The sequence below is a fragment of the Typha angustifolia genome, chromosome 1 (assembly GCF_048772165.1).
Source record: "Typha angustifolia cultivar Huaian chromosome 1, ASM4877216v1, whole genome shotgun sequence".
Classification (NCBI taxonomy): domain Eukaryota; kingdom Viridiplantae; phylum Streptophyta; class Magnoliopsida; order Poales; family Typhaceae; genus Typha; species Typha angustifolia.
The window spans coordinates 8155244-8227332 of record NC_133239.1 but is presented as its reverse complement, the minus strand read 5'-3'; the positions used below and the strand labels follow the sequence as shown (position 1 = coordinate 8227332).

The 72089-nt window shown below is 36.8% G+C and overlaps 2 protein-coding genes across 8 annotated transcripts in view; both read right to left on the bottom strand.

Annotated features, from left to right (window-relative positions):
* Positions 1-27274: 27274 nt before the first annotated feature.
* Positions 27275-40213, bottom strand: LOC140763473 (serine carboxypeptidase 1-like). Of its 4 annotated transcripts, none has more exons than XM_073101680.1 (14): positions 39988-40213; positions 37896-38044; positions 37031-37110; positions 36361-36483; positions 36177-36279; positions 36055-36092; positions 35653-35754; positions 35432-35512; positions 35228-35353; positions 34974-35042; positions 30003-30124; positions 28984-29097; positions 28814-28859; positions 27275-27478 (listed from the first exon to the last, which is right to left on the bottom strand). In XM_073101680.1, exons 1-14 carry the CDS (start codon positions 40134-40136, stop codon positions 27392-27394), a joined length of 1389 nt encoding a protein of 462 aa, XP_072957781.1. In that variant the 5' UTR covers positions 40137-40213; the 3' UTR covers positions 27275-27391. The 4 variants fall into 4 exon arrangements, with proteins under 4 accessions (XP_072957781.1, XP_072957790.1, XP_072957795.1 ...); XM_073101689.1 differs by having other exon boundaries at positions 35432-35485; XM_073101694.1 differs by having other exon boundaries at positions 37896-38014.
* Positions 40214-55858: 15645 nt separating this feature from the next.
* Positions 55859-72089, bottom strand: part of LOC140765288 (uncharacterized) — a 17323-nt gene continuing 1092 nt past the window's right edge. For 2 of the 4 annotated variants that reach the window (XM_073104291.1, XM_073104307.1), the window contains exons 2-5: positions 63841-63914; positions 63647-63750; positions 63422-63490; positions 55859-56517 (exon numbers count right to left, since the gene is read on the bottom strand). In XM_073104291.1, coding sequence (XP_072960392.1) covers positions 56239-56517; positions 63422-63490; positions 63647-63750; positions 63841-63914 — 526 coding nt within the window. In that variant the 3' untranslated portion in view covers positions 55859-56238. Of the gene's footprint in view, positions 56526-63421; positions 63491-63646; positions 63751-63840; positions 63915-68229; positions 68252-72089 lie in introns of those variants that run through there. The other 2 variants (XM_073104316.1, XM_073104300.1) reach the window with 2 other exon arrangements.

Genomic DNA, 72089 nt, shown 5'->3' with positions numbered 1-72089 from the left:
TAGCATGTGAGTTTTAACTCATGGAAGGCTAATTGATGGGTTAAATTATAGTATTCAAAAGTTTAGGAGGTTTTTTTTTACTCTTTTATAGTACAAAGGGGCAAAGTAATATATGATCAAAGTACAAAGGGGCAAAATATAATTAAGCCAAAAATAAATGCACATATTTTAAATAGCACACATATTCAATAAGTGATACATCTTAGAAATATAATTTTAATAGAGACTAGTCTTTTACAAGACAATTCGATGCACATTTATTCAAAATCAATAAACATGTTTTGAAAAAAAATGCACATAAATTGACTAATCTATACACATTAGAAACGGATGCCAACCTTCTACCAAAACTCATGTCTAATATAAAATAAACTCAATGCACATAGTCTGGCAGTCAACTACTTTTATTTTAATTTTATGAAAAATTAATACACATATTCAATAAGTAATGCACATTAGAAATTAAATTTTAATAGAGACTAGTTTTCTAATAAGTCAACGCACACTAATGAAATATTAATGGATATATTTTAGAGGGAAAATTACACTTTATCCCTGGCCTAATTGCACAAAATTCTCATGTACTTTTACTAGTTATGAAACATTATAATTAATATTATACTTTTACTAGTTATGTTGCCAATGACTTATAGTTAATATTCTGCTAAATATTCTGATGATTTGTAGATATATTCTTCTTATTTGATGAAACAATTAGAAGCAGAACAGAAAATAAAATATTAAAATGTTTTTACTATTTGGTGATGCATTTTGAAGCATAATTTAGTTTAGATGTTTTCACAATTTAGATGTTGTTACAAAGTAATTATTTTGTTCAAAGTATGAAACATTATAATCAATCTCATACTTTTACTAGTTATGTTGCCTATGACTTACGGTTATATTCTACTCAGTGTTCAGATGACTTGTAGATATTCTTCTTATTTGGTGCTACAATTAGAAGTAATACAAAATATGAAGCATTTAGATATTTTCATTATTTAGTGATGCATTTTGAAGCATTATTCAGTTAGATGTTGTCACGATTTATGCTTCAGTTTAGATGCTCAATGTCTGGGTTAACCACCTTGGTCTGGCCATCTGTTTGAGGCTAGTAAGCCGAACTAAGGTTTAATCGGGTCTCTTGAAGTGTGAAGTATTCTGTCCAGAAGGTGCTGATGAAGAATCTATCATGGTCGGACACGATTGAGCACGGCATGCCATGAAGCTTGGCCACATCGTGCACAAACACCTTTGCAACTGCCTTCGCTGAATATGGGTGCGCTAAGGCTGAGAAGTGAGCATACTTGCTCAGTCTGTCTACCACGATGAAGATGACAAAATATCCTCTCACTGGAGGTTACCCTTCAATGAAGTCCATCGAGATATTCTCCCAAATACGCTCTAGAATGGGCAAAGGCTGTAGTAGTCCAACCGGCCTCAAGGAATTGGTCTTTGCTCGCTAACAAATATCACAATCCCGCATGAAAGCCTCTTGTAGATCCTTCATTCTAGCCCATGTATAGCTCTTGGAGAGCCTCTTGTAGGTCCTCAAAAGGCCCTTGTGTCCCGCCTTGGGTGTGGAATAGAAGAAATCCATGAGTCACCTCCGCAAAGGCATCATCATCGGGTACTCGGATGCACCCATGATCCAACAACAATCCTCCTCTACTCTCGAGCTCAAGGTGACTCATGGGGTCACTCTCCAGTTCGTGTTTCAACCTGAACACCTTAGGATCTGTGGCGCCTACAGTCCTCAAATCAGTAAGAAAGGGAAATATGGGTGTTGAATAGGTTGCAAGCTCGGTGAGCACAGGTTACCGTGAGAGTGTATCCGCCACCCTATTTTTCTTCCCCTTCTTGTACTGCAACTCGTAATCGTATCCTAGCAGTTTGGTGACCCTTTTCTGTTGCACCGGAGTGTGAACCCACTGCCCCATGAAGAATGGCAAACTCTACTAATCCGTTCGACTCACAAACCATTGTCCAATCAAGTATGGTTTCCATTTGGTCATTGCGTGCAGGATAATGAGCCTCTCACTCATATGTAGAAAGCTGCTGCGACCTCCCTGATAAAGCCTTACTGATAAGCAATAGGTCTCCCAAATAGTATAAGAACAACCCCAATACCTGACCCAAATACATCACATTCAATCACAAATGGCTTTGTGAAAATGGGTAGCGCCAACACCAGTACGGTTGACATGGCGGTCTTCAGCTCCTCAAATGCTTTCGTCGCTGCCTCGATCCACTAGACATCCTTCTTTAGCAATGAAGTGAAAGCTGTTACAATCTTCCTATAGCTTACCACAAATCTACAATAATACCATGTCAGGCCTAGGAACCCCCGCAGCTCACGAACCATTGCCGGTTGCGGCCACCCAAGCATACACAACACTTTGCCTAGGTCGGCTGACACTTTGCTTAGAGTGATGACAATGACAAGTGGGCAAATTATGAAGAACCAGCGACCCCATGACACCATCCTAGAGATGCTGAATTCAATCCAAGAGAAAAGAGGCCCAACCGATATGAAGAAGAAGAACAAGGCGTCCATGCAGGGACTGTTCGCCTCAACTTCCCACCCTTTAATGAAGGAGACCCACTTGATTGGGTTTACCGAGCAGAGCAGTTCTTCGAATACCAAAAAACACCTAATGCCCAAAAGGTGTTGTTGGCATCCTTCCAACTCGAAGACACCGCCATTCGATGGTACTAGGCCACAAATTGACCCTATTGATCGTGGGAGGAGTTTGCTGATGCAATTTGCATCTAATTTGGACCCTCCAGCTATGAGGATTTCTAGGCCGCTCTTACCAAGCTAACTTAAAGGACTATACTGAAAGCATATCAAGATGAGTTTGAGCGAGTTAGCAATCAAGTGCGGGGCTAGTCGGATTCTCAACTCAAGAGCACCTTCATTAGTGGTCTTCGACGGGACATTCAAGCCGAAGTGAAGGTCCCCCGACCAACCACGTTATTGGAGGCTTTTGCAACAGCTCAATTGATAGAAGAGAAGCTTCGAGAGCTACGGATAGCAGCAAAAGAGAGCTGGAGCACCACGGAGCCTAGAGGAGTGCCTCGACAAGTAGCAGCAGTGACACATCTTGCGTCGACGCCTCCACTGAGAGCAACGGGTGCATGAATACCTCCACAGCCACAACTAGAAGTGAGAAGACCTTCCCGAACTACCATGAGGAGAATTACTCTAGCCCAAGTTGAAGAGAGAAGAGAAAAATATCTTTGTTTTTATTATGATGAGCGATTCACCCCTGGGCACAAATGTGTCCAACCAGTGGCCATGGTGATCGTGTTGGATGAAGTGAAGGATGTCAAGGAAGAGGAGATAATGAAAGCTAAACTAGAGGATGTGATGGAAGACCAAGAAGCAATAGAGGGCAGCGAGGAGATCCACGCTGAGATATCCATGCATGCCTACACTGGCACCAATGCACCTCAAATGTTGTGGGTCGATGGCACGATGAAGAATCAAACTGTGAGGATCTTCATCGACACTGGGAGCATCCACAACTTCATGGACGAGCGTGTGGTCAAGAAGATAGGGATGGCTATAGATGCTACTTCGAGATTTGATATAGCATTGGGAGATGGCACGACGCTCCGGGTAAATGGAATATGCCAAGGGTTTTTTTTAAAGATTCAGGGCAATTCCTTCACCTTGGATCTTCACCCATCGGCCTTACAAGGGGTTAAGATTGTATTGGGGACGCAATGGATGCAAAGTTTGGACTCGATGATCTTTGACTTCTCGGAGATGTGGATGGACTTCAAATGAAGTGGCAAGCGAGTGCGGTTAGACGGAATTTGATTGTGGCTCGAAGCACAACTTCAACTGATGGTGGGGCTGCCAAAGGTTAGATGCCATGGACTTTTAATGCAACTAATTTAGAGTCAAGTAGGCCATGCAAAGAAAGAAGTATCCACTGATTTGTTCGCTTTACTGAAAGAATTTAGCAAGGTGTTTGAGAAGCCACGCGGCATGCCACTGGCTCGACCCCAAGACCATCGCCATTGAGATTACTCTCGGAGTAGAACTAGCTAATTTGTGGCCCTATCGGTACTCATTTGTGCAAAAGGAGGAGATCACAAGACTTGTCAAGGAGGTGCTGGACAACATAATCATCCAACCGAGCCGAAGCTCTTACTCCTCACCAGTGCTCCTAGTGTGAAAGAAGGACGAGACTTTGGCATTTCTACGTGGACTACCGTGCACTCAATGCCATCACAGTGAAGGATAGGTATCCCATACTAGTTATCGATGAACTCTTGGATGAGCTCTCAGGGGGCCTCTTACTTCAGCAAGCTAGACTTGCTAGGCAACTACCACTAAATTCACGTGAAGCCTAAGGATGTATAGAAGACCGCATTTCGCACCCATGATGCGCATTATGAGTTCAAAGTCATGCCTTTTGGAATTACTAATGCCCTCTCCACCTTCCAAGGTTTGATGAATGACGTCTTTAGGGCATTATTGAGCCGCTCATGGAAGGAGAATCTTATTAACCTTCGCGAAGTATTGCAGATTTTAAAGGACAATGAGTTGAAGGTGAAGGAGTCAAAATATTTATAGGACCAGCCGAGAGTGGAGTATCTCAGCTACATTATTTCAGCGGCGGGAGTGGAAGCCGATCCTGCCAAGGTGCAAAACATGGTGCAGTGGCAAATTTCAAAGACAACGAAAGAATTGTGGGGCTGCCTTGGATTGATGGGCTACTAATATCAATTCGTTGCCAACTACGACAAGATCGCTGCTCCATTGACATCACTACTGAAGAAGGGAGAGTTTTGTTGGACTGAGGTGGCAATGAAAGCCTTTGAAGCGTTGAAAGGCAATGACCACTGCTCTAGTTTTGGTATTACCTGATTTTACCAAACCCTTTGTGGTAGAATGCGATACACTAGGAACTGGAATTGAAGCTGTTCTCATGCAAGAAGGAAGGCTGGTGGCGTACATGTGTAAGGCATTGTCAATAAAGAACCAGATGATATCTACCTATGAGTGAGAGATGCAATCCATTATCCATGCTATCACCAAATGGAGACCATACCTCACCGGTCGGCGATTCTTGGACAACGGATCCACACTCTAGCACAACAGCGGTGGGTGACAAATTTGTTGGGGTATGACTACGAATTGGTGTATAAGAAGGGAACTGAAAATCGGGTCACCGATGCACTATCGCGGCAACCCAAATTGATCAACTTAGCTATGATTTCTATTCTGGTATTTCCCTTCCTTTCGGAGATTAGAGTTGCATGTGTGGAAGATCCAGAGATGAGGGAGCTCATGAAGAAGGTCGAGGAAGAACCATCTAGCTATCCCAGGTTAGAAGTGAAGAACGGTCTACTACTAGACTAATGGTGAGTACAAGTACCGGCCAAACCCAAACCATGGATGACTTTGATTCGCTACTTCCACAATACTCCTATAGCAGGGCATAAGGGAGCCTTTAGAACCTACAACATGTTGACACAAAATTGTGTATGGGCAGGGGTGAAAAAGGAGGTGCTGTCCTATGTTCGAACATGTGAAGTTTGTCAACGCGCCAAGACAGACTCAACCAAACCAATTGGACTACTGCAACCCCTACCCATTCCGGAGCAAATTTGGGAAGATGTGATGATGGAATTCATTGAAGGATTGCCCTAGGTCAGAGGACATACGGTGGTAATGGTGGTGGTCAACTGATTGATGAAGAGTGTGCACTTTTTAGCTCTAGAGCACCCGTACACTGTGAGGAAGGTAGTAGAAATTTTTGTGTAGGAAGTAACCTGATTGCATGGAATGTCAAGGTCAATAGTTTCAAACCGTGACCCGATCTTCATGAGTCACTTTTGGCAAGAGTACTTCGAACAATAAGGTACTGAACTAAAAATGAGCTCGGCATATCATTTGCAAACCAACGAGCAATCCAAAGTCATTAATCGCTACCTCGAGCAATATTTGTGATGCTTCACCGAGGAGCAACTGAAGAGATGGCTAGCTTACCTACCTTGGGCGGAGTACTCATACAACATGACTCATCACACCGCTATTGGGATGACCCCTTTTGAGACTGTCTATGGGCACGTGCCCCCAACATTGAGATCTTATGACCAGCTAAGTGCACTTGACCGTACCGACATAGATGAGGTACTAGTGGAATGGGATGAGGTACTCAAGCGGCTCAAACTTCATCTAGCAACGGTACAAAACTGAATAAAGCAAGTGTATGACCGCAATCACTGGGAAAGAAGCTATAAAGTTGGCAATTTAGTCTATGTTCGACTCCAACCGTATCGACAAATCTCGGTAGAAACTATTCAGAACCAAAAATTGGCACATCGCTTCTTTGGTCCATTTCAAATCCTGGAGAAGATGGGAGCAGTTGGATATAAGCTGGACCTACCCGAGTCATCCCGAGTTCACCCGGATTTTCATGTATCCAACTTGAGAGCCTGAGTTGGTCTAGTTGAGCAAGTTACAGCACAACTACACGAGCCCAAATTAGAGGCAGTTGAGCCCGCTCTAGAGAAGGTCCTAGCACGAAGGAGGGTCAGACATGAAGGATGAATGGTCATAGAGGTGCTGGTAAGTTGGATGGGACAGACATAGGATTAGGCCACTTGGGAACTCAAGACAACCTTGATGGAGCGATACCCTGAATTCGTACTTTGAGGACAAAGTAAATGAAAACATGGTGGAATGATGTGATTCGGACCACACCGAGTCATCTTAAGCATGGATACATCCTATGAGAGTCTTTTCTTATTGTGTTTAGTTGTTTAATTTTAGAAAAATAAGGATTATGTATGTTGCGTTTGAATACAGAAGAGAATGTGTTCGAACACCCCTTGCAAATGCATATAGGCATTCATAGTGACAGAGAATGCAATTTATGCGTTTGAACGAGTAGACCCTATTCTAACGCTCACGTGTGAACGCCTACATACGTTTGCATCGACAGATAACATGAAATGCGCGTTCAAACATGCTCGACCCCGTTCCAACACGATCGATGAGAATTCACCATTTCTAGGGTTATTATTTGTTATTTTTGTCTTGTTTGGTTAGCCTCTTAAGGTGTGGATGGCAACCAAAAATATTATGATGAATGAATATTGAGTTCTATCCCCTTTCCTTCCTCTCTATCCCAATCTCCCTTCTCCTTCATTCAAGCCCTCGCCGTGCACCATATCGACGTCAATGACCCTCTAACCTCCCTCGTCTATCAAGTCCTTCCTCCTCCTTGGGATCTTGACCCCTTCTCCCCACTCATCTTTATCCCCTAAACACCACAAATCATCCACCCCCATTACCATTATCATCCCTAACCTTATCATCACCACCACCCGTCATTTCCACCATCACCCCCACTTTTACGTATTTTCATCCCAATTGTGGTCAGAATCTGTGAGGGGCATAAATAAACGTAGATCAGAAAATTAAAAATCGACCACCCCTAATTTCATAATATTGCAACTATGGTAGGATATCTGATGAATATTTTTCCTCGACTATGTGGGCTGCTTTCCTGCAATTGATCCAGATCGGAAAGCGGACGTTCGGACCATAACAAGCATCGAAGGAACAAGGCAAAGCTAGCTCATTGTTAGTGTCTATGAAAATCTGGTTAAAAAGACTATGTTGATCCGCCTAGCTAGAATGTTAGAAATGTTATTATGGAATACAGACAGTTTAACAATGTCAAGGCTCACAACTTGGCCAAGCAGGCGCTCCATTCTCATGCCTCCGCTAGTTAGTTGTGTGAGGTAGATACCATATAACAGGATTGTTGACTAATCAAATTAGTCTATGAACTCCTTTATCAAACAAGCAAAAAGAAGTGCTTGCGCAGGACAAATTTATTTGTTAATTAATGGATTAAAGTGTATTTTATTTTCCTCAAGGTTTTCCTGAATTAGAAATACCAATCGGCAAATATATTTATACTCATTGTACAGCCAATCAAGGGATATGGATGATGCTTTATTACACCTCAAAGGGTAGGAATAATAATTCTCATTAAACCTCAAATTTCCGATTAATCAATTGGGAGAATGATTTGTGTAATCTGGGCATATTATATAATGATGCTAGAAACGTCAAGAAATGATAAATAAACTTGATTCACAAACTAAATATAAGAAAGTAAAATAAACTTCATCAACAAATATCGAAAGTAAGCTCTTTCTTAAATTGTTGATTCTTACCAATAATACATAAAATGCATCAAATTTAGAAAATCTCCAATTTTAATAGGGATAATTACATCAACTTCAATCCATTTATTTTATTTTAATAATTGACCTCCTTAACTATAAAAAATATCTGAAATGCTCCATCCGCTGGTTATTCATTAGATTTTCATGTTAAAAGATAACATGTTTAAGGCCAGAGAAATCTTCTAGCCCCGTTTGTTTTGGGTTTGGTAAACAAACACTAAAATAACTTTATTTTCTTTAATCAAGTTACATATATCAGTATTATAATATCTCGTCAATCTTATCTCTTTTCGCTTTTCTCCTCTCTTTCTTCTCTCTTTCAAAATACTCAAGTATTTATATTATAAATATTATGTCCTCGTGTAATGAGAACCCTAAAAATAAAATAAAAATTACAAAAAATAGTGTAAATAATTTGAGTAGATAAAATATAATTATTTTTAAAATATTTTTACTGATAATATCATTTAATATAGATTTAATAAAATATAATATAAAATAAAAGTAACTCGTCTATTATTAAAAAGGGTGTAAAATGTTATTTTGAGAGCTTAAAAATAAATTTACAGGGTTAAAGTTAACTAAATTAGCTGATTTGTAGGCTTAGAAGGCAGCAAAGTCTAGTTTGCTAGCTTACAAAACAAGCTAGTAAACGTTGTTTTGTGGGCTTAAAAATAAATTTGTGGGGTTAAGTTTAATTAAATTGGTTTATTTGCAGGCTTAGAAGGCAGCAAATGTTAGTTAGCTGGCTTACAAAAAAAGCTAGCAAATGTTGTTTTGTAGGCTAAAAAATATAATTGCAAATGTACGGAAGAAAATTGCTATTATAAATTAACTGTACACATCCAATGGTTGTGTAATAAATATCACGTGAGGTTTATTTAAAAAAAATTAAAAAATTGTGATGAGTCACTGCTCTAGCATTTGCAGGCTTATATGTTATATATTTGCGGGCTTAGTCGAATTATTTGCTGGCTTAGAATATGAAGTCTACAAATAAGAAGAATAAGTCCATATACTGAGACTTATCAAATCATATCTAATCTCATCATCACTGTCCCCTCTCCTCTCTCAACAATAAAATGGAGAGAAAACAATTCTCCTCTTCTTTCTCCTCTACTCACTCTTAGCCGCACGCCACCTTCGAAGAATTTGCTCGACTGACGCACGCCATCTCTAACAAAGAAACCTCCTAGTAGTTGCACGCCGACGTCGACGAAGCAACGATATCCCAAAATTTGTCACGTCCAACAAGTAGCATCTTCTCGGTCAACGGTATCCTATTGGAGAGCTCGGATGATCCCTAGTAAGTATTACAATCAATCTACTATCTCACATAGTTATAGATCTAATAAGTCAAAGCCCATTTATGGTATGTGTTGTTTCAATAGTAACAGCAAGATGATTTTCTCATAATTTTGATAACTATACGTAGATTAGGCTACGGGTCATGCACATTGCATTGTTATTATAGGCTATGGGTCCTAGAAAATTTGATCCCTGTAACACATCAAAATGTACTATTATTTTCTTAGATAGATGTTTTTCTTCATATTTCGTTATTAGGGAGAAGATGCCAAGAAATAGAGATGATGGACAATAATCTAGTAAGAGGATTGAAAATTGGACTGATGAGAAAGATGCAATTTTATTAGAGCACCTTCATCGCCAATATGATGCAGGGAGAAAGAGTGGTAAGAATTTTACCAAAGATGGTTAGAATGAAGTTGTGAAGGGTTGGAAACTTAGTACCCGGAGTGACATCCACAAGGATTAGTTAAAAAGTAGATGGAAAAGGCTTTGTGAGGAGCCTAAAAGATAAAAGTGGTTAGGATTGCCCCTCCACAAACCGATGGGAATTTTTTATAAAGATATATTGATATACTTAGTTAGGATCTTTTCTAATTACATTAGTTTTTTATTTTCATTAAAATAAAAATTTTGTAGGTGGCGTTCGAACGCAGAATGGCAAGGTTTCTCCTATTTTCTAATGTCCCTCGACTGTCGACCCACCCCTCTTCTTTAGAATCTTGACCACTTCGTTCCCTTCGTTTATATCCCTTAATCACAACCACCATCCACCATCCACCTTCATCTTCATACCCATCCATATCCCTAACTTCCACTCTACCCGTCACCCCACCATCACCCACGTTCTTTCATGTTTTTTTCCAATTGCAGTTCGAATCTGTAGAGGGCGTAAATACAAAAGTTGTAGATCAGGAAGTTACAAATATAATCCACTTAGTTTCATAAATTTTCTAACTATAGAAGAATATCTGACGAATATTTTACCACAATTACGCGGACTGATTCCTGCAATAAATTTAGATCTTAAGGAATTGTTCCATAGCCAATCTTTTGGTACAAGAACACATCAATTGGTATGAGACCCCATCAATCTGGTATCAAATTAGATGAACCTCGAACCTCCATTAATGCTTAAAACAAAGAAGATGACATCAACAAGGAGACCTATGGAGAGCACACTGATAAGGAAAGACTCAATCCACGATGACCCTAACCATGAGGCCGATTCCTTTGGAGCGACTATGGTAGGACCAAGTCAACCAACGTCCATGCGTGTGAATATGGGCTTAGCGGATGAACTTAGGGGCATCTTCCAAATATTATTGCATAGAGTTGACAACATGCAAAATGATCACAATGAATTCAAGGAATATGTCGTGAATCGATTGGGTTCGTCATCTCCTCGACGAAGAACAGAATTTCAAGAAGGACCAGCGGTGGAACCTCATCAAACCGATACACCACAGGTCTAGGTGCGTCATATGAGTGTCAAGACTAGCGGTGGTGGTGGAACTTGAGAGGTGTGTGACACCGGTGCGTTTTGTCGATGAGGAGGATTGGCACTATGAGGATGAGATTGATCCCTCTGGAGATGGTGATGGACGTGCTCGAGGATTTAGAGAAGGTGATCAACATGCACAAAGGTTTAGACCTAAACCTAGGATCTTTCGTGAACCCGAGAAGGCTATTTAGGGAGAACTGCACGTTTGGACTTTTCAAAATTTCAAGGCGGTGATCAAACGGATTGGGTCTTTTAAGTTGAATAATATTTTGATTGTCAAGGTACAACAGAAGATGCAAAAGTCCAAATGGCAAGCTTTCACCTCCAAGGAACGGCACTGCATTGGAATAGATCAGTTATTCGTGGTGGTGGATTTACCGAATTGGCTGATTTTTGTAGGAGGATTACACGCAGATTTGGAACAGCGGCATATAAAGATTTTGCTGCCATATTAACTAAGATGATTCAGAGGACTACCGTATTGGAGTACCAAGCTGAGTTTAAAAGAGTTTGTAGTTGTTGTGAGCCACTGTGGCCCAAAAAGACATTGATGAGCACATTTACTTCGGGGCTGCGAGAGGAGATACAAGCAGATGTTCATGCTTTATGTCCTACTACTCTTGAGGAGGCCTTTGAGAAGGCCGTAAGGATGGAACAAAAACATAGGGCTCAAAAGATGGCAATGAATACCAATTGGGGCAACCGAGATGAGCGGTTCGCACCTAGAACACCGACTAGAAATTCTATAGTTTTAAAAATAGTGACTGCGAGCACTAGACCACGACCACTTTTGAGACCTTCTTTCGATGTTAGAGGAGGCACTAAATGGGCAGTTTTGCTGCCATATTAAGCAAGGTGGTTCAGAGGACTACCATATTAGAGTACTAAGCTAAGTTTAAAAGAGTTAGTAGTCGTTGTAAGCCACCGTGGCCCAAAAGGACATTGATGAGCACATTTATTTCGAGGCTACGAGAGAAAATACAAGCGGATGTTCGTGCTCTATGTCCTACTACTCTTGAGGAGGCCTTTGAGAAGGCCATAAGGATAGAACAAAAACATAGGGCTCAAAAGATGACAGTGAATACCAATTGGGGCAACCGAGATGGGCAGTTCGTACCTAGAAGGACGACTAGAAATTCTGCGGTTTCAAAAACAGCGACTGCGAGCACTAGACCACGATCACCTTTGAGACCTTTCGATGTTAGGGCGTTGAGGAAGATATCCAAACTGAAATATCGATGCATGCATATTCGGGTACTTTTGCGCTGAGGACGTTACGGGTAGACGGACTCGTTAGAAAGCATTGTGTGCACATCCTCATCGATTCGGGGAGTACACAACTTTCTAGATGAGAGGTTAGTGAGGAGATTGGGTTTGGATGCCGAACCGACCATGGGATTTGATGTTGCTATTGGAGACGACACGAAGCTTAGGGCGGAGAGCTTGTGTTGCCAGGTCGGTATACGGGTGTAAGGAGACGACATCGTTATGAACTTATATCCATTGGCACTACAAGAAGCGAACATTATCCTTAGTACTCAGTGGCTATAGAGTTTGGGATCCGTCACATTGAACTTTCGCAGCATGTGAATAAAATTTAAGCAAGGAAACAAAGATATGTGGCTTGATGGTGTTCGGTCTTCGCCGATTCTTGCGATGCAGCCTATGGTGGGGCTGCCTTGTGCATATGATTTGGCCTATCTTCTTCAGTTAGGACCAGTAGGAGATGATTCTCAAACGAGTTCAGGTATTACTATTGAATTGTCTAATTTATTAGATAACTTTTCTATACTATTTGAGGAGCCACAGGAGTTGCCACCGAGGAGAGCGGCAGACCATCGCATAGAGATTGTACCCAGGGCTACACCGACGAACATGACGCCATATCCGGTATCCACAAGTGCAAAAAAAAGTTATCTCAAAGATGGTAGCCAAGATGTTAGAGCAAGGCCTCATACAACCAAGTCATAGCTCATATTCATCCCTCGTCCTTTTGGTGCGAAAAAAGGATGAAACATGACGTTTTTGTGTTGACTATTGAGCATTAAATGCTATTACCGTCAAGGACCGGAGTTATCAAAGAGTTGCTGGACGAGCTTATAGGGGCGACTATATTTAGTAAACTTGACTTGAGGGCTGGGTATCATCAAATTAGAGTTCACCCGGCAGATGTGCATAAAATTGTATGTTAGACTCCGATCATGCATTAGAGTTTCGGGTAATGCCTTTTGGTCTCACCAATGCTCTAACTACCTTGCAAGGCCTCATGAATGATATATTTCGGCTTCTATTGCGAAGGTATGTCTTGGTATTTTTTTACGATATTTTGGTGTATAATAGGGCTGAATTGGAGCATTGGCGGTATTTGGAGGACGTGCTAAATTTGTTTAACTCAAAACCAATTAAAGATCAATAAGTCCAAGTGCCTATTGGGAGTACCAAAAGTGGAGTATTTAGGCCACATCATTTCAGCGGATGGGGTAGCGGCGGATCCTCAAAATGTTGCATCATGACCGCTTGACCTATTCATACAACTACCACCAAATTGAGAGGATTTTTGGGGCTGACCGGATATTATCGCCGATTCATCGCTGGATATGGCAATATCACTGCTCCTCTAACTTTTTTGTTGAAGGACTCTTTTAGATGGACGGATGAAGCCACAACAGCCTTTGAAAAACTAAAAACAATAATGATGATGGCACCCGTTTTAGTGCTACCGGACTTCACCAAAGAGTTCATTGTGGAATGTGATGCATCGGGTGTTGGCATAGGAGCTGTACTAATGCAAGGAGGACGTCTCATTGCCTATCTTAGCAAGGTTTTATCATAAAAATCTCACCAATTATTGACTTACGAGAAAGAGATGTTGGCAATTCTGCGTGCGGTGACAAAGTGGATGCCTTATTTGATCGGTAGGCGATTTATTATCTGAACGATCAAACGAGAATTCCATACTTTATGGGACAACGTATACGCACTTCGACATAGCAAAGATGGGTCACAAAATTGTTGGGGTATGATTATGAAATCTAATACAAGAAGGGAACAGAAAATAGAGTGGCGGATACACTATCGCACCAACCTAATACCGCCGAGCTTCCTTGACGAGCTGACATATACATGTCTATCTGACCCAGATATTTTGAGATTATTGCAGGAGGTGATGGATGATTTGGAGCATCATCTAGTGTAACGCCCCCGCCCGGGACGGCACGTGCACGCCCACGCGCCCACACAGCACGTGCGGCGCATGCGACAGGTCGGGCGGGGCCCGTCACGCACAGATACTCTCCTGTGCACATATAATCATAACATCATCAAATAAAACCTGTTAACCTATCCATGATCACATAATCCATCACCAAATACACCATACTATCAACCAAATAAACTTGTTAACATAGAAATATCCAAGTCCATAATAATATACACTAGACCACTACATAATCTGGCAAGGCCCACACAGACCACAACAAACTATCAAGATACAACTAAACAACTGATACACGAGTGCTCTATAATCTGACATGTACTATACAAATCATCATTTGATACAATAAGGAACAAATATAACAAACAACGATACAACTCAAAGTCTAGTTAAATTATCTTCAATACCGTTTCACGTCTATAGCTCACCTCATCCTTGCTTTAAAATATCTCATCATGATATCTCAAGTCGCTATCATGTATCATAATATCTGGGGGGTTAGAAAAGAAATAAAGAGAGTCACGAGCAAAAGGCTCAGTGAATAGACCTTACCCCGAATCAGTGAAGCCAAACAGAAAGTAAATCATGTACTAGATAATATGAATCAGAAAGCAGTATGATGCCATGTATGAACATATATATATGTATCCTCAATGACATATATATGAATGAAATCAATTCTCATGAATGAACATATTATATCCTCAACCGAAAATATATAACACATGATGAAATTATCATATAACATCACCGAATATAACACCATATCATGTATAACATTTATGATCCAATGATACTAGTCACATCAATGATGATGCATGATGCATGCCAACCACTAAATAATCGTATATGTCAGAGCTAGATATAATCCACATATCTCTCACTATCACAATCATCCGTCTCAACTCTAAATATCATCCACCATGCTGGACTACGGTACCCAACCCTAAACTCGATACACATCATGTCACAAGCTCAGAGCATACCCTGTCATACGCTAAGAGTATCTCTGTAGTTAAATCATACCCTGCCATACGCTAAGGGTATCTCTATAGATAAATCATACCCTGCCATACGCTAAGGGTATCTTAGAAGAAAGTAATCATACCCTGTCATACGCTAAGGGTATATCAATGATAGTTGTACCCTGTCATACGCTAAGAATACAACCATCAGCCATCACCATACTTTGCCATACGCTAAGAGTATGTCCAGTACCAGTCCGGACCAGATACCGTTCCAACCATCACATCATATCACATCACATACACAACTATTGTCATGATTTTCTATACATGATAGATCATATGCAAATATCCAGAACTGTAACAGATCATGCAACTTAGGAATTTAGGTGGTGAAGAAGCCAAGAGAGAAATGATGCAATGTCGACTCCAACCATGTATCTAACACATGCATACTCCTACTAGTCTAACATATGCATACTCATGATAGAAATCATCCCGACATAAAACCATAACAGTATAATCATCTCCAATCATCTCTATATATCACCAATGTACTCATATCCCAGATCAGCCTAATCAAATGCATGATAAAATATGCTTGACTGAAATCATCTCTATATAAAGTCAAATAGTCATACTGGAGGCCAAAACATACATGTACATAATATATAATATAACCTAATTTGAGAAAGGGATCTAGGGGATAAGACTACTCACCGTCTGATCAGAAGACACAAACCACGTATCTCTCATGCCCGTCAGTTAACCGAGTGACACTCATCGCTAGCAAAGTCCACGGGGTCTCAAATAAGGGGTTCGGGATCTGAAAATATTTAAGTAACATAAAGTTAGTTATTTATCCCAATATAATCCGTTCGAGTGAAATATGATGATTTATTAGATTTTAGAATTTCTACTTATTTTTATAATTGGCTAGATTTTTAATTATAAATAAAATATAAATATAGATAAAAACCTAATTATAATTAAATTATATCCTGATTAATTAGGGACTATGTAGTCATTATCTTATTTGTTACAAAATAATAATATATAATAAATTATTAGAATTATTTAAAATGTATCTCATAAAAATATTAGTATATAAATTTGATAATTATAATTTACAAATCTATATATTAATCTAATAGAGATATAAATAAATAAATATGAGTATTACTTATATTTATACCTAATTAATCATTGATTAGACAAATTACAATTATTACTAATCATATTGAAGAATATATTATTATTAAAATAATTAATGTCTAAATAATCTATTTGCATTAATTAAGAAGGAAAGACCTAAATAAATAACATCAAATAAGTAAATAAATAAATAATTAAAACATTGCTATAGTGCTGGGCTCGGCCCAGCACTGCCTGCTACAGTGCTGGGCCGAGCCCAGCACTGTGCAGAAAAAGAAGAAGTGGAAGCCGAGGAGGGAAGAGAAAAAGAAAGAAAGAAAGAAAGAAAGAAAGAAAGAAAGAAGAAGAAGAAGAAGAAGAAGAAGAAGAAGAAGAAGAAGAAGAAGAAGAAGAAGAAGAAGGGGGGAGGGCACCGGCAGCTGGTGGCCAGCCAGCTGCCGGCCTCTCGCCGGCGGCTCGGCTCCGACGAGCCCGAGCCCAAAGAAGGAAAAAGAGAGAGAGAGAGAGAGAGATAGTGATAGAGAGAGAGGAGGAGGAGGAGGAAGAAGGAGGAGGCTCACTTGTGGCAGCACGACGATAGCGGCGGCGGTTCGGTAGTGGGGGAGAGAGAGAGAGAGTCCGAGGGAAGAAGAAAAGAGAGAGAGACCGGGCGAGAGAGAGAGAGAGAGAGAGAGAGAGAGAGAGCTTTAAAGAGAGAGAGCGGCCACGTCGTGCCCATGTAAATATTTTTTTTTTTTTTTGGGATTGGATTGTTACATCTAGAGTTGGAAAATCAAGATGGTTTGCTGCTGGACCGCAAGTGATGGATTGCGACAGAAATTGTTGGAGCACTTCTAACAAACCCCAGAGGCTGGTCATGAGGGTGTCTTGAGGACTTATAAGAAGATATCTCAGAGTTGCACGTAGCCAGGATTGAGGCGGGATGTGAGGAGTTTTGTCCGTGCTTGCGAAGTCTATCAAAAAGCTAAAGCAACCACTTTGAAACCACCCGGATTACTATAGCCTTTACCTATATCGGATCGTGTTTGGGAGGACATTTCTATGTATTTCATAAAGGGTCTTCCGATGGTACGTGGTTGATAGATTGAGTAAGTATGCACATTTTTTGGCATTGTCACATCCGTTTTCAGCCAAGTCGATGGCTAAAATTTTGTTAGAGATGTTGCTCGGTTATATGGCATGCCATGCACGATTGTCTCGGATCGTAATCGTGTATTTATGAGCTACTCTTGGACATAATTTTTCAGGTTGTAGTGGACTCGATTGAATTTCAATTCGGCTTACCATCCACAGACGGACGACCAAACCGAAGTGGTTAATCGAGACGTTGAGCAGTATTTGAGGTGCTTTGTTGGAGAGATGCCGAGACAATGGTTGGAGTTTTTACTGTGGGCGGAGTGGTCTTACAACACCGCCTATCATAGCAGCATTGGCATGACTCCTTTTGAGGTGGTGTATGGATGCACGGCTCCGACGTTACACGCTTATGATCCCGTGGCATTTGCAAACCAGACGAAGGTGGACTTAGCGTTGATGGATAAAGACACTACATTGAGGAGGTTGTGTGCTCATCTTAAACTTACTCAAAATCATATGAAGCAAATTTATGATCGTAGCCATAGGGAGCAGAAGTTCGACATCGGTAGTTGGGTGTTTGTGAGGATGCAACCGTATCGATAGGTGACCTTACGTCCGATGCGTAACCAAAAGTTAGCACATCGCTACTTTGGTCTGTTTCGAGTGTTGGAGTGTATTGGCCTGGTTGCATATCGTTTGGAGCTGCCAGAGGGATTGAGAGTGCATCCTGTCTTTCATGTTTCATTGCTGAGGGAGCACATTAGAGATCATGAAGCCATTAGAGGAGATAGAGATTGTAGAGCCAGTTCGTGTACTTTCTAGATGCTAATGACGACATGGTACCAGATTAGAGATGGAGATTTTAGTTGAGTGTCTTGGCAAGCCATCCAATGAGGCGACATGGAAGTTGGAGACTAACATTTTAAAGCATATTCCTGACTTTTCACCTTGAGGGCAAGGTGGGAGAAGCGTAGTGGGCAGATACACTTAGTTAGGATCTTTTCTTATTGCATTAGTTGTTTATTTTTATTAAAATAAAATTCATGTAGGTCGCGTTCGAATGCAAGAGGGGTCGCATTCGAACGCCCTTGCGAACGCCTGCATTAGGTTCGCAAATACAGAGAACACATATTGTGCGGTCGAACGCGGTCGGGCGAGTTCAAACGCCCACGTTCGAACGCCTATATCGCGTTCGCACATACAAAGAATGTCTTTTGGTGCGTTTGAACGCAATCGGGCGTGTTCGAACGTGATCGGCGAAAATCCTCTAAAATTAGGGTTACATATTATTTTAGGACTTGTTGGCTAGCCTCTATAAATATGTGGATGGCAGCCAACTACATAATGCTATTGGATTAATAAATTCTTGCCTCCTATCTTCTCTTTAGACTTTTTCTTTCTCCTCCTTTTTCACCATCATTTCACCTCTATCGTTGGTAAGGTTTCTCCTAACTTCTAATCTCCCTCAACTGTCGAGCCACCCTTCTTTTTGGGATCTCGACCACTTCGTTCCCTTCGTCTATATCTCTTAATCACATCCACCATCGACCTTCATCTCCATACCCATCCATAAGCCTAACTTCCACTCCACCCGTCACCACCACCATCACCCACGTTCTAGGTTACATGACAAGAGTACAATCCATTAGCTGGGTTACATGACAAGAGTACAATCCATTAACTAGGTTTAACCTAGTAGGATTTTATACTGGGTTATATAACCCATTAGTTGGGTTATATACCCGTTTGCGGGGTTATAACCCCCTTAGCTGGGTTATATAACCGTTTGCAAGGTTATAACCCCCTTAGCTGGGTTATGTAACCCATTAGCTGGGTTGTATACCAATTTGCTGGGTTATATACCCATTTGCTAGGTTATATAATCGTTTGCAGGGTTATAACCCCCTTAGCTGGGTTATGTTTGTTGGGTTATATAACCCATTAGCTATGTTATATAAACCCATTAGCCAAGTTATAACCCCGCAAACAACACATATAGAAAAATGCATTACCCATTATTACAACTCAAACACATTAACAGTAACCCATTAGTTCGTTAGCTAGGTTACAACAACCCATTAGCTAGGTTAGAACCGAAAAAAAAACCCCACGATCTCCTTATCATCGGCTTCCTATCTTCAAGCTCTTCCCAAATATGTCTTCCCCCAAATCTGTTAATATAACCCATCAGTTATTCCCATCTTCAAGCTCTTTCCATCATCAAGTTTTGTTTTCTCAAGTCTGAAACTGCAAGGAGTAAGAAGCTCTCTCTTCCCATCATCAAGCTCTTGGATTTTTGACAAATGCAAGATAGTGTCAGAAATTGGGAGGAAGGAAGAAGGTACCAAGAAAGGAGCACTATACCAAGGTAAGTTTCGTTGTTCGCAAGCTCTCTCTGAAATTGAGAATTTTATTAGTTTTTATTTTCTAAAATTTTGAAATCTTGTGATTTTATAAAGAGGTATTTTCTAAAAATTGAGTTTATTGACCTTTTTTAATTTGACTATTTGTTAACTTGATACCAATACTTGAGAATTATTTTCACAATTGATAGATTTTCTAGATAGACTAAATGTTGTAAAGAATGATTTATTGCATAGTAGATAAAAATGAGGGTAGATTTTGTATTTAATACATTTTTTTGCAGAGCAGATTGAAAATTTCAGGATTTATTGACCTTTTTAATCTAACTATTTGTTAAGTTGATATTAATACTTGAAAATTATTTTCAGGGTTTATGGTTTATTGCATAAATAGATAAAAATGGGGTAGATTTTGCATTTAATTAAATTTTTTGCAGAGCAGATTGAAAATTAGGGTTTATTGACCTTCTTTATCTAACTATTTGTTAAAACTTGATATCAATACTTGAGAATTATTTTCAAAGTTTATGGTTTATTACATAATAGATGAAAATGTGGTAGATTTTGCATTTAATTAATTTTTTTGCTATAGTCAAGGATGTCCGCAAGCTCTTTGTAATTTCTATGTAAATACTACAGTTTGTTTACTATTATACACAATTAATCTCTATGTACTAATATTCTTCTTTTTTATTTATGTTTGCAGTTCGAACAAAAGTTGGGGCTATAAGGGAATTTTCGGATGAGTACATGGTTAGAATATATAATAGATGTTATGGTAAAATAGTCAAGGAGAATGCAGCACTGATTAGGCCTTGTCATTGGAAATTATTCAAGAACACGCCTTTTCATTATTTGATTCAATTTCTATACATTGATGGCAACACATCGTTGCTAAAACAACTGGCGTATCTTTCGTCAAATGAAGATAAGACATTTTAGTTGGGTGAACGAGCAGCAAACTTGAATGCCTCTGATGTAGCTATGATTTTAGGACTACCATTAGTTGGTAAAGAAATCAAATTGGATGGACCAATTGAGAGCTTCATGAGTTAGGCCTCATGTGCCAAATGGCAAGAGGCTAGACCAGCCCACTATCATTAGTTGTCTAGTGAAGTTAGCCCAAGTGATGAAAAGAAAGACATAGAGAATTTTGTTAGATTTTTCCTTCTCCTTTTATTTAGCACCGTGCTATTTCAGTGCAACAACTATTATTGCCCACATTATCTAACAAATTACATAGCTGTGATGAGGAGATTGGGACATATTCATGGGCAAAGGCAATCCATCAATACCTAATAAATTTCATAATTGAAGCTACAACCCGTATAGAAAAAATGAACAGAAGAAAAGAAAGTCGAGTTTTGCTATATTAGTGGGGCAACTATTGTTTTATCAATATGATTTTATGAGTTGACTTCCGCCTTGGATAGCGATGCACTGCCGGTGACATTTCCTAGACTTTTTAAATGGACATCAATAATTATCCAATGAAGTAGCATATATAAGAAGACCATACCAAAATTGAGTACTGATATGATAATTTTTTCTTTATCTATTTGGTTTCTTTAACACTAAATTTTATTTTGATATGATAAATCTCCTTACATTACATTTTTTCAAATAGGTGTTGTCCTCTATTCCACTTTATGCACTTGACAGCTTACTATTAGGTGATGTATCTTCGACAGACCAAGACTATATCCAAGATAATATTGTTGATTCTCAACCATTCCAGCCTGGCAAAATGAATAAGGTATGTCTTTAATCAAATTACTATAAATTTCATTTTTATTACTCTTCTAAAGTTTTTGGTATTATAATTCTAACTAGTGGGTAAATCCTTTTCATGGACAAAATGAATAAGATGGAAAAAAAACAACTAAATATGGAAAGAGTCTTGAAAGATGTCCAGAGTAATGTCCATAGCCTAGTTCAAGGTGGCAGACTAAAGTCCGTGGTTAGTAGAGACATGATACATAGTAGAGAAAGTGTTGCTATTAGTACTCTTTTTCATATTTTTCATTGCTTTCTCATATGTTGCTGAAATTAACTAACTAGTACTTTTTATTTGAATTATTACAGCGATTATGTTATTTGTAGGTCCTAAATAAAAGAGATATTGTTGAATTAATTAACAGCGAGATGGTTTCAGATAATGTTATTAATGTCCACAAAAAAATGTACTCTCTTTGACAAGTGGGATATAAAGATGAATATGTTCCATGCTTATTCATGAGCACAAAATTTGATGTATATTTTAATTAATTATTATTTTTTAATATTTGATATTATTATATTTTTTTAGTAATGATGTAACAATTTCTATCTTTTGTATTGATATACAGAGCCTACAGGGCAAAATGTGAATATATGAACATATTTCTTAGGCCAGCATTAGAAGAGAAAAGATTAAAAAATTGTGAGAAATAGATTATACCACTTTGGACATCTCATCATTGGCATCTACTAGTGGTTGATCTTAAGAAAGGAGTATAGGAACATTACTCTTAGAGTGGCACCCTATTATACTATGGAGGCAAATGAAATAGTATATGCATTAGAAATTTTAAAATATATTTTCTATTTAAAGAAATTCATTACTTATGAATCTTTTTATTTTTTAAAATAAGGATCTCATATCATCAATATATTAAAAGTATGGTATAATGAAATCTGAAAAACCCCTAGACACACGTATGTATCTAACCTCTAGGCAATGATACTTCTCGTTCACTTAAGTAAAAGTCGGAAGAAATATTAAAAACGAAAGTAGAGATGAACGCCAAGATTTTAACGTGGAAAACCCAAACGGAAAAAAACCACGGATCCAAACTCGGATCAAAACCAATCACTATGATAGTAGCAGTTACAAGACTGACTCACAAAACAACCCGTCGATCCAAACGACTTTATTCCTCTCAGTCTTGATCGCTAGAACCCACGATTCACTGCTTCTTGTGATTGAAGTCCAATCTCAGTAACCCTCGAGATTGATCTTTCGTCTAGATAGCCCTTAAGACGAAAGATTAAGATTTGTAGATGCGAAGGGCCTTGTTTGTTGAAGAACCGATGTAGCCTCCAAAAAGTCTCCTTGAATAATCTACTTCAACCACCCTAGGTTAGGGCAACACTATCCTTATATATGATCTCCAAGATAGAGCCAAATCCAATTCATATTCGTACTCACGAAAATCCAATAAATTGCAAACTTCATATATGCGTTCGAACGCGGCCCGAGTGCGTTCGAACGGCCTAACTTAATCTCAGGTGCGTTCGAACGGGCCCAAGTGCGTTCGAACGCGACAGCTTGAATTCTTTAGGTTGCGTTCGAACGCGTTTGTGAATGCTGCTCTCGGTCTGTGTGAACGCAGTACCCGCGTTCGAACGCGTTTGTGAATGCGGCTCTCTGTCTGTGTGAACGCAGTGCGCGCGTTCGAACGCGCTTGTGAACGTGGCTCTCTGTCTGTGTGAACGCAGTGCCCGCGTTCGAACGCGCTTGTGAACGCGGCTCTCTGTCTGTGTGAACGCAGTGCCCGCGTTCGAACGCGCTTGTGAACGCGGCTCTCTGTCTGTGTGAACGCGGTGAGAACGCGAGGCTTTTCTCCAATGATCTTGCAATTCTTCACACCAGTGATATTCTAGACTTGTGTAAAGCTCAAATACATGAAAGCATACACTTAGAATATTTTGTACAAAATTACCAATAAATAAAAAACCTAACAAAATCGAAAACAAGTAAGCATGGAAAGTGGAATCAACAAAGTACGTACCAAAATAAGAAGCAAGTTTAGATTGTGCCATTTTTCTACTAGAATATGAAGATCATATTCAACATGGAAAAAACATGGCTAGATTTGCACAAAAGGATATGAAACGGCTACCATTAAAATATGCGTTAGATATAATGAGAGATGTGAATTGAAAGATAAATGAGATAAATATTATTTTGAATTTATGCATTTCTATTTGTTAAGTAAATTACATATATATTGTTTGAATTTATGCATTCCTCTCTTTTAAGTAAATTTGAAGGTATGATAATCCAACTGATACATATTTGATTCATAAAGAGAAGTGTAAATGAAGACTGAAAATAATTTTTTGTTATTCTCTTCTCAATTTATTTTACATTAGACTGAAAATAATTTTGGTTTTTTTACTCCACAAATTGGTTTCTTTGATTGGAGCTGGGCTTATATGCAAGTTGAAAAGGATGAGGAGTCATTTTTTGGATTTATTTTTCAAGGCTGTTTGAAGGAAACAATTTGAGATGTTTGTATTGAATTCTATTTAATGCAATTGTCAATTTTTTTGAATTAGTAATAATGTATATTAAAATACAACATTGTTGTAATATAATGCATAGTATCATCAACTCATTGGTTGATTGTTTTCCAATTTCAGTAAGCAAATATTGGAATGACACATTGATAGGTTCTACACTACCAAAAGATAGGCTCTGATACCAAATGATAGAGTACGGAATGATTCCTTTAAGATCTGAATTTATTGTAGGAAGCAATCCGTACAATCGAGGAAAAATATTCACCAAATATTCTCTTATAGTCAGAAAATTACGAAACGAAGTGAAATCGATCCATAACTTCCTGATCTACGTTGTTATTATTTACGTCCTTTACAGATTTGAACTACAACAAGGATGAAATTACAATTTAGTGTGGATGATGGTGGCGGTGACGGGTGGGATAGATGTTAGGGTTATGGATGATAATGGAGATGAGGGTGGAAGGTGGATGTTGTTAAGGGATAAAGACAAAGGGGAAGAAGTGGTCGAGATCCCAAAAAAGAGGGAGGACTCGATAGACGAGGAAGATTAGAATATAAGAGAGACCTTACCAGCAGTAGAGGTGGTAGGTCGGTAAAGAGGGAGGAGGAAGATTAGGGTAGAGAGAATAGAGAGAAGATAGGAGATAAGAAATTAATAATCTAATAGCATAATAATTTTGGCTGTCATCCACACCTTTATAAAGGCTAGCCAATAAACCAAAATATAATTATTAACCCTAATTTTAGAAGATTCCCGCCGATCGCGTTAAAACACGCCCGACGCACAAAATGCGTTATTTGTCAATGCGAACGTGATGCAAGTGTTCAAATGCCGCGTTCGAATGCGCCCGACCACGTTCGAACGCGCATTTCACGTTCTCTATATTTGCCAACCTAATGCAAACGTTCACAAATGTGTTCGAACGTGCCTCCAACCACGTTCAAACGCAACCTACAGAAAATTTATTTGAATAAAAATAAATAACTAATACAATAAGAAAAGACACTTACTAAATGCATCACACATCCAAACAAAAATGTAGTTGGTTAGTATATTGTAAAGAAATTAGTTGCTTTCCAAAGTTTTCCTATCAAAAAGACATAATTTAGCATCGATAACATGTTCAGTTTTAGTAATTTTGGTGGTTTGCAAGCTTAATCGTGTTGTGTTCCATTTGTGGGCTTAATAGTCAAGCAATGTGTTCTGTTTGCGGGCTTAATCATTTTGTTATGTTTGCGGGCTTAATAGTCAAGCAATGTGTTCCGTTTGCAGGCTTAATTATTTTGTTCTTTTCCATTTGTGGGCTTAATAATCAAGCAATGTGTTCCGTTTGCAGGCTTAATCGCAAGATATGTTCAGTTTGCGGATTTGATTTGGGGGCTTAATAGTCAAGCATTGATCCTTTGCGGGCTTAATCGTAAGCATTGTGTTCCTTTAGCGGGTTTAATAATCAAGCAATGTGTTCCATTTGTAACATTAATCGCAAGACATGTTCAGTTTACAAACTAGAGTTGCAGACTTAATCGCTCTTAGTGTGTTCAGTTTGCAGACTTGATTTGCCGGCTTATCTAAAAGATGCAAGGCAGCAAATATATCTTCCATATTCATTTAAGCTAGCAAATTGCTATTATAGACATCATATAAGCCTGCAAATAATTTAAAAATTACACTTAAGCCTGCAAATGATTATTATATACACCACATATTCATTTTAAGCCTGCAAATATATCTCCCATGTTCATTTAAATCTGCAAATATATCTCTCATAGTCATTTAAGCTTGCAAATTACACTTAAGCCCGCAAAATAATTTGAAAATTACACTTAAGCCCAAAAATGACTATTATAGACACCACATATTATTCATATATTATAATAAGGGATTTTTATAAATCACACCCTATATTTTGCCTATTTTGTGATTCGCACCCCGTCTTTGGGGATTTTATAACGCGACCCTTCCTTTTTATAGTAATGTTCATTTAACACCCTGAGTTAACTTAACCTAACTATAATCAAACAGAATGATACCAGAAAGATAATATTTTGTTATAATCTATTATATAATTTATAATATTCCTAAATTACCCTTGTACTCATCTCTAATTTTATTCATAACTTAAATCTCTATAATTTATTATCTCATAGCTCTCTAAACTATGAAGAACATCCCTAAATGCAAAGCTGACCTCAAAACTTCCAAACCCCAAGCAGTAACTCCCCAAACACCAAGCCATTGGAGTTGAAGGAGCTTGTAGTCGGAAGGTTGCAGCTTGGAATTAGAGCTTCCCAAAGGCTACATCACCAAAACATCAAGCAGTCGAAGGTTGAAGGAGGGTTGCCTTCCGAAGTTGCCCAAATGACAAGAGCTTCTCCAAGCTTACATCACTCCTCCTAAGTTGGGATTTTGGGGTTAGTTTCTGTAATCATTTTTGGTTGAATGCCATTTTGGGGTTTTAGGGACAACTCAACCCCATTTTGGGATTTTAGGGTTTAAAGATGATTCCTTAAGGGTATTTTAGTAATTTTTGAACTAGAGTCACATAAACCATATAACATGGTTAATGTCAGTTAGCTAAAGTAACGTTAGGGTGTTAAATAAATATTATAGGAAAAATGAGGGGTCACGTTATAAAATCCCCAAAGACGAGGTGCGAATCATAAAATAGGTAAAATGTAGAGTGTGATTTGTAAAAATCCCTTATAATAATCATTACATGAGAAGAGTAATTTTGTCTATTAAATGTACATCTCATCCATTTTCTTCCAAATCAATATTTTTTTACTTTTTCACATCACATCACAAATAATAAATACACTCTTAAACTAGTTTAGAACCAAACACCAAATTACCTTAAACTAGTTTAAAGTACCTAAATTAAGACTAAGAAATGAGGCTAACTAATTGATTGAGGCTTAGTCTCAAACTATAGTCAAGCTGGTCAATTTGTACCCAAAGAAAAAAAAGATAAGACTTGCATCTGAAAATGAAATAGTTTAGGAAGTTTCAGTACAGTTATAAATTTTAAATAAGAATAAACTACTACTTTGTCTACTGGCATTCTATCGGGCATGTAGAAATAAGAAGACTCAAAACCCTAATCCTACAAAAAGAAGTGATAAATAGAAAGTTTCTACTTGGACAAATAAACACCTAACTTAATTTCGAATTATGCCTATTTCTTATTCAAAGTGAAATTTTGATATGAATCTGATTACAAACTTTAAGCATCAACAAATGTGTACAAATTTAAGCACAGCATGCAGAGAGTTAAACACAAAAGTTTTATTAAAGCGATTCATCACCATCAATCCATCTCCGGTAGGCAGCCAGAGCTTCACGAGGCATGTACTCAGTTGCTGCATGCCCAGCTCCCTGCAGGAAAACAGCATGCATAGATTTACATTAAGGATTAAATAAGTTTCATCTTTAGAGCTTCTACAGCCAAGCTCCAAATCTCCAAATTTGAAGCCCGATTTAATCCAATGGCTCTATGTTGAGTTTCAGTTTGGAGCTTGTTAAAATGCAGCACCAAATTTGGAGCCCATACAAATTTTTAATGTCCAACTCTAAAATACTATTCTTTCCCCCTTTTTTTTTCAAATTACCCTATAAAGATTCTTTTAAATTTTGTTTCTATCTATTTTTTATACACTAATTATTTAAACTTCTATTATAATTAGTTCTATTAATTAATTTTTAATAAAGATACTAATGTTAGAAAAGTCTCGTTAAGTCCTTCAAAATGAGTTTAATATTAAATTATTTTAAAATTATACTTGTTTAAATTAAATAGTAAATTAAAAATATTTTATTATTGGGTTTTTTTAACCAAATAGTCATTTGATTTTGTTTTGATAGTCATTTTCTGTTTCCATTGCAGATAAAACTTTTTTTCCTTTTTTCTTTCAAGTTTGCTCAACTGCTATTTGGTGCTCAGTAAATACTGACGAGATAATATAAGAGAGAAATCAAAAACTTGGAAACAATAAAGGGCAAACTAGGAAGAAACAAAGGAGAAGAGCCTCGTCCCGAATGAAAACCGAAATCAATCTTAACTCACCAAAACGAAAACAAAGTAGCTTTTTGGTGCAAAAAAACCCTTTCTTATTTAAATTTTGCAAGTGTCCTAAAATAGTATATAAATATTAATTTTGATATAGTATATAATTAATTAATTATAATTTAATTTAATATTATATGATTCAATGAATAAAATCAAAATAAAGCCCAAATATGTTGGAGTGCATAGTTCTGAAAAGAAGTATGCTCCATATTTAAAGTCTTTGGGCTCCAAACTTAGAGCTCTCCATTTGCGATGCTCTAATATAATTGTCATTGAAATATTTTTCAAGTATTATAATTGTCAATGCTTTCTTCAAAATATCACAATTGCTATCAAAATAATTAAGCTCTTTTAGAAATATTAATATTACCCCATATAACATAGCACAAGACAAAAAATATTTTTTAGGCAAGAAAGAAGGATATTTAGTCATTTTCATATATTTGTCGATTTTAATATATCCACATGTTAAAAATATTCCTTCAAAAACTAACCAATATAGCAATTATCAAAAAGTCAAAAGATTTCAATGGCAATTATAATCTTATATCACAGTGGTTGTAAAACAAAAATTTTTTTAAATTTTATTTTTGAACATATCATGCGTCGAAGACCTCCGGTTTGGTAAATTAATAGCTTCTCACCTTCAATGTAGCAAACAGTAGATTGTTCTCATATCGAACTGCATACCTGTTAGAAATATATTTGTCATTTTCATAGTATAGAAATTTGCTTGAGATGATTGTGATTTATGGTTAAGTGTTTCTTGAGATGTTCATGCATGCATGACATGTAAAAGAATTAACAAGCTTACCCTGCTATCTGATCATTTACAAACCATGGATGCCATTTCTCAATTTCAGCATAATTCAGTGTGCTGAGCCATTCAAGGGTTGCAGTGTAGGGAAGAATCATATCATGATCACCACTAGATAACATCGTAGATTCATATTACTACTCAATTTAGAAAGAAACCATATATTACAGTAAATAATTCACTTCAAACAGATAAAATTTCATCTAAGCTTGAGCACTTTTCAAACTATTTGATAAACTTAGCTGATGTGCAGAAAATTTGTGTCAAATTAGAATTGCTTAAGATAGAATACTTCTCGAAGAGGCTATACGAATACTGAACTCTTGAAAAAATTCTTTTATTCAAACATATACACCTTGCATTTACTATATCACAAAGGACTAATTAACTCAAGACAACAATATAACCTAACTTGATGTCCAAATGGAATGTTCCAATAGAAGGCATATAAATTCCACTGCATGAGACCCTCATTATAATATTCAAGGCCATGGGAATCCTAGATGTCCAAATCTCTTTTCCCTAAAGGAAACTCCATGTAAGATGTTCATTGAAGTAAAATAATCTTCTCAGATAATAGGAGTGGAGGATTTCTAAGTTAAAACATCTAATGACATCTCCAGTAACAATTCCTACTATGCGATAAGAATGATAGTGTGATCATACTACATGAAGTTTTGATTTTGATGAGTTGTTTAGAATATTTCAAATTGCTTCTAGAAATTAAAGCTATTAAACTCATGATATTCAATCTAGAACTAGAGAAGTGATTTTGAGTCGAAGTCCTAATTGCTTTTCTTAATCAGTATCTTTTCAATTACTGAGGCCATCTCTGAGCAAAATGATTACATCTAACTGTTTATGCTAGGATTTCCAAGAATATTGTAATATCTGAGAGATTAGTTTTGGCTTCAGTATAGGAGTCCTGAACTAAGAAACTCTTTCGTAATTCACAAGAAACTTATATCAATTACTTTCTTATAAAAGAAACACTTCTTAGTTCAATTTGTTCTTACCTATACATAAAGGCCCGATAACCTTGTGATGTGAGATTCAGATGGTACGGCGTCAAACTCAAGATATTCCTCGTATACCGGAGACGCGATGTGCATCTTATCCATGTTCCAGATACTTCAACCTAAAAATTAAATGCAACTGTCAAGAAATGGCAACCGGAAAGATGAGATATAAGAAGATGATAATTAATACTTTCAAAATGTTTTATTAAATTTCTAGTGTTTAATCAAATAGTGATTACTCAATTATACCATTTCCTTGTCATTATATTTCATGCAATCATGCAGCTATTGTAATAGTTAATGATAAAATCTCAACATGATCTACAACCCATGGTTGTCTAATGTATTCACTATTATTGTGAAGAATCATAATAAAAACACCTTGAAATATGATGAAGCTCCGCCAGATAATATTAAAACATGTTCGATCTAAGAGAACTTCTACCGACATTATTATCGATTTAAAACGATGCCAAAGTAAATGTATAAACTATTTCTTGTGTTAATTTGAAACCTTAACTAATTCTTCTTTCCTTATGTAACTTCATACAAGTTGGCATATAATTCAACCTCTATGTAGCAAAATATAAAGCATAAATGTTATGATCCATATCTGGACTGATCTGGATATAGAAAAAAAAAATTAGACGGTACTAGCCTCATGAGTTATAGTTCTAATAGCTCTAGTTTCACCTAAATCAGAGGTTAAAATAAAAAGATATAAATAAAATAATAGAGCAAATTCAGAACAGTAAATATCTAAAGTTGTGGTGGTAGTCAGAAAGTGACGGACGACCAAGAGTGGTGTTAGACGACCGTAAGGTAGGGTGGTTAGATTGATGCGAACCAAGTTAGATCGAATTGCATCATAAGGACATTGGATTTGATGGATCGAGTCTAGTTATATTATTTATTCTCTTTATGTAGTTTAGTTAGAATCTAAGTAGGTTAGAATTTATTTATAGCTAAATTCATTAACTTCTGTGCAGTTTTAGGAAAATATTCTGTAGATATTTATCAGTTGACCGAATATTATGAGACCATTTGGAGAAAATTGAAGATATCTTAATCTACAACTTTTGTATTTAAGGTTTGTCCAGATTATGATTCTATCCGTAGCATAATGAAGAAACATTCTAAGAAAGATAAGGAAGGCTAATTTAGCTAAGTCATGTTTATCTCTAGGTCATGTTTATCTTTAATGTAAACCTTTAAGGCAAGCATAATTAAGTTATGTATGTCACTAAGGCAAGTTCAATTAAGTCATGTAAGCCTTTAAGGCAAGTTCTAGTTCGAGTCGTATAAGTCTTTAGGGTTAAGTTTGAGTAGAACTCATTGTACTCGATTTTTATATATAGAGAGATCAGACTTTGTTCATCCAAGCATCCAACCATTAAGAATTAATTAAATTTAGTTTTTTTTTATTCTCGTATTTACCATTGTTATCATAGCCGTTAGATCGTTTTCATTTTCCTAAGAGTAGATATAAGTTAGAAACCTAAATTTTACCTCCAGCCCATAGCCACCATCACCTCCAACAGTCACCCTACTATACAATCGTCCACCATCGTCCTTGGCCGTCAGCTATAACGTCGAATATTTATCATTTTGCCTCATTCTAATATTTCTCTACTATTTTAATTATATCTTTTCATCCAAACATCCGATTGACGTGAAACTAGAGCCATTAGAACTCTATCTTATGAGGTTACTAAACTTAAATTTTTATAATTTTCTTATGTCTGGATCAGTCTAGATCTGGTCCGTAATATGGAGGAAGGTGATATCTAGGGTTTGAAAGCTTTGAAGGTTCTATGGCTATGATCTACTCCTAGAAATATAAAAACGATCTAACGACTATGATAAAATAGTAAATGCGATAATAAGAAAATAACTAAACTTAATTAATTCTCAATACTTAGATGTTTGGATGATTAAATTAATAAACAAAAAAGCCTAGCCCCTTTCTATATAGAGACTGGGTACAATGAATCCTATTCGGATTTAACTCTAAAGGTTTATACGACTCAAACCGTGACTTGCTTAAAGGCTTATATGACTTAATTGAACTTATCTTATTAGCTTATAAAACTTAATTAAACTTACCTTAGTGGCTTACATGACTTTACTAGACTTACCTTAAGGGCTTACATGACATAACTAGACTTTCTTTAAGAGCTTACATACGATATAATTATGAATCAATTAAAAAATAAATAGACTCGACTTAACCGACTCGACTAACTTAACCCACGTGGTTGGATTGTAACAATAAATATGTTATGATCTGACCATGTAGGTTAAGTCGAGTCGAGTCAAGTCTATTTATTTTTTAATTATTTTATGATGTAAGCTTTTTAGGCAAATCTAATTTAGTCATGTGAGCTATTAAAACAAGTCGAAATATGTCATGACAGCCCTTGAGGCAAGTCTAGTTAAGGCAAGTCCAAATAAGTTACAAAAGCTATTAAGTCAAGTAAGCTTTTAAAGCAAATCCTAATTCAAATCGTGTTAGCCTTTAGGGCTAAATCTGAGTATGACTCATTGTACCCCATCTCTATATATAGAGGGGCAGGGCTTCTTTGTTATTCATCTAAGAATGCAAGAATCCAAGTAAATCCAAGCATTGAGAATTAATTGAGTTTAGTTATTTTTTTATTCTCGCATTTATCATTTTTATCATAGTTGTTAGATCGTCTTTATTTTTATAGAAGTAGATCATAGCCGTCGAGCCTCCAAAGCTTATAAACCCTAGCCACCACCTTTCTTTAGTAGCCACCCTACCCTACGGTCGTCAACCACCACCCTTGACCGTCTGCCACCCTCTGACTACCGCTGCAACGTCAGATATTTACTATTCTGTCCTATCTGACCTATCTCCACTATTTTATTTTTAACTTTTCATCTCGACCTCCAATTTAGGTAAAACTAAATCCATTAGAACCCTAACTCATGAGGCTACCACCACCTAAATTTTCATAACTTTCTTACTTCCGGATCAGTCTAGATCTGGTTCGTAATAATTGGTATCAAAGTCGACGTTCCTCGAACAATGGTGAACGCGTGATCCAAAGCTAACCTAGGGGAGATCATGGCCATGGAGGACCAAAAAATCATTTCCATCCCCGATGATGAGCCACTAGCATGGGCGAAGGCGTTATTCAATGAACTTTTGGCCGAATTGAAAGAGAAATCAAAGGAGATCCAAACTGCCCTCAAGGACTCATTTCAAGCCTTGAGAGAGGTTCTACTAGTCGCCCTTCACCTCCTCGCACCACCTATGCCGCCAACTACCATGGAGCAGCCACCACCTCCACCTTCAAGTATTAATAATGGTGAAACCTTGAAGACCATCCAAACTGTGGCAACCATCCATTCTCCGGTTGTGGTGGAGCACCCTCTATCCTTGCAGATCGAGCCCTCCATCATAGCAACACCAAAGTAGCCCCTAGCAACGGTCGTGCTGCCATCTTCCCCACTCGCAGTGGAAGCTAGGGCCAAAAACTCTTGCTTACCACCGAAGGCAATCCTAGTGCTCTCGATCCAAGCCATCACATCCACTCCCTTTCTCAGACCATCCGCACCCAAGTTATGACCTAAACTGTATGCACTAAGACCTAAGCTCAAATCACCCATGATTAGAATTTGGTCTGAGCCAACCACGATTAAGATAGACTATGGCTCAAAGTGGTGGGCTATAGAGCAAAACCCACCATGGGCCTCTCTCTGTGTCGCCGACGAGATTCATACAAAGATCAAGGACATAAAATTCGAGAGCGAACGAAGGTTTGAAACCATCATGGACACCTTTAAGACAAGGTGGTCGGAAGCGTGGTAGAATCGAGTCAAGTCGAGTCGAGTCGAGTCGAATCTATTTATTTTTTAATTATTTTATGATGTAAGCCTTTTAGGCAAGTCTAATTTAGTCATATGAGCTATTAAAGCAAGTCGAAATAAGTCATGACAGCCCTTAAGGCAAGTCCAAATAAGTCACAACAGCTATTAAGACAAGTCTAATTAAGTCAAGTAAGCCTTTAAGGTAAGTTCAATTAAATCATGTAAGCCTTTAAGACAAGTCCTAATTCAAATCGTATTAGCCTTTAGGGCTAAGTCTGAGTATGACTCATTGTACCCCACCTTTATATAGAGAGGGATAGAGCTTCTTTGTTATTCATCTAAGAATGCAAGAATCTAAGTAAATCCAAGCATTGAAAATTAATTGAGTCTAATTATTTTTTATTCTCACATTTACCGTTTGTATCATTGTCATTAGATCATATATATATTTTTAGGAGGAGATCATAGCCGTAAAGCCTCCAAATCTTTCAGACCCTAGCCACCACCTTTCTTTAGTAGCCACCCTACTCTAAGGCTATCCACCATCACCCTTAGCCGTTTGCCACCCTCCGACAACTGTCACAATATCGGATATTTACCATGCTGCCCTATTCTGACCTATCTCCACTATTTTATTTTTAATTTTTCATTCCAACCTTCGATTTAGGTGAAACTATAGCCATTAGAACCCTAACTCATGATGCTACCACTACCTAAATTTTTATAATTTTCTTACTTCCAGATCAATCCAAATCTAGTTCGTAACAAGATATTGAAATCTTTAATATTTTGAAGTTCCGATTGGTTTGGTTTGGCACCCAAGATTGAATGTAAAATTTGGGCCCAAATTGATTAAGCCAATACTGTTATAGAAAAGGCCAAAAACAATAATCTTGCTTATTAATTTAAGTGTATATTAATTAAAATAATAATATAACATAAGGCCAAAGAAGATGTATAATAAGTGGATAAATTTGAGCACATAAAGAAGATTAGGCACCTAAAATTCTAGTATTAAAATAAAAAGAATGTTCAGTTGAAAACAAATATCTAATAGGACATGTGGAAACTAAATTGGAACTTCAATATGATGCAATTAGTTTATCTTGTAAGTTAAGAATCAATTTGTACCGGCATTGCATGCAAATCTTGCCTTGCGGTTCTTGAATCAAAGAGCCTCTGAGGAGCTGATTCATAGTCCTGTCAATAATAAAAAAACTTTTAGCAAGAATGAACTTATTTCTTCTGCTCTGCAAACTTATTACCAATAATTCAATTATAATAACTAGTATTGTATTGAATTGGTGGTTTCCCAAATGGCAAAAGTTTAAAAAGCTGGTAGAACTTAGTTCAGAATAACATATAACAGGAGAGATGTTACTAACATGACAATATATGCCATATTTTGATTCTTCATGGACAGAGTTATATTCATTGTCTTCGATGTTTGTTTCCACTTGATGATGACATGGTAGGTAAAGAATATGCTGTATGTTAATACCTTTGATTTGCTGCAGTAAAAAAGTAAATGTGTCAATATTCAAAAGAATCAAAACAGACTGGATGGGGAATAAATTATTTGGTCTTACCATATGAAAGTTTTTCAAGTTCCTCAAGCAATCTGGGTGGCTGTTATTCCAGTACTTCCCATTGCAAGAAGTAGCCAAATCCTATTAGTACTTGAAAGTCATAAATATATCGATGGCGAGAAAAGTCTAAATGCATACAGGAAAACACAAATATGACAACGGAATGTATGAGTATTAAGCTGAATAAAATAGAAGAGAAGGTTTGATTGAACACAAGAGACCTTGTATAGTTCATCTGAGATGAGTCCTATTCGATATGCGAAAGGAACCATGGCATTATTCTCGATATTTAGATCAATAGCAGCATTACCTAATGAGTATCCCTGAGAAGATACAAAATAAATGATTTAGATTTTAGAAGTTGTAGGGAAAGAAATTATAGAAATTTTACTTGTGTAGTCTTCTCTGTTTTGTTAAAATTTGAGAACCAAAAATGCTATAAAAGATGGCTACCATTACTAACATTTTCTTCATAAAAGACTAACGGTCGCATGTCATATTTAAAAGTGTAGCATAGTTGTAAGGCAGCAAGACATAAATTTAGTATTACAAATTGAATGCATGCATGTATCAGTCATATACTGGAAATCTTATTATCATAATTGTTCTTCATAATACTCAACCTTGAGATTTAAGTTTACTCCATTATCTCCTCCATTTCCTGAAAATTTTAACACGTTAGAAAACAAAGAAGGTCCATGACCATAAATGTGAAGATATGTGGATAAATACGGTTTTTACATACTGTTTACTATCTCTTGCGCGAGAACTGGTACAATTACACCACTGTAAGAGCACCCAGCTAAATATAAAGGATTTGAAAGGAACTCAGGATAATCAGAGAACCACTGAAAACATACTCATTATTAGTTATTAATATTGTGAAACTATCAAACCTATATGGAATTGGAACAATTGGTTCTTCTGACCTTTATTATAAAATCATACAAATCTTGCACTGTTTTAGTATCATCTGTAATGTAATCCTCATCTTTATCAGCATAAGAATAGCCTGTACCCGCTGGAGAATCCACAAAAATGAGACTGGACACCTGGAAAATGACAAGAAGATGATAAATCTTACAGGGTAAAATTAGTGAATTTTGTCCTAATTGTGTAATGCAGTAAACAAGCCATCACACATTTAATGTGGACTTAAGATCAAGTGAGAGAAACATATGTTATGATACTACTCTTATAAATAATACATCAATCAAATTAATCATTTCATAACTCAAATTTAGTGTTTAATTAGGGTCTTGTTTAATAAATGAGATGAACACAGAGATGTATTTCAACCATTAATCAAACAGGCTGGAAAAAATTATCATATACGCCATTAAATTTAAAACCGCATTATATTAATATGAAAAAGTAGAAACTAGACTTATCACTTGATGTTTGATTACTTGAAGTGAAAGGAATTTAAGTGTCTGATCATTGACTTACATTTCCCAATATTTTTACTAAAATAAACTCTCCAAACAATGTTTTATAGAAGGCATATGTACCCTCCCAAAGAATATTACTCCATCTATCAGAATTCCAAACTGCATTACAGTAGTAGTTGTTGTCAAAAATATAATTAAAAATGTGTACCTTGGTCCATGAGAAAGGATTTAGCTTAATCTTTGTCTGGTCTTTGAGATGAATCAAATCACTCCGAATCTTGAAAGGCCCTGAATCAAATTTAAGTGTTATTACTTCAGTAGCCAAGTCTATTATAGAAGCAGTATGTCAAATTACTACCTCTACCTAGGTTGTCACTTCCATATCTAATTACATATGGTTTTGGGAACTATTATAGCACGTCGGTGGAGTGTATCGTCTATATTTTGAGTGTCATTGAAATTTGTCCTTCCATGCAGCAAGTTTCTACAGAATCTTGTTTTAGATTCTCTGCAAATTAATTAATCATTAGGTATAATGATAATTTTATTTCAGTCTCTTTTGTTGAAGAACAAGTTATTGTCTTATATCTATGCCTTTTTATGTAATTAAACTGATATTGTCAAAGAAAAAAAGAAAAAAAAAGAGCACTATCAAGTACTTTACAAGTATGTTGGTTGCCTTATAATCTTATTATCTCAAAAGAAGATATAATATGTAATTAATGACTTGGAAATCTGAGCTTTGTTTCTTAGATGGTTATTTCATCAGAAATATTATCTATATTTTCAGTAAAAACTGCATAACAAGAGGCAACCACTTTTATTTGGTATTGGAGTATTTTGTATATATATATATATATATATAAAATAAAGTAATTCTTCCTTTAATTAGAGTGTATAAAAGAAAGTTATATATCTCTCATTATTTCACATGCTTTACTGTATCTTAATACCATTGTAATATTACCTTTATTTGCAGAAGTTCAAGTCAGTAGAAATCTAATACAATTTTTGGTATATTGAAGAAAAGAAAAAAAAAAGAATTATAGTAATGATGTATCAAGAGCACTCACCAATCAAATGCACAAGTGCACTAAGTGTTGCACATCCAGGACCTCCATTTATCCACAGTGTGATGGGATCTTCCAAAGGGTTTCTTTCAGAAGTAGCAAAATAGTAATAGAGATGTCTCCTGTGAGATTCACTTCCTACTGTTATGTATCTGTAAGCAAAAGTTAATGAATTTTCAGATAGACATGAATTATATGTACTTATTAGTCAATGAGATATTTAGAATTTTACAACTCACAACTTATCTTTCTCTATATTATGATTAACATCCCATTTTTGAGGATTTTGTAATTGAATTTTTTTTTTATTTTATTAGTGTGGGTTAGATCAAAAGTTTTTTGAAGTATTTTAGTAATTTGATAAGTATAATTACATAAATTATATAACAGAATTAATGTTATTTAATCAAAATAATATTAAGGTGTTATATAAAAATTATGGAAAAAAAATATCGACTTACAAAATTCTAAAAGACATAATTTGTATGTTGGAACGTATGATTTGTATGTGATACCATAATTATGGTATTTTTTGTTTAGAAGTGATAAATTTTGAACTTCTAGTCTCAAGGCATAATTACCCAGGATAACTTATCTATTTACAAACAAGCTGCTAAAGGAATGAATCTCTTTAGCTTAAAATTAAGGGACTTTTATAAATCACAAAATATTTTACCTATTTTATGATTCGCACCCCGTCCTTAGGAATTTTATTACACAACTTTTTCTTTTCTCTACAATGTTCATTTAACATCCTGATTTAACTTAACATAACCATAACCAAACTGAATGATACTAGAAAGAGAATATTCTTTTATAATCCACTATATAATTTATAACATTCCTAATACCTTTGTACTTATCTCTAATTTTATTCATAATATGAACATCCATACTTGTTATTTTTTCTCAAACCACGAAGAACATTACCTAAATGCCAAGCCAATTTTAGAACTTTCAAACTCCAAGCCATAGAGATTTTAGAGCTCCCCAAACGCCAAGCCAATTTTGTTGCTTGCAACTTCAAAGATGGGGAGGGAGATGAAGAAAATCTAGGAAAAGATAGAGAAAAAATGGTTTGAGCTAGAGAGATGAAGAAAAATAGATAAAGTTAGGGGAAGCTTATAAGACTTATACGTGGTAGGGATTTTGGGGGGTTCTTGTGGGTCGTGGGTTTTGATATCATAATTTTGTAAGGTAGGATTTAATTATAGATAAGAAGATTTAGATTTTGTGGGGTTAGAGTTTAGTTTGGGGAAGAATGATTTTGTGGAGATTTAGATTAGGTCAGAACTTTTTAAGGGTATTTTAGTAATCTTTAAACTAGAGTTACATAAACTATATAACATGGTTAATGTCAGTTAGCTAAACTAACGTTAGGATATTAAATAAATATTATAGAAAAAATAAGGGGTCATATTATAAAATTTTTAAAAGTAGGGTGCGAATCACAAATAGGTAAAATATAGGGTGTGATTTATAAAAACCTCTAAAATTAATATCCAAGTAATTGTACTTTGTCCTAAATAAGGAACATGTTTAATCTTTGTAATTATATCTACATAATTCTTTTATTTTACGGGAGATTCCATAGGAAACCCCTAAATACAAAGAAATACAAGAGAAAAAATGAGCTCTTACCTACCAGAAAATAGAAAAAAAAAGGAAAAAAGAATTAGGGGAAGAAGAAAAGAAAACCAGATATCGTTGAGCGCAAGTCCTTATTTAAATTGAACAGAAAAGTGAGAAATAGTTCTTAAAATACCAAATATGGATATTCTTTACATTATCTTTATTATTTTATAATTTATATATGGTTCATTTTTTTTTATATTAATGTTCATATAGGCATGATTTATTTGAACTATTATAATTTCCATCTTCTAAAATATTAAAATAAAAGAAAATCTACAATAAAAATATAAATTAGTCATAAGATGATTCTGTTTTACCAATTAAATGAAGAACTCAGCAAAACTAAGATCTAACATTGCCTAATATGACCGACTTTGATTTTTAATTTTGAAAAATGAAATTATTCACTATGAAAAGAAAAAAGAAATTTGTCCAATATCGTTGTTGTTGTTGTTGTTACCCAGCATAGTGTTTGGAAGGCAGCTCGCCGTCGAATCCCGGAAACTTGTTGATTTGTGCATCGATCGGAAAACCTTTGGCAAGGAGAAATAATGGTAATATCATCCATGAGAGATTGAGCAATGCAGAGATGAGCGAGCTTAGTGACATGTTGTCTATCTCATCTGAAATGGTGCTATGAGGATTGAGTTGAGAAGAAAGAGCGAAAGAGTAAGCAAGAAGAGGAAAGGGTGGGCTTTGGCTTTCTATATGTGGGACAAAATTTAACTTGCGTAACGAAATTTAACTTGCGTAACGTACGGTGTGATGAGATGGCTTCACCTGCATGTATGTCTGGCTTTAACGCATAGAAGTTGTCTCCATTGTAACCGAATTCTTTGTTGGAAAGCATTTAATGAGAAAACAGTACATGGATCTGATATCTGGTTGCTGAAAAAATGAGAAAAGAAATAAGTTATTTTTATAAACTTCTCTATTTTAGCTCCACTTATTCTCTAGCTACCAAATATGCTCTTTAATGGAAGAACATTTATTAATAGTGATTTTTACTTTTATTCTTTTTATTCTTATTTCTCTTTTGCTTTAACGTGAATAGCGAGTCTTTTACTATATTAATACAAATCTACGAGTTTGAGGGATAATCTGTACACAGAAAATTTACATGGTTTGACAAAGGTACGAAATATAATAAAATAAATATGTGAGTGAACCCACTCACCTGAATCTAGGCAAGACAACCGAAATCTCAATCTCTAGCTTACGTACTAAAAATCACCACCTTAAATAATAAATAATATTTAAATTTTTAATTTGAATAATATCAATATTTCTAAAATTTAAAAAAACTAAAAGAAAAAACTAAAATGGGTTTAACCCACCCATTGGATTGAGCTGGGCTACTGCTGGCCCGGCCCAATCCAAAAAGAAATCAATTAAATCGGGTTGGGCCGAGGCCCAGGCAAGATTAATTGGATTGGGCTCGGGCTAACCTGCAGCCCACCTAAATAAATGGTTCGGGTCGGGTCTTTGGATCCGAAATCCAACCTGAACCCAAACCCAAACTTTAAAAGAAAAGGGTTAGCTCGGGTTAAACCCGAGCCCCACCCAAACCCCTTCTCTTCTTACGACCAACGTTAGGAAGAGAAGGGTTGAGGGAGGGAGTGACCGCCGGCGAATCGTCGCCGGCAAGCCGGCCCTACCGACGGCGGTTCACAACCACCCTCAACCTCTTGGCTCTCTCTCTCTCTCTCTCTCTCCTCATCGTCCTCACGAGGTGGAGGAAAACTCACCACCGACGGCCGACGCCGAGGCCGGCGTCGATTCGAGCCATGAGGGCTCTTCCAGAAGGTATTCATGGCGCAAGGCTAACGACTCGGAGCTCTCGAGCACGAGCAGCAGCAGCCCGTAGCCGCCGGCCAGCAAGAGTTGCCGGCGAAGCCGAAATCCCCAATTTAGGTATTCTCGATTTACCTTTTTAAATTTAAATTAAACTAGAGGGATGAGAGAGGGCTCATTGGGGAGGAGTGTGGTAGTCCCAAATTCCTCCGGCGATCCGATTCCACAGCGACGACTCCGACGGTGAGAAAAGAAAGAAAACGAAGGAGGAGAAGAAGGCTGGGGGAGGGGGTTGAGGAGAGAGAGAGGATTAGGGTTTAATTTATAGATTAGAAGAGGATCAAATCTAATCTGATTCGGATTAGATGAAATCCCCCCTTATCTGCTTCTCGTTGCGTGCCGGAGAGGGAGAGGGGAGGGGCTGCACGTGCACCCTCCTCTCTCAACCCCCAATTAAAATTTTTTTTTCTTTCTCTAGTTCTGACAGTAATGCATTACATACGTACTAGCACATAATACATAGTTATGCTCCTGACATAGTAATAGACACTAGTAGATAAGTAAAATATGATAATAATTAATATTGCTTGCCAAAAGATAATGAAATACAGATGTACCAGCACACAATGCATATGTACGCTCCCACAATAGTAATACATGCCGATAACGTAATAATTAATATTCCACCTTAACATGCTTCCTAGTTATTCGTAAAGAGTTGCAAGACACTCCAGAGATGCAAGCTTTTTCTTATACGTAGTAGATAGGTTCTCCTCTAGATCATCCAGAAAAACCAGGAAGTAGTTAACTATACAATGACTTTTACATTAAATAAAACTTACAAAAAGAGTAGATAGTGTAACTATTTTTCTTTTAACCCAATTTATTATGGTTCAAACGTTTTCCTTTCTTATTCCTAACATTCATAAAACATAGAATATTTTCTCATTAATTAGATGAAGATTTTCTCATTGATTGAGATAATGGTTTTCTTATTGATTGAGATAAAAGTTTTCTTATGAGATAAACATTTATTTTCAATACGGTAATCATAGCCATAAAGCTTGATGGGAGCTAGGCTATATATAGTGGATTTAGTCCCTAAGCTTATTCATTCAATTTAGAAATGCCACACCATCAAACTAGAGTGTTTTAAAGCTTTGAAAATTCAAAGCTAACGTGAGAAAAATCATAAGTTTTGAAGTATAAATTTGAACACCAATGGCTGGAGGTATGATGATCTTTTGGGTCTTTAGTTTTTTATCCTTTATAGAATTTAATTTCGTAATTTGGATCATATTATTTTATTCTAACATTTGGTATTATAGCAAAATTTAATCTCTGCCTTGATGATTGAATAATATCTATGTTCTTCTCTATTTGAAAACAAGATTTTTTTATATATTAAAGTTTTTTTTGAGTTATTTTTTATGCAAAAATAAAGTTAGAAATCCTTAAGATGTTGATTTTCTAAAAAAAAAAATTTGAGAAAAAAAAATCTTTGCATCAAAACATTGAATTTAAGATGGATGGTTTTTGGTGTTGGAATTTCTGGGTCTAAACTAAGTTTGTGACTTAGATGAAGATTGAAGATGACAAAAGAAATTGCAAAAATGATATTTCCTATCATTTTGCGATAATACTATTTTATTTTTAGTTTAGGAAAATAATAGTTTTGAGATATATGTAATTGCATAATTTAATTCTTAAGCATTATTTTATATTGCTCGCATATGTTATTTATTTATGCTTAGAATAATATATGTAATTTTAAGATGAATTAAATTGTGCAAATTGATTGATATGCTCATTAAGTATTGCATGGATTAATTATTTATGTTCTATATTAATGCATGCAATTTTGGGATAAGTTTTGAAATTACATAATATGCATACTATATGCAATATAAAAATATTATGGTGGTAAAACTTTGAAATTTTTAGAACTTCAATAAAATTTCTAGTAAGTGATTATATGATTTTATTTAATTAAATGATAGCCACAGCATCTTTAATTAAATGAAATTATATTTTATAGTCTTGAAGATCACATAAAGTAATTTGGTACATTTAGTTAGGATATGTTTTTATTGTATTAGTTGTTTATTTTCATTAAAATAAAATTCCTGCAAGTCGCTTTCGAACGAAGGAGGGATCGCGTTCGAATGCCCCTTACGAACGCCTCTATAAAGGTGTGGATGGCAGCCAAATTCATTATGCTACTGGAATATTGATTTCTTGCCTCCTATCTTCTCTCTATTCTCTCTCCCTCCTCCCTCTTCACCAACCTACCACCTCAACGGTTAACAAGGTCTCTCCTAACTTCTAATCTCCCTTGACTGTCGAGTCCTCCCTCTTCTTTGGGATCTCGACCACTTCTTCCCCTTCGTCTATATCGCTTAACCACATCCATCATCCACCTTCATCTCCATTATCATCCATAACCCTAACATCCACTCCACACGTCATCACCACCATCACCCGCGTTATTTCATATTTTTGTCCTAGTTGTAGTTCGAATTTGTAAAGGACATAAATATGAAAATTGTAGATAAGGGAGTTATGGATCTAATACACTTAGTTTTGTAATTTTCTTACTACGTGAAAATATTTAGTGAATATTTTTCTATGATTGTGCAGACTGATTTCTCTAATAAATTCAGATCTTGAAGGAATCGTTCCGTAGCCTATCTTTTGGTATCGTAACCTATCAAATTGGTATCAGAGCCAAGCGAACCTCAGACCTCTATTAATGGTGAAAATAAGAAATATAACATCAATAAGGAGACCAATGGAGAGCACACCGAAAAGGGAAGACTCAACCCATGATAACCCTAACCGTGAGGCCAATTCCTTTGGAGCAACCATCGCAGGACCGAATCAACCAACATCCATGGGTGTGAACATAGGCTTGGCGGATGAACTTAGGGGCATGTTCCAAACATTGCTGCATAGAGTTAATGCAATGCAAAATGATCACAATGATTTAAAGGAATATGTCATGAACTGATCGGTTCGTCATCTCCTCGACGATGATCGGTGCCTCAAGAAGGACCAATGATAAGACCACACTGAACTGATACCCCATAGGTCTAGGTGCGACATATTAGTGTCAATGATCCTCTTTTACCTATGCCTACACATCATCCCCCACCTCCGTTACAAAACCCAAGACCGATGATGGTGGAACCCGAGAGGCGTGCGGCAATGGTGCGCTTCGTAGATGAGGAAAATTTGCACTTTGAGGATGAGGTTGATCCCTTTAGAAATGGTGATGGACGTGCTCGAGGATTTAGAGAAGATCATCAACATGCACAAAAGTTCAGACTTGAACCAAGGATCTTTTGCGAACCCGATAATACTTTTCGGGGAAGAACCACACGCTTGGACTTTCCAAAATTCCAATGCAAATCCAACGGATTGAGTGTTTCAAGTTGAACAATATTTTGATTGTCAAGGGACAGCGAAGGACGCAAAGGTCCAGATGGTAAGCTTTCACCTCCAAGGAACGGCATTGCATTGGTATCGATCGGTTATTTATGGTGGAAGATTTACCAGTTGGGCTGACTTTTGTAAGAAGATTACATGCAGATTTGGGACAACAGCATATGAAGATTTTGCTATCACATTAAGCAAGATGGTTCAGAGTATGACCGTATTGGAGTACCAAGCTGAATTTTAAAGAGTAAGTAGTCGTTATGAGCCATCTTGGCCCGAACTGACATTGATGAGCACATTTATTTCAGGGCTGCGAGAGGAGATACAGGCGGATGTTTGTACTCTTTGTCCTACCACTCTTGAGGAGGCCTTTGAGAAGGCCGTGAGAATGGAGCAAAAACATAAGGCTCTCAAAATGGCAACAAAAACAAGTTGGGGTAACCAAGATGGACAGTTTGCACCTAGAACACCCGTTGAAAATTTTGTGGGTTCAAAAACAGTGGCTGCGAGCACTAGACTACGACCACTTTTGAGACCTTTTTTCGATTTTAGAGGAGGCATAAGACCCCCTGTTCGAACTCTCACACCTGTCTAGGTGGAGGAGCGAAGAGCGAAGGGCCTTTGCTTTCGATGCGTTGAACATTTCACCCTCAATCATCGGTGTTCCAAACCGATCGGGAGTGTGATGCTCATCGACGGTCTCGAGGAGGATGATGATGTTGTTGGTGATGGTGAGTGTCCAGAGGAGGTCCATGAGGAGGCCATTGAGGAGGGTGCGGAGGAAGATATCCAAGCTGAAATATTGATGCATGCATATTCGAGTACTTCTACGCCGAGGACGTTACGGGTAGACAGACTTATTAGAAAGCATTGTGTGCACATCCTCATTGATTTCGAGAGTACACACAACTAATTAGACGAGAGGTTAGTGAGGAGATTGGGTTTGGATGCTGAACTGACCACGGAGTTGACGTTGCTATTGGAAACAGCACGAAGCTTAAGGCGGAGAGCTTATGTCGCTGAGTCGGTATACGAGTGCAAGGACACGACATCATTGTGGACTTGTATCCGTTAGTGCTGCGAGAAGCGGACATTGTCCTAGGCACTCAATGGTTACAAAGCTTGGGACCCGTCACTTTTGATTTTCAGAGCATGTGGATGAAATTTAAGCAAGGAAATAAGGATGTGCAGCTTAATGGTGTTCGATCTGCACTAATTCCTATAATGTAGCCGATGGTGGGGCTGCCATGTGCGAATGATTTAGCTTATCTTCTTCAATTAGGACCAGTAGGAGATGAGCCTCAAATGAGTCTAGACATTACCATTGAGTTGTCTAATTTATTAGACAAATTTGCTAGACTGTTTGAGGAACCAAAGGAGTTGCCACCAAAGAGAACGGCGGACCACCGCATAGAGATTGTGCTCGGGGCTACACCGGTGAATGTGAGGCCATATCGGTATCCACAAGTGTAAAAGAAAGTTATTTCCAAAATGGTAGCCGAGATGTTAGAGCAAGACCTCATATAACCAAGTCATAGCTCATATTCATCCCCCGTGCTATTGGTGCGAAAAAAGGACGGAACATGGTGTTTTTGTGTCAACTATCGGGTAGTAAATGCTATTACCGTCAAGGATCGGTATCCCATTTCGGTTATAGGGGAGCTGCTGGACGAGCTTGCAAGGGCAACCATATTCATTAAGCTTGACTTGAGAGCCGGGTATCATCAAATTAGTGTTCACTCGGCGGATATGCACAAAACTGTATTTAGGACTCCGGACGAGCATTACGAGTTCCAAGTGATGCCTTTTAGTCTCACCAATGCTCTAGCTACCTTTCAAGGCCTCATGAATGATATATTTTGACTTCTATTGTAAAGGTATGTCTTGGTATTCTTTGACAATATTTTGATGTATAGCAAGACTGAATTAGAGTATTGGTGGCATTTTGAGGATGTGCTAAATTTGTTAAAGCAAAACCAGCTAAAGATCAAGAAGCTATGGGGAGTACTACAAGTGGAGTATTTAGACCACATCATCTCATCGGAAGGTGTAGCGGCGGATCCTCAAAAGGTAGCATGCATGACCGCTTGGCTTATTCCTACTACCACCATCGGATTACAAGAAATTTTGGAGTTGATCGGATATTATCGCCGCTTCATCACCGGGTATGGCAAGATTGCTGCTCCTCTCACTTCTTTGTTGAAGAAGGACTCTTTTATATGGACGAGTGAAGCCACTATAGCTTTTAAAAAACTGAAAATAGCAATGACAACAGTGCCCATTCTAGCTCTACCGGACTTCACCAAAGAGTTCATTGTGGAATGTGATACGTCAGGAGTTGGCATAGGAGTTATACTAATGCAAGGAGGACGTCCTATAGCTTTTCTTAGTAAGACTTTGTCACAAAAATCTTAGTAATTATCGACTTACGAGAGAGAGATGTTGGCAATTCTGCATGAAGTGACAAAGTGAAAGCCTTATTTGATTGGTAGGCAATTCATTATCCGAACTGATCAAAGGAGCCTTCCATACTTTATGGGACAGCGTATTCACACTCCGGCACAACAGAGATTGGTCATCAAATTGCTAGGGTATGATTATGAAATTCAATACAAGAAAGAAATGGAAAATAGAACGACAGATACACTATCATGCCAACCTAACACCGCCGAGCTTGCAGCCTATTCTTCTCCCACTTTTTCTTTTCTTGATGAGCTGAGGTATGCATGTACATTTGACCCAAATATTTTAAGATTGTTACCAGAGATGATGGATGATCCGGAGCGCCATCCAAAGTTGGAGAATCGAGGTGGTTTGCTGCTGGACCGCGGGTGCATTAGGGTGCCCGCAAATGATAGATTGTGACAAAAATTGTTAGAGCATGTCCACCAAACTCAAGATGCTGGTCATGAGGGTGTCTTGAGGATTTATAGGAGGATATCTCAGAGTTGCACGTGGCCAGGATTGAGGCGGGATGTGAGGAGTTTTGTCCGTGCTTGCGAAGTCTGTCAAAGGGCTAAGGCAACCACATTGAAACCGGCCCAGATTACTTCAGCCTTTACCTATACCGCACCATGTTTAGGAAGACATGTCTATGGATTTTATAGAGGGTCTTCCGCTGGTTATTCCGTTATCTTTGTGGTGATTGACAGATTGAGCAAGTATGCGCACTTTGTGGTATTGTTACATCCATTTTCAGCCAAGTCAGTGGCTGAAATTTGTGAGAGATGTTGCTCGGTTACATGGCATGCCACACACGATTATCTCGAATTATGATCGTGTATTTATGTGCGACTTTTGGATGGAGTTTTTTAGATTATAGAGGACTCGATTGAACTTCAGTTTGGCCTACCATCCATAGACGAACGGCCAAACCGAGGTGGAGAGATGCTGAGACGATGGTTGGAGTTCTTCCCGTGGGTGGAGTGGTCTTACAATACCGCCTACCATAGTAGCATTGGCATAACTCCATTTGAGGTGGTATATGGACGCACGACTCCGACATTACGCTCTTATGATCCAGTGGCATCTGTAGATCGGACGAAGGTGGACTTAGTTTTGATAGATAGAGACGCTACATTGAGGAGGTTGTGTGCCCATCTTAAACTTGCTCATAACCGTATGAAGCAAGTTTATGATCGCAGCCATAGGGAGCAAGAGTTCAACATCGGCAGTTGGGTGTTTGTGAGGGTGCAACCGTATCAACAGGTGACCTTGCATCCAATGCGAAATCAGAAGTTAGCACATCTTTACTTCGGTCCGTTTTGGGTGTTGGAGCATATCGATCCGGTTGCATATCGTTTGGAGCTGCTGAAGGGGTTGAGAGTGCATCCTATCTTCCATGTTTCATTGCTGAGGGAGCAGATTAGAGATCATGAGGTCGTTGGATTAATTCTACCGGAGCCACTGGAGGAGATAAAGATCGTAAAGCTAGTTCATGTACTTGTTAGGTGCTGACGATGATATGGTACCAAATTAGAGATGGAGATTTTAGTTGAATGGCTTGGCAAGCCATCCGATGAGGTGACATGGGAGTTGGAGACTGATATCTTGGAGCGTTTCCCCGACTTTATGCCTTGAGGGCAAGGTAAGGGAAGCGTGGTGGGCTGATACATTTAGTTAGGATCTTTTTTATTGCATTAGTTGTTTATTTTTATTAAAATAAAATTTCTATAGATCGCGTTCGAACGCAGAAGGGGTCGCATTAGAACGCCCTTGCAAACGCCTACATCAGGCTCGCAAATACAGAGGATGCAAAAAGTGCGTTCGAATGCGGTCAGGCGTGTTCGAATGATTGTATCACGTTCTCACATATAAAGAACGTCTTTTGTGCGTTCGAACACAATCGACGGTATTGCACTAGGATTAGGGTCAGTTATTGGATTATTGATTTCTTGCCTTCTATCTTCCCTCTATTCTCTCTCCCTCCTCGCTCTTCACTAACGTACCACCTCAACGGTTGGCAAGGTCTCTCCTAACTTCTAATCTCTCTCGACTATCGAGTCCTCCCACTTCTTTGGGATCTCGACCACTTCTTTCCCTTTGTTTATATCCCTTAACCATATCCGCCATCCACCTTCATCTCCATTATCATTTATAACCTTAACATCCACTCCACTTGTCACCACCACCATCACTCGTGTTATTTCATATTTTTATCCCTGTTTTGGTTCGAATCTAAGAAGGGCATAAATACAAAAATTATAGATCAGGAAGTTACGGATCTTATGCACTTAGTTTCATAATTTTTTGACTATAGGAGAATATTTGGTGAATATTTCCCACAGTTGTGCGGACTGATTTCCGTAATAAATCCAGATCTTGAAGAAATCGTTCCGTAGCCTATCTTTTGGTACCGTAACCCATCATAATTTTAGACATTAATTGTAATTAATTATTTGAATATAATAAATTTTATCCCATGTAAATTTTTATTATATTTAAATAATTAATTATGATAGAATATCAAATTATTCATAACTTACTAATAGGAATTATGAATTAAGTGATAATTTGATAGTCTTATCATAAAGTTTAATTAAAAAATAAATAAATAGAAAATATCAAATGCTCATAATATGCCCATAGAATTATGGATTCAGATAGTTTGAGAAACTTTATCATAAAGAATAATGAATCTTATTTAAATAAAATTTAGCCCATAGGCACATTTTATGTCATTTGATTTATTTTTTCTAAGTATGATTTACATTGGTAAAACATAATATCATGTATGCCCCAATTTAACATAAGCATGCAATATTGAATGCAGTTTCACAACTTGAGAATTTATCTGATATCTATTGTGATATTCTCGAATTGAAAAGGGATAACTATAAAGTATAGAAAGAGAGAGTTCTCTTTCATTTATAGTGGATGGATATTGATTATGCAATTATAAATGATGAACTACCTACAATCACTTCTACTAGCTCTTCAGTAGATAATTTGCTTTATAAATGATGAGAGTGATCCAATCGTCTAAGCATGGTATTTATTAAAACCAAAATATCTGCTGGTATTCGTGGTTCAGTGGATCAATATGAAAATATCTGTGACTTGCTTAAGGCCATTGATGACCAGTTCGTCACTTCAGAAAAGGCTTTAGCAAGCACCCTAATTATGAAGTTCTCTTCTCTAAGGCTCACTAATATCAAAGATGTACATGAGCACATCACACCGATGAAGGACATTGCGGCTAACTCAAGAAATTAGAGGTTGACATGTTTAAAACCCTTCCTAGTGCACTATATCTTGAACACCCTCCCACAATAGTATAGGCCTTTTAAGATCTCGTACAATACACATAAAGAAAAATGGTCAATCAACGAGTTAATGACCATGCGTGTTCAAGAAGAAGAGGCTGGTGATGGAGCTAGGTAAAAGTGCAATGCTGACTACAACCCATAGAAAAAGGAAGGCTCAAGCTAATCAGAAGGGGAAGGGTAAAACACCACCCCAAGTTGATATCAACAAAGAGGCTAAGTGTTTCTTATGTAAAAAGAAAGGTCACATGAAAAAGGAATATGCCAAATTTTAGAAATGGCTTGAAAATAAAGGTAATCCAACCTTATTTGTTTACTATGAATCTAACATGGTTAATGTTAATATTATCATCTAGTGGATTGACTTTGGATCTACAATCCAAATTGCAAACTCTTTGTAGGGTATACAAAACCTAAGGAAGCTAGTGGGAAGTGAGCAAAACATCTTATCTAGAAACAAGATGAGCTCACATGTGGAGGCTATGGGAACATGTTTATTAACTTTAAACAGTGGCTTTGTTTTGCAATTAAATAGGACTTTTTATGTTCTAAGTTTTTCACGAAACTTAATTTCAATTTTTTCCAGACTTGTATCATTGAGATATTCCTTTAATTTTTTAAACGTGTCATTCAGTTTATTTTACAATTCTGATTATGTTGGAAATGATATTTTGTCTGATGGTCTTTATAGTATTAATTTTTAAAATAATGTTACTTATAGTTCAATGCATGTTCACACTAGCACTAAATAATATAATATTAATAAAGACTCATCTATGTTATGGCACCAGAGATTAGGACACATCTCCCTAGAAAGAATTAAGAGATTAGTAAATGATTGAGTACTTAGTACTCTAGATTTTACTGATTTTAAGACATGTGTTGGTTGCCATTAAGGGAAAGCAGACCAATAAGTCTAAAAACGGTGCCAATAGGAGTTTGGGCTTATTAGAAATCATACACACTGATATATGTAGTCTAAGTGTGGACTCATATGGTTAGAGATACTTCATCACATTTATTGATGATTACTCACAATATATGTATCTCTACTTGCTTCATAATAAGAATGAATCATTAGATGTTTTTAAGATATTTAAGATTGAAGTAGAGAAACAATGTGAAAAGCAAATTAAAATTGTGAAAGATTAGATAGAGGTGGAGAATACTACGTTAGATACATTGAAGATGGACAAGCACATGGTCTGTTTGCTAAGTTTCTTCAAGAGCATGAGATAGTTGCCCAATAAACCATGCCTAGTTCATCGGAACAGAATAGTGTGGCAGAAAGAAGAAACCAAACATTATTAGATATGGTGCAGAGTATGCTTAGCAGCTCCAATCTTTCTAAATTCTTATGGACAGAAGCACTAAAGACAACAGTGTATATATTAAACCGAGTCCCAACTAAGGTTATCTCAAAAACATCATTTTAGTAATTGAAAGGTTAGAAACCATGTTTGCGACATATGCGTGTTTGGGAATGTCCATTTGAAGTTAGGATTTATAATCTGCAAGAAAAAAAGCTTGACCTAAGGACCATTAGTGGGTATTTTGTCGAATATACCGAAAGGCCTAAAGGTTATAGATTTTATTGTCCATCTTATAGTACTAGGATTGTGGAATCAAGAAATGCAAAATTTCTTGAATATGACTTGATGAGTGGGAGCGATCAAATCAGGAATTTAGTTTCTGATACTAATTATTTAGAGTCTCAATCTTCTACTTCAGGTGATAAATTATTAATTGTTCACAACACCTCTCAAGTACAAACTGGTGTTGAACAACCAATCATCGAAAGTCTTCAAGTTGTTGACAACAATCCAATAAATCAAGTTGTTTAAGAGATGCATAAAACTTCTCAACAACAAGTTGAACCTCATACTTCTCAAGAAGATGATAGTATGATATTAAGAAAATCTACTAGAATTAAGAGTCAGCAATTCATAGTGATTATGTAGTGTACCTATAAGAATCTGACATAATATTGGACCAAAAATGATCTTGAGTTTTTTTCACAACGATGAGTTGCAAAGAATCTGAATTATGGTACAATGCCATGAAAGATGAGATGAGTTTCATGAAAAGTAACAAAGTTTGGGATCTTGTTAAGTTGCTTGATGGTGCAAAAGTCATAGGTTGTAACTGGGTTTTTAAGACTAAAAATGGCTTCTTAGATAATATTGAGAGATACAAAGCGAGACTCGTCGCTAGTGGATTCACTCAAAAAGAAGGAATCGATTACATAGAGATTTTTTTCCTGTATCTAAGAAAAATTTCTTACGAATTATATTGACATTAGTAGCCTATTTTGATCTTGAATTGCAAGGATATAAAAATAGCATTTCTTAATGGAGATCTAGCAGAGAAGATTTATATGAAACAACCTAAAAGATCCCTCTCTAGTGAATGTGAGCATTTGGTTTATAAGCTTTAGAAATCCACATACAGTTTAAAACAAGCATCCCATCAATGGTATTTTAAGTTTTAGGGGGTCATTTCTTCATTTGGATTTATTAAAAATCTCATGGATCAATGCATATACCAAAAGGTTAGTAGGAGTAAGATATGTTTTCTTATTCTATATGTGGATGATATTTTACTTACAACCAATGATAACGGTTTGCTTTATGAGGTGAAACAATTTCTCTCTAAAAATTTCGATATGAAAGATATGGGTGAAGCGTTTTATGTCATTAGCATTAAGATTCATAGAGATAGACTTCAAGATATTTTAGGTCTGTCTCAAAAACCTATGTTAATAAGCTTTAAAGAGATTTTAGATGAGGGATTATTCACCGAGTGTAGCTCCCATTGTGAAGGGTGATAAGTTTAATTTAAACTAGTGCCCGAAGAATGATCTTAAGAGAGAACAAATAAGAACATTCCATATGCTTCTACTATAAGAAGCCTGATGTATGCACATGTTTGTATAAGACTTAACATTACATTTGTTGTAGAAATGTTAAGACGATATCAGAGTAATCCAAGTATGGATCATTAGAGAGCAGCAAAGAAAGTAATGAGATATTCTCAAGAAACTAAAGATTACATGCTTATGTGTAGACAGACTAATAATTTGGAAGTGATTGGATACTTAGATTCTGACTTTGCTGGATATGTTGATTCACGTAAATCAACAACTGGATATATTTTCATGATAGCCAGTGGAGCTGTATCATGGAGGAGTGTTAAGCAAGCCTTGACTGCCACTTTTACTATGAAAGTAGAGTTTGTTTCTTGTTTTGCAGCTACTTCATATGGTGTATGGCGTAAGAGTTTCATATCTGGGCTTAGAGTTATGAATGCTATTTCTAGGCCATTAAAAATTTTCTACGATAATTCAAATGTTGTTTCTATGGCTAAGAACAATAAAAGTGGAAGTCGAAGTAAACACATTGACATTAAGTATCTAGCCATAAGGAAACACATTAAGGAAAAGAAAGTGTATACAATCTAAGGGCATGAAAGATAATCAATGAGATTAAGTTAAGGCATCGATCAAGTTAAACGTATGGACTAAGTGGGAGAAAGTAACCATTTTTCTTTTAACTCAATTTATTATGGTCCAAATGTTTTTCTCTCTTATTCTAACATTCATGATAGTTAGAATATTTTCTCATTAATTAGATGAAGGTTTTCTCATTGATTGAGATGAATGTTTTCTTATTTATTGAGATAAAAGTTTTCTTATTTATTGAGATAAAAGTTTTCTTATGAGATGAACATTTATTTTCAATATAGTAACTCATAGCCATAAAGCTTGATGGGAGCTAGACTATATATAGTGGATTTTATCTCTAAGTTCATTCACTCAATTCAAAAAAGCCACACTATCAAACTAGAGTGTCTGAGAGCTTAGAAGATCCAAAACTAATGTGAGAAAAATTATAAGTTTTGAAGTGTGAATTTGAACACCAACGGATGGAGGTATGATGATCTTTTGGATCTTTAATTTCGATCCTTTATAGAATTTAATTTTGTAATTTAAATCGTATTCTTTTATTCTAACAGATAGAGTATAAAAAGAATGTTGTCAAACTTCAAAGCCTCTAATTTCAATTATGAAAAAGAAAATATATTAATTGACTACGAGTACAAAGATCCTCGGTGTAAGAGAGCTAAGGAAAGTTCACCTATCCACGACTTGTAAGCAAATCGGCGACTTACTTAATTTCCTCAAAATATGCTATAATCATGGCGGCGCATAAAAAGGGACAAGGGTTAGAATATCAACAAATTTGTAGTTCTCAAAGGTGGCTTCCTCATATTAATCATATTTTGAGGTTTTTATGAAGATATGATTTTCTAACTACTGCCACCGTTGGGGTCTTTAATCTCTTACATTGCAGATGAAATATTAGAATTGCAAACGGTCAATCGATTAAACTTGGACGAAATTGGTAGATCTTCAACTGATCACTGTTAACAAAGACTACATAGATAGATCTTCAACTGATCACTGCTAACTGGGATTCACAGATAGATCTTCAACCAATCACTGTTAACCACATGGCCGAGCATGTTATGCCTTTTTTTATAAGAAAAAGTGTTATACCCAATTATAATTAGAGAGAATATATAGAGAAAGAGGGTAGAGAAATAAGACAGGGTAGAGATAGGGAGAGAAAGATAGGCAGAGCGAGGTAAAGGTTCCAAAGGAGGTAGAGCCCTTAGTAGGGTAATAGAGGTCCCGATTTCCTCCTAAGTAAGAGATGTCTATGTGAAAACTAGATAAAGTCAGAGCCAAGAAACTGAAAATTCTCCCCTTAACTTCCAGCAAATTGCGAGCAGCATTTCAAGACCTTTTCTTCGTAGTGGAGGTATAAAGTGAATCTTCCAATAGTGCTATGCTCACGGTCATCCCCTCAAACCCAGCCTCAAAGACAGCCGGTTTGTGGATTTCTTGGATATATTTACATTCGAAGATGTGGGTGACTGATTCTAGGTGTTCATTACATAGAGTACAAATCATCATACCGTAAATCCCTTCTTAGCCGTATTGCCTCATGTGCGTAGTCTGTTGAGATGGGCGAACCAAAAGAATATCTTAACTTTGGTGAGAAATGAGAGATTTTGGCAAATCTGGGGCCCGGGAAGTTAATATTGTGGAGAGAATTGACAGTGTATATTCCACCAGAAGTAAATCTCCAAACAATCCGATCACAATCATTCGTCAGGAGCAAAATGGTTATGCTTATTCTTACAATATGATTGTTCTTCTGAGTTCCATTTGTTCATATCAGATTACAAAATGAATGATATGAATAGAAAAGGAGAGATTTTTCCGTGGAAACATAAACTAGAAGCTCAGTATAAACACTAATATAACAATGACTAGCCATTTGCCCCTCAGCAACAAAAAAGAAGCAAACTCCAAAGCCACCTCTATGAACATTAATATTTGACAGTGTCGGCAGAAATGTTTACACATACGTGGTTCACAACTACCTGGATGCTCCTTTTAGTTATGGAGAAATAATATCGGAAACAGACGAAAGGATTTAACCAGGCAGGCTTCAGATTACTTGGTTTAGTACAGCTTAGGCATCAGAATCAAGCCCATGGTTAAAATCCAACTTCAGGGTAGTACCTTACAACCTTTGTCACGTAATTGGAGTCATACCAGTCATTTGCTTGCCTCACACGCTATAGTTTGTCTCATACTTTTGAATCTTTTCTGCATGCCCACAAAATACTGCTCCTTGTTGAGTTTATATCCATATGCTGCTAAATGCTTCCTCAATTGCCCTCTTCTTGCTTAGTTCAACAGTCCATCCACCAGCTCTTGCTCCTCTCTCTGCACGAAGCTTCATTGCCTCCTCATCCTCAGAAGCATAGCCCTGAAGAGGATCAACTGACCCAACTGGGACTGGCTGAGGAGCCATACCGGTAGGCCGGGGTTGTGCAAGCCCAGCAGAGACAGCTGCGGGGGCATACTGACCTTGAACTCCCAATCCGCTGGTAATTCCTTGGGAGCTTTGTCCAGCACCCTGTACAACTAGAGGGTGAAAAAACACCAAAGAACTCATCCGACAAAGAAGGCGGAAACGGACATTAGATAAAAGATTAATATGGAGCACTCTATCCCATGATGCATGGAAATTAATAATTCAATCTAGTACAACATAATGTTAAGTTGTCCATCTTTGAACAAAAAAGGGGACATTTGAAAGAATGTGGAAACATGAAAAAAGAAATAGTTCACACTGTTGCAAACCTATTTATTTGTCTTAAGATGATGAAGAGCATAATTGTCAACAAATTTTTATGCATATATCAAACAAAGAGACAAGAACAAGACATAAAAGCACATCTATTAAAATATTAGGACTTTTAAATACTCGGCACATGAGTGTTTGCACCAGCAATATTTCACCATCTTGAGGAAACAAATACAATATGATCCACCGAGCAATGTAAAACTTAACCTTAGAAACCATTTCAAACATGGATTGTTGTGATGACTACATGGGGCATGCCAACCGAGTGTTGGCATGTGGCTTGGGGTGTGCCAATATGATGTGACCCGAGTTAAATCGGACCACCTCACGGGACATTGGACTCGCAGGGTTGAGTCAGTTTGTTAGTTTAACCATCATTTGTTTAGTTTAGCCATTTAACTATTTCAGCCTTAACCAATTGTTATTAGTTGCTAGTCTGATCTAGTCAATTAGCCTCCTTTAAATATGTAGAGTGCAATGCAGGTTCAATTAGTGAAGAATTAATCTTGGTTTAAATCTCTCTACCTTCCCTCCCTCTCTCTAGCCCTAGCTCCTTCAAACCCTAGCCGCCAGCCAACCTTATCTACAACCTAACTCCTCCCTCCACTATCGACCTCCCTAATCCCTTAGGACTTACCACCTTCTCCCCCCTCTTCTCTTCTCAATCCGACCAACCACTACCACACCCCTACCTTCACCACCTCACCATCTCACCCACCACCGTCAACCACACCATTCCACCATTGGCAATCTCAACTCCACCAGTCCACCACCGCCATTCTACACCACCGTCACCATCTTCCTAAGAACCATCATTTCCACCATTCCGACCAACCCAAATTGCACAACCAATCCTACCATGCCTCACCCCCTTTAGCGAGCTTACACCACCACCTATTTTGCCATCACCATTTCTTTTAACCTACTAGGATTTGGGTTCACATCATAATGGCACCCTCCCTCTTGCCTCCTAGCGATGTGAGGCACTATACAGGCTATTGGCAGCTGAGGAGTAGAGGAGGTGAAATCATAAGCATGGAGGTGATGCTTGGCGAAAGGCTTGAGGAGCTTAATGAGGAAGATGATGAGAGAGATGATCCACTCAACAGGATTCACTTTCTAACATAGACAGGTATTGGTTTTTCACTTGGATCCAAACCTTTCACTACACCAAAATTGGCTTTTTCTAACATTTATTTATCGGCGTCTATCAAAAACGCCAGCATAAACTCTACCAATACTAGCGGATCACAAAACATGCTGGTATAAATGGTTACTTTCCAACATATAGAGTGGCGTTTATAATAAACGTCACGATAAGTTGGTGATATCTTGACGTTTGTAAAGAAACACCAGAATAAATCAAAAAATAGTGGCATTTAAAGAAAACATTGGAAATAGATTGATGCATATAGAAAACGCCAAGAGAAAGAATATCATATAGTGGCATTTATATAAAAACACCAACATAAATAAAAAAATATAATAGCATATTAGAAAAATGTTAGTATAAATGAAAAAATATAGCACCATTTTGGAAATATGCTAAGAGAAATTTGAGAATTCTAAATTTAGATATCGAATATCCATTTACCCATCTAATGTTATTAACTAATTAGTTAATAATTAGTAGTAACCCAAACCTCAAACCCCAAAACCCGTCTATCAGACCCATTAACACTCAAATTCCCTCTTCTAGTCTTCTTCATTAGTTGCCTCCACCCCTAAAACCTACCCATCTCCATTTCTCATGCTCACTCTCTCAAACTAACTCTCCATCCTCAACATTTTGACCTCTTCATCTAGTGTTCTAAATCTTTCCTTAAAACTTAAAACCTAACCCTAGTCTTTGCATCATGCACTGACCCATTTCGATTGACGCAATAACCCTAGCTTCCAAGATGTGCTTCACCTCCACAACCTACCATGGGAGTGCATGGGGAAGGAGCTTGTCAAGCTCTCCAAGCCCTTCAGCAAGAAAGTCAACACCAAGTGCAATGTTGGGGCTAATCGCAACCAAGGCTTCATCAAATGTGGACTTGTTCTTGATATTTCTCTTTTAGTTTTCTTTTATTATTTTCCATTTGTCTATTGGATTTTTGAAAAAGAACACATATCAAAGATTCCTTAAGTAGGTTGTTGGTTTCATACTCTTTTGTTAGAATAGGTAAGGATATTTACAATAGATAGCTAGTCACTTGGTTTTCACAACAAACAAAAGTAATGCAGCTCCTAACAGCTTGTATAGCTAGATATATTGTTTTGGCAGAATCAAACATATTTTAAATCAAATATTTCATATTTGTTTGGAGTTGCTTATATTCCTTATGCATGTAAATTTGTTGCTTGAGGAACTTTTCCCCTTATGTTATTGCGTAAATAGGTTGCCTCATCACACTTTAATTGACCTGTTGCTTTATTTTGCAATGCAGGATTGGACTTTAACAGAGGAAATGCATTACAATGACAACCACTCAACATGCATCTTAATGCAAGCAATGTGGTTTGCATTCTCTATTGTTGTATGCTATGATGCAGGATCTTTGTATAATTACAAGCTAGACTGATGGTAAGCATGCTGTTACATTTTCCATCAAAGTAAAAGAAATATGATAGTTGAACTCATGGCAGTAGAAGAGTGTTACGTAAGTTTTCTTTTAGGCATGCATGCCTAACACACAACAGTTGCAACACAAACAAATGCACCTAATACACATGCAAACATAATGCCCTAGTGAGCCTTACACAAGAACAAACTTATGTGGCATGGATAAAAAAAACCTGTTAATATAGAAAAAGATGAGGAGATACATAGATTCACAGCGAGAGAAAAGATAGGGCATCAATGAACCGTTTTTGATGTTTCGAAAGAAGCCCATGGTGGGCAATCAACCCACTGCATAGCACATAGGAGATAAGCAGGCACATATACAGGTGTCTATGCAATCTGGCAATTTAAAATATTATATCTAAGATAGAAGGCATATAATATAAAATATTTTGTTAGTAATAACAAATTTATGAATAAATATACTAAATGATACAAAGAGGGCTATTCATATATTATTTCTTGTGGCAGACTATTGAATACGAAAGCCAAATTCATCAAAATAATCCTGATTAAGGAAATTAAGTCAGCATTGTTTGTCTGCCTGCAGGAAATTCCTGCATTCAGGGCTGTGATCTGCTCCAATGTATAGTGGGGCAAGAAAAGAAGGTGGAGGGTGTAGGAGGAGGGAGTGGTGATGGGAAACAACAAAGGTTGTAGTGTTTGATGAAAAGGGCAGAAAGAAATTGGATTGATGGCGGAAAAATCCTAGTCACTATATTGCAGAGGAGGTGACAATGATTTGGCCAAAGGGAAGGTGTGGGGAGGTGGTAGTAAGTACGGAGAGAGGATGTGGAGGAGAGAAGGCAATGATGCTAAACTATAAGCCATGTAACAGCTTCTACTACCTCAATGCTACAAATAGAATTGAGATGGACTTGTTTATGGTAGGGTTTTATCAAAAGGGAAACTGAAGTGAAAAGGTTTCCATGCTGCATTATTTTAGTCATCAATAGCAAGTTGGCCATCCTTCTAATCAGTGCATTCTTCAAATTGGTGCATTCTCTTATTCAGCCCATTAAGCAACTTGGACATCCTTTTAATAAGTGCGTTCTTCTAATTGGTGAAGTTCTGCATCCTTCAAATTGGTAAACTCTCTTATTTAGCCCATTAAACCATTCTTGCCAAAATCCTAAATTTCGCCAAATAGGATAACTGCCATCCTTGGTCAAAATCAAAGTTTTGGTCAAATTAAATTTAGCAAATCAGCCAAATTGTAACCCATGAACTACAAATAGTATATCGGCCAAAATGAACTTGAAATAGTAAATCATCAACAATAAATTTGTGAATAGTAAAACAGCAAAAATACCTTTCAATTGTTGGTAAGTAATCAGACTGGATTTGCTTGGGGTGTCAAAACTAAATTAGTCCAAACCATATTAACCTAGACATTTTCACATTAAGCCTGCAAGGTTTAGTATCTCTATCCATATATATTAGGTGGATATCTAACTAGTAGACTTGCAGGGGGCTTGTACCTATACTTAGATTTAGCCTAATTAGTAATAAAATTGTGTTTAGTTAGAAAACCAATCTAGAGTTTGCAAAAAATTCAAATCTAGAAAATTTGCACTATCATGTGTGATGTGATCCGGGTCTGATCGGATCAATTCACGGGGACATTGGATAATTCATGATGTAAGTCTTTTAGACAAGTCTAGTTTAGTCATGTAAGCTATTAAGGTAAATCCAAATAAGTCATAACAGCCCTTAAGACAAGTCTAGTTAAGTCAAGTAAGCCTTTAAGACAAGTCCAATTAAGTCATGTAAGTGTTTAACGTAAATCCTAATTCGAGTCGTGTTAGCCTTTAGGCCTAGTCTTAGTGGGACTCCTTTGTTAAGCATCCAAGCATTGAGAAAATATTTTAGCTTTTGAGTTTATCTTAAGAGTAAGAATAAGATAACCTAGGAGTAGAAGTAAATTAGTCTCCCATCATCACCGCCATTGCTGCCCATCATCTTCCTTACCATCATCATCGCTATCATCCCTCCTTCCACCCTCCCCATCTACCATCATTCACCCTAATCAAAGCCTACACTCCCTTATTCCGGAACATCTCTAGTGGTTCGTAACAATGTGTCTTCAGCTTGTGATAGTCTTGTGAATGTTGTCCAGTCAAGTTCATAGGTGAATCTCAGTGTGTGCACACTCAGGATTTAGCTTGTAGTACTCTTGAGGTAGTATTTGCCTGGACTCTTGCAAGTAGGCCGCAAATAACCGTCTTAAAAGAGTGTGTTGATCTGCCACACACTACAAGAAATGCTACAACTAAGGTAAATTAAATTTCATATATAATAACAAATTTTTATACTAACAAGTTATATGCAAACAAATCAGATCAACAGAACTTGATAGCACCATATTCTAGGTGCACCTCCCACTTTAGTGTGTTAACCAGATGATGAACCCAACAATCTTCACAAAACTTATACCAAATCTCCTAGATTTTGGGAATAGAAGTTTTGATCAAATCAGATATTCTAGAAATAACTCTAATTTTTAACTAATACACCTGAAAATAGAAAAAAAAATTCATAAACACAAGATGATGAACAACACAGGAAAACACATTTTGATAAACAAATCGCACACATGCACATGCACACAAGCCAGATTGGACCAATTCATCAAACATTGGACTCATTAGGTTGAGTCAGTTATCTTAATTAGTTGATTTTCATTTCAGTTGAGTCATTTATCATTTCATCTTGTTATGGTTTAAGTCATTTGATTAGTCGGTTGGGTCAAATCGGTTAGCCTCCTTTGAATAATGTTTAGTGCAACCAAATTGATTATTGATGAATTGATTGATTGAGTCCCTTCTATTTCTCTTCTCTCTCTCTCTCTCTCTCTCTCTCTCTCTCTCTCTCTCTCTCTCTCTCTCTCTCTCTCTCTCTCTCTCTCTCTCTCTCTCTCTCTCTCGCCTATCTAATTCATTCAAACCCTACCCTTCACCACCCAACGCCGCTGACTAGCCTCCTCCTTCTCCTCCGTCAATCCCCAGTCCCTTAGGACCGACCACCTCCTCCCCCATCTTCTCTTCTTGGATCCGACCAGCCACCACCACCACGCCCCACCATCATCACCATGCCACCATGCCTCTTGCCATCGGCCACCCCAAACCGCCACTCCACCATTGCTGCCTTACACCACTGTCCTCTCCATCACCACCATTCTTACCCCTCAGGTCAAAAACATATCATCATCATTGCTGCACCAAACCCATCACCACATCGCACCAACCTTCTTCACAGATTTCGCAACTAACCATGCAATCCCAGATTAGAACCTGACTAGACCCATATAGAATGTGAATCTAAATAGGATCTGAATACTAAAAACGTAGACCGGAACATTACAAAGTCAATCAATCTAATTTCGTAATTCCAACAGTATATGAATATTTCGTAAATATTTTCTCAGAACTATGCATTAAACCTACGATCTCCATTTTTATACCTTTCGAACTGGGTTCACATCACACACACACTCAATTTACCATATAGAAATATCTTAGAAGAGTCTCCATGTCTGTAGTTTTGGTGACTACCATGCCAAAAACTGATACTTCCTTGCCCAATATGTATTATACACTCTAATTCCCATTCTTATTTGATATTTCAATGAGAACAGCACCATTAATTCCAGAATCATGGAGTAAATGGTTTCAGTTGTCAACGATAAATGCCCGATTGACTATTTGGGATGTTGTGCCAATTTAAGGTCACCGTACTGACAGAATAGATGACTGAGATTCTGGTAAATGAAATAGCTATCTACCATAGTTTACTTCATTACTTCAGATGCATACTATAATGTGAACAGTGACCTTGATGCTGACAATCCACTAGTTATTGGTTTAATTTCCTACTAAATCCCAAATGCATGTAAGAAGATGAGATGGAAAGAGATGAACTTATAAATGAATGAATTTACTACTGCCCTTATAATGTCTGCATAACAATTACTCCTATCATAGAATGTATATAATCTAAAGAACAGTAAGTAGAGTTAAAAGGATTTCTAAGAAGCATATCACCAGAGACGAGAAATTCACTAACCATATCCGTTGAATCTGTCAGCCCAGCATTTCCCCTGCTTGCCCTTAATGCTGCTGCAAGTTCTTCAGCCTGTATCAAAAAATTAGCACAATTGCAAGAAAGAGCATTTCTTATTTTTGGTAATACTTCAGTTGGTGTGCAATTAGAATATAATGACAGAGCATACCAATAGAGAACCACAACACACCACCTCGGAGAACTAAAATTCATACATTTTCAAAGTACCTTACGAGCTCGGGAATTGATTATCTGTTCAGCATTTTCTTCTTGATACTTGGCAATTTTGGCTTCAATTGCAGCAACATCTATTCCTTCAACTAAGTTGAAAGCTTCAGAAAAGAACCATATGAAATGCTGTTAATAGGGACGTCAAAGCATGTAAGGAGATGGAATAATATGCAAACACCAAACCAACTTACTCATATCCTCGACTTCCTCTAAATAATCATTGTACTCTTTCAGAGAAGGGAAGTCCTCCTCCCTCTTATTAAATCTGAGCAACAAAGGAAAATGGGCAAAAACGAGTTTTAAACAGGCATTTCCAATAGAGACAAATTAACTACAAATTATAAGTATTCCACACAACTTCAACATTTACTGTACTTCAATCATCAACATTTGGTTTCAGAGTTCTGTTCAATGATACAAATATGGCAATCTTGATTTCACAAAAAAATTGCTCAACTATTGCAAAATTTCAAGTATGATTTTGGCCCTTGAACATTGACTTGGTATCATAGTACAGCCCTAGAAAATAAGAGGTTAAATTAATTGTTAAGCTCTGATACCACTTTGATGGGTTCTTGTACCAAAGATAAGCTACGTAACGATTTCTTCAAGATCTGGATATATTACAGGAATCAGTCCGCGCAACCGTGAAAAAATATTCGTCAGATATTCTCCGATAGTTAGAAAATTAGGCATTCCAACCTTTCTTCTCTTTTCAGGGCCTATCCGAAAGAGAATCCAGTACCTCTTGTTAGATCCATAACTTTCTGATCTACAACTTTCATATTTATGCCCTTCACAGATTCGAACTGTAGTAGGGACGAAAACACGGAATAACGTGGATAATGATGGTGGTGATGGGTGGAGTGGATGTTAGGGTTATGGATAGGTATGGATATGAAGGTAAATAGTGGATATAATTAAAGGATATAGACAAAGGGAACGAAATGGTCGAGATCCCAAAGAAAATGGGTGGCTCGATAGTCGAGGAAAATTAGAAGTTAGGAGAAACCTTGCCAACGGTAGAGGTAGAAGTATGGTGAAGAGGGAGGAGAGAGAGAGTCTAGAAAGAAGACAGGACGCAAGAAATCAATAATCCAATAGCATTATCATCATACTCCAATTAGGGTTTCCTCCACATATATATAGAGGCTCACCCTAGGGACTCATCAACTAAATTAAACAACTCTAACAAATCCTAACAAATCAACTAACCAGTCTTCCTTATCTTCTCGGATTAAGTTTTCGTTTTGTCACAAATAGATTCTGAATATGGAGAAGTCATGAATATCAAAGTTGTAGATCTGAAGATTGGCGACCTTATCCAACTAGTTTGATATTATTTAGATATGCATAGAATATTCTACGAATATTTTCCTAAAACTAGCAGAGCTGGATTTAGCTAATTAAATAAAATCCTAACCTACTAAGACTCTAACTAAACTAAATAACCAAATAAAATAATTAGACTCAATCCATTGAGCCTAATCTCCCTTTGATGTGATCTGATCTGCTCTGGTCCGTATCAGTTAAATCGGCCTTCTAAAGTATCAAAAGAAGAACAATTTCCACCTATCTCTTTTAGGATGCAGGTTGTTACTATTAGTTGCAAAATTTATGCTTTTATTCTTTAGGGTTTAAGATTTAAAGTGATACTAGGCAATAGTGCAAGGTACGAAATGAAATGAAATTTAGCGCTTCTCTTATGTGATAGTAAGTAGGACACATAAATTCTTAAGACTTTATGATGTCGAACAATGTTTTGATTGTAGATTTGAGAAGAAAAAGTAAGAAAAATAATCAAACTCGAGTAATCCACCAACCGAGGTGTCAGAATCTACCGGCATTGGAATCCACCAACAAACACTCAATATGTGAAAACTCTTAAAATATTCATTAAACAATAAAAGATGATTACAAGCCTTTATATAGGCAAAATAAAGTAAAAGATAAAAAGACGAAAATAGTCCTAGAAAGTGGCTAGTCACAATCCTCATTAAGCCAAAGGGCCACGAGTGCAACCATTTTGTAACTACGAGAATAAACGTGCAAGTCGGCATGTATTTTATACTGACGATTACTCGTTTCAATTCGCTTAGTGATCTCCTAATGCAAAGAATGAACATGATGTGCAAATGCTTTGATAGACTCAGAGACTCTAGCATAAGATAACATATACAACAGATCTAGAGGTTTGCGTGTTTTAAAACCATGAACAACTTCAGATGGACTCATGCCAACAGACCTATTAATGGAGTTATAATATGCAAATTGGGCTATAGGAAGAATGGCATCTCAGTTTTTGTTCTAACTACCTATGAGACAGTGCAAAAGATTTCCAAAACTATAATTAACGACCTCGGTTTGACTATCAGTTTGAGGATGATAGGCTGATATGGGCACCATCTTCAATTTGACCAAAATAGAATTACTCGAGTCCAATTTTGGTCTAATTGTTGCTTTTTAATTCAAATAATTAATTGAATTAGTCAATTGACAGATATGGTAGCCTATATGCGGGGGATGTCCGTATTGAGTTATTACCTAAATTGGGTTAGTCAATTTAGGTAAGGTTTAATCAATTAGGATCCTATTAGGAAATGAATTCCTATTAGAATCTCAATTGATAGTTATGGTAAGCTCATATGTGGGAAGTGTCCACATTGATTTATTACCTAAATTGGATCAATCAATTTAGGTAAGATGATCAATTAGAGTCCTATTAGGAAATAAGTTTCTATTAGAATCAGCTAGAATTAAAGTTATTAACCTATTTAAGGGTTATTGCATGAGAAACAAAAACAAGTTGGAATAAGATTTATTTGAGATCTCTCACTTTCTCCCCTGTGGTCTTCTTCTTCTCTCTCTCTCTTTCTCTCCCTTTCTCCTACTCTATCTTAAGATCCTTCTCTAATCTCTTCTACTTCCTCTCTAAACCTCTCTTCTTCTTCAACCTCTATTTTTTCGTTGGTTATTGCTGCTGTCCAAAAGATTCCAATAGTGAAAGAGAATCTTTGGGTGCCCGGACGTGAAGAAAAGGATTTGGTTTTCAAAGTAAAGCACTACTATTCCATTTATTGGTAAACCTAAACTCTGAAGTCTTTTCTTACACCATATTTTAGGCTTTTCTACTGTCAACGTACCTATTTGAGAGTTGAGGAAGTTACTGCCTTATCTGAGTGGTTTTCTCTCCTTCCATCTAGTAGTAATCCTTTTAATCAATTAACTTCTTATCAGTTATTGCTTACTATATTTTACTTTAGTTACTTGTTTAGGTCGATTGTTCTCCAAAACATTGCATACTATTCTAGATTTGCATCATAGGCTATAGCGAACTTTAATTTTGTGCCAACCATGTGCCATAAGGTTTTTCAAAAATAGCTCATAAAGCGAACATCCCAGTCGGAAACAATAGTTTTCAGAAGACCATACAACTTGACTATATGAGCAAAATACAATTTGGCCACATGTGACGCATCAGAGGTCTTAGCACAAGGAATAAAATGGGTCATCTTAGAGAAGCGATCCACAACCGCAAGGATTGAATCATGTTTTATAAAGGTGAGGCAATCTCAGGACAAAATCCATACGTACGTCCTATAGCGGGTGATCAGGCACAGGTAATAGGGTGTAAAGTCTAGTGTTTTATTTTCTATGCTTTGCTAATTGACAAGTCCTACATTGACCAACAACTAATTTTGCGACGTCACGCTTGAGACTTGGCCAATAGAATTGGCGCTCCACTTCTTCAATGGTCTTATCACATCCAAAATGACCCGATAGGCCATCGGCATAGATCTCCCACTTTTCGTCACATTTATTCTTGTAGGCATAAAAGGGCACCCATGGCCCTTTGACTTAATGAGGATTGTGACTAGCCACTTTCTATGGTTATTTTCGTCTTTTTTTAATCTAAAACGGGGAAAAAAAATCTATTGAATGAAGCTTACTTATGATGATCTCCTAACTTTGTATGGAGATTTGGTGATAGTAATGGTTTCTTGTTTTTCTCGTTAAGTGTGATCTCCTCGTGTAACTTAGATCTGAATCCTAATGTTGTCGTGCGACGGATCTCGTCATAATACGGTGTTTGTAGGGCGATTGATCTAACAAAGAAAAGATATGGCGCAGCGTAGAATCCAGGCGGTGGAGCATCCATAAACTGGAAAACGATCTGCTCTAATACCAAAGCTGATGCAGGACAACGTCTCGATTGCAGATTTGAGAAGAAAAAGTAGGAAAAATAATCAAACCCGAGGAATCCACCAACCGGGGTGTCGAAATCCACCAACAAACACTTAAAATGTGAAAACTCTCAAAATGTTTATTAAACAATAAAAGATGATCACAAGCCTTTATATAAGCAAAATAAAGTAAAAGATAAAAAGATAAAAATAGCCCTAGAAGATGGTTAGTCACAACCCTCGTTAAGCCAAAGAGCCACAGGTGCAGCCTTTTTGTGCCTACGAGAATAAACGTGATGAAAAGTGGTATCCCACCACTTTATAACAAAATTTTGAAGCTACAAAAATACGTACCTAACTAGAGATCAAGTACAAAACCATTTCTTTCCTACTTACCAATTTCAATTTTTTAGTGAGAGGGCTCATTACGAAGACTAAGGGCCAAAAGTAGAGATGGGGCAATGATGACAGCAGGCTGATTGTCTGAAGATAGTAAGCGGTAGATCTGTGACAAACCATTTGAATAAGCAAGAACGAAAATGCATCACTGAATTGCTTTAAAGCACTGTTGACAATAAATAAATACCAATCTGAGGAGCTTTATGTGCAGCTAGACAAGTGATTATTAGTCAGGGAGGTCTTATGCAGAAAAGAAACAATTAGTTCTAATCACAAGGTCAAACATCAGGAATAAAGGTAAAATTCATTAACATGAAAGATTATAGAACAATAAAGATTCTACTAACGCCAGAAAGAATTGTCAACTTGACAACAGAATAAAAATAAAGTGAATCCATGATTTCTATCAAAAAATACGTAAGACAAAACTAGATGAGTAAGCGTCAAGCCAGTCACAGATAGTTTGTAAAGATTAGCTAAGTAGCTAAAATAAAGTATCATCCTTACTGACAGTATATGGCCTGCCAAAAGCTAGCAACGATCATTCATCATTAGTAGTTCATTAGAATGATAAGTTTTCTTGTTATGTCATCTGTGAGAATGTATCATGCTTGTATGTGTGTACACTGTGTTCTGTAGGATGTAATGTTTACACTTTCATCAACTAATATTCAAGAAATTGGATCGGAACAACAAATCAGAGAAGATACATATTCTTGGATTTGAAAGTACTGATGGTAGAATGGGAGATCATTAGAGATTAAGATGAATTTCTTTGGAAGATCTCGTGATGTTAGTTAAGGGAAAAGGCCAGGCAAATCCTATCGTGATCATGGAGTTGGAACAGCCAATTGAGCTTCCATGTTTATCATGTCTATGTTTAATTGTCAAAAATGAGGGTGTCAGGCATGCCCCTTGCAACCAAGAGATAATGGTTTCAAGTCTAGAAAATAGCCTCTTCAGAAATATGAGTCATGCATCTGCATACCCAAACCCATGTAGGTTTGGTGCACTAAGACACCCTTTTTGATGTTTAGCTGCCTAAAGCAGAAAGGAGTTGGTGCATATGCAGGTATTAGTACATAATTAATGGCATATGTTACAGCAGATCCTTCCTGTTATAATAATAATTCTTCTTTCACATTTTGTATCTGCATGCACAACATTTAAATAATAATGTAATATACTTAACAGTTACAAGAAATGAAGCAGGAATATTCTACAAGCTAACTAAACGCAATGAATGAAACTGGATTTTCGCAGTAAGATATGATCGAATTCAATGATGCAATAACTAATCAGATCTGATGTCCTAGTGTTATCCAAGCAACTAATGAAGATGAAATCCAGTAAGAAAATACAAAAGAAAAATTAAATTACTCAACTACATACAGATTCAAAGCATCCATATCATTGAATGAGAAACCATATAAAAGGAGTAGCAACAGAGATTCTTAGTGTTTCATAAAGTAGAAAAATAGGTTTAAATGAGAGTTGGTAGTGGAATTATCAAGTTCAAAAGGCAATTAGGCAATTAAAAAAATAATATAAAACTTGGCAAAATGTATTGGTAGTGAAAACTATGAATTTATAAAATAGGTAAGAAAGGAACTAAAAAAAGAAGTTAACAATGAATTTTTAAGGTGTATGATAATCTCACTCTAAACTAAGTACCAAAGACGGACTAAAGAGAAAAGACTTAGGCAATCAAAAATGCACCAAAGATTTCTAGTAAATAAATGATATAAAAGAAAGATGGAAGAGTTAATTAAGATTTTATCAAATGAAAGTTCTGCAAGTGCCCTATAGTGAACTTATTAATATATTAGAAAAATTAGATAAGTGAAATCAAGGATGCTTTAAAAAGATGAAACTTGGGACAACAATATATACTGCTGTCTGATGGTTGTTTGGGCACCGCTTCAGCTGGATCACATCAATACAAATTCTACATAATGAAAGGGTTATCTTCATAAACTTCCAGATTTGACCAGGTCAATATGCATTCAGCTGAACCCAATTCATTACAATGGGTCTCATCAATAAAGGTCTTATCAATTGAGTCATTGTGAGCATATAGCTAGCTGACTAACCCAGAAAAAAATAATTAGTATCATCCAATTCAGTGGGTGATCTAATTCAATATAGCCATCTCATGAGTGAGTTGGTTTATGACTTAAACTCATTAAGAGACTCGGGCACTTTCAAGCATGACTTAAACTCATTAAAATGAGTTCGTGCGCTTATTTATGATTTAATTTTCATCCAAACTTTACCTTTCATTGTTGCAGAGGTGTGAGATTATTCTATTTAATTTTGAGACAGTTTTATTTTCTCAAAAAAGTTCATTTATTCCGCACCGAGCTGATTCAGCATGAATGCTATGAGTTCATGCACTATATCATAATCTTATTTTTCATCCAAATATTTTTTTTGGCCTTTTTGCCACTCCCTTAGCTAACTAATCCGCTTCTAGTATAACAAGGTCCTCATATATCAATAATTGTCATTCATATATCTTGTTCTATAACAAATTACTATTTTTTAATTCAGTAGTTCATGTATTTCAATTCAAACAAGTCTTACTTGATCAAGGTTCCGAAACTCGATATTGAGATAGGGATTGGCCGCTACGCATCTGTCGTCCGTATCGGATAGAACTATTTTTAATTATGTAAAGCATAGTTTCCATTTTCAGCCAATCCCGAGTGGAATCGGCCGAAATGGATCGGGATCGGCTATATTGGCCGCTACGCATCTGTCGTCCGTATCAGATAGAACTATTTTTAATTACATAAAGCATAGTTTCCAGTTTCGGCCAATCCCGAGTGGGATCGGCCGAAACGGATCGGGATCGGCTATAGCCGATCCCGATCCGGGGCTGGTTTCGGCCGTACAGGTGTGCTGCTAGCTACAGCTAAAGAGAGAGAGAGGGAGAGAGAGGAAAAGTGGAAGAGAGAGTGAGGGAGAAAGAGAGAAGGAAAAAGGAAGAGAGAGTGAGAGAGAGAGGAAAGATAAAAAAAAAAGAGAGGGTGAGAGAGAGAGGGGGAAAGATAGAAAGAAAGAGAAAGTGTGGGAGAGAATGGATACTTCAGGCTAATAGTTAGAGGGATAGGAAAGAAGAAAGGGAGAAAGAGAGATTTTTACTTTTTAGGCTTTATATGTGAGTAATTATTATTTCTTATTTTCTTATAATTTTTTCTAAATTTTTAGAAATTTTTCAATATTTTTAAATAATATTTAGAATTTTATTTAATTAAAATAATCCGATCCGATACAGGTGGCCGATATGGCCGATACGTATCGCTTTTTCGGACGGCCAATCCCAATCCCAATACCTTGACGTAAAGTTCTAAGTATTATTTACAAATGCAGAAAATTTTCTAAAATTTTAGGAAAAATAATAAAAAAATAAGAAAATAAAAATTAGTCATATACGAAGCCTAAAAACTAAACAAAAAAGCTTCACTCAAAACTATGATGCATTTTGACTTGAATTAGGTAAAATTTTATGCTTGTAAATAACTACGGCAAAATAGTAATGAAGTGGGAGATCTTTCTCTTCACTGTTGTAGAACAACAGTGAAAAATAATAAGTTAAAGAATAAGTGAGAAAGAAAAAAAAAGAAATAACTATAAAAAGAAATGCATTCATCGAGTTCACAAGAGTGTGGAGTAGCTGGAGGGGCTCACCGGATCCACCAAATTAGCTCAATAAAGTGTGAGGGATGGGAGGAGAGTGTGTGAGAAATAAGAGGGTAAAATTCGAAAACTTAAAAAGAAGATAGTTGAGGATATTAATTACTAACATTTCCTTGGTTAGATATATTTTAGATTCAACCTGAATCTTAAAAAAA

Excerpts from the sequence above, each read along its gene's own strand:
- LOC140763473 (XM_073101680.1), bottom strand. The coding sequence starts at position 40,136 with ATGTCACTAAGCTCGCTCATCTCTGCATTGCTCAATCTCTCATGGATG. Across the intron at positions 36,484-37,030 it reads ATCCTTTCTCATGGACCAAG|GTGTCCAGTCTCATTTTTGT; the intron begins GTACACATTTTT and ends GTCATTTTCCAG. Across the intron at positions 36,093-36,176 it reads CGCGCAAGAGATAGTAAACA|GAAATGGAGGAGATAATGGA; the intron begins GTATGTAAAAAC and ends TAAAATTTTCAG.